General features: G+C 42.4%; 1 protein-coding gene across 1 annotated transcript; it reads left to right on the top strand.

Moving 5' to 3' along the window:
- The first annotated feature begins 27,201 nt into the window (after positions 1-27,201).
- LOC119778741 (NACHT, LRR and PYD domains-containing protein 12-like) lies at positions 27,202-70,340 on the top strand. Its single transcript, XM_038278101.1, has 7 exons — positions 27,202-27,320; positions 30,129-31,953; positions 35,667-35,849; positions 56,267-56,440; positions 66,528-66,701; positions 68,314-68,490; positions 70,009-70,340. The coding sequence occupies exons 1-7, from the start codon at positions 27,218-27,220 to the stop codon at positions 70,202-70,204; spliced, it is 2,832 nt and encodes a 943-aa protein (XP_038134029.1). The 5' UTR covers positions 27,202-27,217; the 3' UTR covers positions 70,205-70,340.
- The last annotated feature ends 1,749 nt before the right edge of the window (positions 70,341-72,089 follow it).

Genomic DNA, 72,089 nt, shown 5'->3' with positions numbered 1-72,089 from the left:
AAATACAATCCCCCCACACTAAGCATGCTTGTAAGCGACAGTGGGATGAGGAAAAACTACCTTTTTAACAAGGAAGAAAAATCCGTCCAGCAGAACCAGGCTCAGGTGAGCGGCCGGGCCATCTGCCGAGGAGCCTGACTGGTGTGAGTTATCAAGAGACGGTTAGAAGCAGTTTGATACAAAAAGCGACTTGTAAAATGCGGCCTATTCGTCCAGGAAACAGCACGCCAGGCAGAACAGGCTCCTAGCCAACTCCCATTCCAGATGAACAGAAGAGAGCACATCTCCACCAGTCACTGCGTCATGAGAAACTAGACCAACTTGAGAAAACAGTGCCATCTCCACATCTATAAACAAGGGTGTTGATAGAAGCACACAGCTGAAGTTTCTTTCCAGATGACGATGTCACAGCCATACAGGAACAGACGAGGTCACAAAGCTAGCACTGAGGAAAATGCAGAGAGCAGGAAGGATAGAGATTGAACTAACAGATGTCTGCATAGTAGGAGAACAGAGAGAGAATGAAGCAGAATGATGAAATGGGGGTCCCTATGTTCCTTCCAAAAGTTCTTAAGCGCCGTTATAGCAGCGATAACTTTAAGAGATAGCTCAGGATAACCTGAGCCCACACTAACTATAAAGCTTTATCAAAAAGGAAAGTGTTTAAGCCTACCTTAATAAATATATATATTGTATATATATATATATAATATTATATATATTATTATATAATATTATAAATATATATATATATATATAGTAAATATATAGAATTTGTATATTTTTGTAACGGGGATAAAGGATTTAATTTCAAAACTAGCTTTTTTTGAATGAACTTGTTTCTCTACTCCCAAACCCACATCTCTTTTCATTCCTGTAATAGAAAGTTCTTTTGAATAGGATTTGATTAAAATTTAAGCTGCCTCAATATAAATAAATATTTACTTTGAAAATGGTAAGATGAGAAATCTGCTATCCTCAGACTGGTGAATAACACATTATGTTCTTGGGATCCAATCATTTAAAAAAACGGTTTAGTATTGTTTTTTTCTATATAATAAGAATTGTGCCTATAAGATTTCCTAGACACACGGAGTCTGTTATGCTGCTAATATTATTTAATTTGACTAACCGACTTTGTCGCATGAAGTTCTTTTTCCTTGTTCTTTGGTGCGATTGCAATTGCGAACTTGACCTGGTCCGAACCTTATGACCACAATGTGTACCATCTTCTCTCTGAGATGCTACTTCCAACAGATTCAATTCAAATTTCAATTCAGTTTATTTATATAGCGCACAAATACACAACACATGTCATCTCAAGGCACTTACAAGTTCCAACAATCATACAGTCAAATATGATACAAAGTTTTCTACTAAGGAAACACCAGTTTGATTGCATTGACGTCATTGACTCAAAACAATCCCCCACACTAAGCATATCTTGTAGAGACAGTGTGAGAGATAAAACTCCCCTTTTAAAACAAACATGAAGAAAACCCCTACCGTGCAGAACCAGGGCTCAGGTGTGAAGCGTTTCCTGATGGCTGCAAGTAGCCCCACTGGGGTTTCTAGGAGACATAAGAGAGATACATAATAATCAGCTGGTAAGTAAGCGGTCCTACATCCGTGTCCAGTGAAAACACACAGCCGAGGCAGACGAGCTCAAGGCAGCTCCCATAGACCAGAGGGAACGAAAGAGATGCACATCCACTTCAGATCACTGGTCCGTAGTGAGAAAACAGGACCTACACAGTAAAACGAGGCCGATCTCCAACATCTATAAACAAGGTGTTATTAGAAGCAGCACAGCTGAGAAATTCTTTCCAGGATGACGTCACAGCCAAACAGGAACAGACGAGGCAAAGCTACTCTGATGAAAAGAGCAAGAGAGAGCTGAAGGTTAGAGATTTCCTCCAAAAGCTACAGTCCTATAGCAAGCATAGCTATAGGAGATAGCTCAGGATAACCTGAGCCACTCTTCTCTAAACAACTCAAAGCTTATATCAAAAAGGAAAGCTTTAAGCCTACCTTTAAAAGGTAGACTCCAGGGTGTCTCCTCACGGACTTAAAAACCTTGGTATTGGTACCACAGGAGGAGTTGATTCCTGATTAACTAAAAGAACTCTCGTCCATTCTACTTTTTAGATTAGAAATTCAAGGAACCACTTAGTAAACCCTGCAGATTGAGGATCGAAGGTGCTCTGTTAGGTAACATCTGAACAATCAGATCACTGATATCAATGGAGCTGTGGCCATTTAAGTTCTTTAAATGAGAGTAAGTCGAGTATTTAAATTCTATTTCTGAATTTAAAACCGAGAAGCCAATGAAAGAAGAAGCCGAGGGATAGGAGAGATATGATTCTCTCTCTTATTTTTGTTTCATAGTTTCACAGAACTCTGGGCTGCAATCATTTTGGGGAGGATCAGACTGAAAGCTTTTATTACTACTTTTTGTGGACCATCCCTGAAATGTGAAATTAGATTACAATAGTTCCAGGTCCTTGAAGTAACAAATCATTGACTATGTTTATCTTCTCAGCATCACAACCCCTGTACAGGATATTTCTAATTTTTGCAATGTTCCTGCCTACAGATGAAAGTAATGTAAATTCTATTGAAACTCATCCGCTCTTTGAATTAGGAATTAAATTGACCCAATGATCCATGATCAAGAATAACCTACCAATATTTTTTACCCTTTTTATTATCTGGAGCAATCCGGTTTAATAAATATCAAATGGATAAAGAAAATAAAAAAGTCAATATTAGAGAAAATACAATAATAAAAAATAAAAATAACCTCAAAATAAAACAAAAAAAAAAATAATAAAAAATAATCCCATCCAAAAGAAGTGACTAGTGCTAATCAGTTACTTTATTCAGAGACTCTTGGTCCAAAGACGTCTAAATTTCTAACTTTCTGTTTGGTCTGCAATCAGTAACAGAAAGTTAAGAGTTCATTCTCACTCATTTATACCAGTATTTATTTAAGTCTCAAGACATCCCCTCGGAAATCTCTGTAATGTAGGGTTGAGCTTCATTTCCATCTGGATTATAGACATGATATAGCTGGCGTATCATTACAGCGATAACAGTGAAATCTTTAAATCCAATGCTGTCTCATAACGTCATACCGATGTGGGTAGCATTGGTATAAAGTAATAAAGAGGAGAATTTGGGATCCCTATATCCTTCATAGCACTGAGCTTCTACCTTGGCTACTTCTGTTTCTCCACAGGTAACCTTTGTTGAGAGCGTCGTTGAAGAGCGATTCTATCATAAAAAACTATGGAACAATATAAAGAAGAACTTGGTAAATTCGATCAGGTAAAAAAAGGATTTAAAAATAAAAAATAAACCAGTCTAAAAAAAAAAAAGAGAAAAAAGAATCAAAAAAAAACAGGTCCTTAGAGGTGCTGTTTCCTCCTTTAAATCATGAAAAATTCCAGACAAAATACTTTCAAGATCAATCTAAAGTCTAAAAGAGAATATTATGTTCAACTGTATCAAATATGCATAGGGTCACTATAGTAGTCCAACAGGACGGAGCACGAGTAGAAACAAAAGTTAGCTATTCGATCCATTTGAAAATCTGATCTCATCCGTGAGGAGCCATGATAATAAACGTATTAGGCAGTATTAAAGTAGTAGACTTTCATCCCACACTCTTTCCACCTGAGACTGTTTCAAAACACTGTGCTATGAAATTAATGAAGCTCTAGTATAAAAGCCTAACCTAGAGAACATATCTGCTTACTGTCAAATCCATGGTGAAAGTTCATATATAGGAGTGAAGTGATTAATTTCTTCGCAAATCAATATGAATGATGGTGGAAGGGTGATATGCTTGAAATAATTCGCAAAAACGATTTGTTTGGGGCACTAATAAAAGAAAGAAACTAAAGAGTAAACCTACTTTCCCACGACTTTACTTATCCAATTCTTCCCCCGATCTCTTTCCTTTCCCCCAGCCTTCTCAATTCTATTCCAAAACGAGTAATAATAAATAAACTTTTATTGATGGATTGGTTGTGAGGGAGGGGTTTGGGGGGCAACACAAAAACCTACTTTCCCATCTCCTTTCCACCCTCTTAAAACGCCAACGTACTTTCCTCCCTTTCCCCTCTCCGCCCTCTGTATCTTCCTACATTTCAAACGGAACCTACTTCTCAAAGAATTTTGGAAATAAAGGAAATTGGAATATATGGTTTCTAATATATTGACCACGTCTCCATTCTTGGGTCAAGAGACGATGTTCTTAAGCAGAGGTTTCATTAATACAAGCAACCATAAAAGCTTTAGGTACATATCCCTGTAACAGAGATAGATTAACTCCACATCTAAAATGGTGGAGGAGGAGATACAAAGGAATACCTCCTTAAATACCTGGTTGTGAACCATGGATCTAACATACAAGTTGAAGGCATAGATGAAGTGACTATAATTTGGCTAATTCAGGAGAGGTTCAACTGGATCAAAGGCAGTCTAAAAAACCCGGTTCAGATTCCATGACTACCTTCAGGTACAATCGCTGATAGATGGAGGTGCTAATCGATCTTATTTTTAATAAGATCAAATCTTATATATAAAAATCACATAAAAATCATTGCTGCTAGATCCAGTTGGAATGGACGGTTCACAAGCTATTGGCTCTGGGTGAAGTTTGCAACGGTATTAAGAAAGAAATCTAGGATTATTCTTATTCCTCCTCTATACTGAGGATAAAGTAATGCTGCTCTTGCTTTACAAAGGGTCCTCTTATACAGCAGTAAACAGCATTTTTTCAGACTAGTGAAGACTCCCTCGCAGCACGCTGTGGAGGCGATATTTTTCTCTCCAGTTTCCTAGCATTTTGCTTCCAAATTACGCAAGCTCTTGCAGTTAAACCAAGGAGAGCAAGCTTTCTATTTTTAAAAAGAAACTGGTTTTTCCATTTTCAAAGGAGCTCGTTGTTCTAAGGCTATACGCAGAGAACTAGCAACCGCCATCAACAAAAATCATCAACCTGTGAAGGGGAATAAGCTAAACTTTTGCACTCTGCAGCACAGCTCAGTGACACAGATGGAGGAGAGAAAGTGAAGCAGATTCTTTAAAAATATTTAACTGCACTATCTGAATAAAGATCTACGTAAAATTGAACTTCTTTTGGGGAGGAGAACTCTCTTGTTAAATGTAGATCCTGAAGGATATTAAAAGTGGTACAGAGAGGACAGGGTTTGTGAGAAATACTGTTATTTTATGGTCTTCACATACTATGCCGTATTTCAGCACAAGACCAAAGTATGGAAGTGATAATAGTGTGGGACTATTTTCACATTTTGAGACCAAAGCCAATAGTGTCTAAGACTAGCATTAAATGGCTTAGCTCTTTAAGCTATCAGCCTTCAATGTCAGCATGTGATGTTAAAATCTCACTAGTGATGACCCCTGTTCCGTATTTAATACCAAATCATAAAGAGAATCTGAAAAAAGCCTCATCTAAACATTCAGATTAGGGACCTGAGTGGACATACATAGTGACAAAAAGAAGAGGTTTTTCCTTGCCTTGAAATTTGGATCAGGGAAAATTAAGGGTAAATGTTCAAAGAGTTGTAGGATTAATTGTTTTTGGAGTAAACATTAGTCAGACTGGAAGATTGTTTGCTACTCCTCCCTCCCTCTGCCAGATCTTCTGGGATTGAAAATTTAAATAGCTTGAAGGAGTTGCCTCATTTATTGCACACATATAATCTCTCTTGTTCTGCAGCCAGGTTTCTGTAAGGCAAAACAAGTCAATGTGATTATCACAAATCAAGTCATTAACTAGTAGACTTTTAGAGGAAAGCGATCTTATGTTAAACAGACCGCATTTAATTGTTTTAACTTTTTCCCCAATTGGAGTTATTTTGATTTTAATTAGATTATCATGATTTACTCCTTTGGGAATCTTTGCTAATTTATTAGATTTTGGTCGTGGGCAAGACACTGTCTGGATGGAGTAAAGAGTGGGTAACAGTAGAGAAGCTGCAGAGATGTGTGTTAAACTACAACTCTGCTTCCTGGTCTGCACCCTGGGTGGTCAGGGTTTTGGAGGACTAATAAATGTGGCCAGATTCCTAGAAAGAAGAGCTGCACCATCCAAAGTGGGATGGATGCCGTCTCTCCGAATCAGACCAGGCTTTCCCCAAAAGGATTGCCAATTATTAATGTAGCCCACGTTGTTTTCAGGACACCACCTAGACAACCAGCGGTTGAATGACGACATGCGGCTAAACATGTCATCACTGGTCAGATGAGGGAGCCATGTTATAAAGTGAATCATCTCAGACTCATTTCTTGAAACTTTTCCACTTAAGTAATTGTGAATTGAGCATATTGACAGACAACATTTTATTTTTTATCTTAAATGCAAATTTTTTTTTTTAAATAATTACTGGTCTAAATGTATTGCTCTGTCAGCTAAAGATCTGTTTTGGTCTCTATACTTTAATTAAATAAATCAATTCAAGCTAAAATGTAAGAGGCTATACTGAGCCTGATCTCTTTGTATCAGAGATTTTCTTACCTTTTAGAAAAATGTCACTTGGAGTAAACCCCCCCCGCAACCCTGATTTGCATTTGTATAGCTCACAGCATGTTCATTTACATGTTAAAGCCTCCCCTAGAATTCCATGGGGGGGAGGCATGAGGGGAACACTGGCTAAGAAAGTCCACATCAATTTCTGACAATTTACGGGAGTTTTCGGAGAAGCCTGCAAATTGCCGTAAACTGCCGCTAACCTGAAGTTCCACGACAATCTACAGTGCCGCATATTGACGAAAATCCCACTTTTCATGCAGTGGGTTGTTTGTCCTGTTTGTCTCTGTGTTGCCCTACGATGGACTGTTGACCTGTCCAGGATGTACCCCACCTCTCGCCTGTTGACAGGTGTAGAAATGTCTTAGAAATATGTTTCAATAAAAAACTTTTATTATTAGTTTGGTCTTTTTGGGGGGAGCAGCAGCCTAGTGGTTAGGGCATATGGCTTGAATACTGAGGTTGTGAGTTCAATCCCCCATTCCCACAGACTGTCACTCTGGCACCCTGAGCAAGACCCTTATATAGTAAAGAGCTGCAGTTCTTTCAATCACTGAGCCTGAGAGGAATAAGTTCAGCTGTATTTCTAATGCAGCAGAATCTTTAACAAACTGATTGTAAATGTTCAATTATTTCCTTTTTAGTCTGACCAGAAGTTTAATAATATTTTGACAGATTTGTTTTAAGTTTCCATTAGAATTTGCTATAACTTAAATTGAGCATTTCTAATATTACCTCGTTACTCATTGAAGTGAAATTTATTCTTTTTATAGAACATTTTAATTTATTAAACTTCATCAGCAACCGATCTCTAAAACACTTTTTGAATTTCATCATTGAAAAGGTCAGAACATTATTTTAAATAATCAAATGACAATACGGTTTCCCAATTCAGATCCTTTAAGGCCTTTTTCAAATTTTATTATTGATGTTCTGGGTTTTATTTTGATAGCTAGTACTTTCCCTTTTGATTGAGAGAGTACTTTTCTAATCTTTGCTTTGTTTATTTTCTTGCACAAAAAACTTACATTAGGATCAGACCACTGAGAGAATTATGTGTTTTTTGTAATTCTTTGAGGTTTATTAGTGAAATGCAAAACAACTTGTGATGCTGAATGATTGTTAATTCTTGTTGGATTCTCAGTTCATTGGTTCAAATTAAACTAACCCGTTATTAATTTAAAATTCTGTATGTTCTATTTTTCATCCCAATTCATGTTAATTCTCCAAATATATATATATATATATATATATATATATATATATATATATATATATATATATATATATATATATATATACACAGGTGCTGGTCATAAAATTAGAATATCATGAAAAAGTAGATTGATTTCAGTAATTCCATTTAAAAAGTGAAACTTGTATATTATATTCATACATTACATACAAACTCATATATTTCAGATGTTTATTTTGTTTAATTTTGATGATTACAAATGACAACAAATGAAAATCTCAAATTCATCATATCAGAAAATTAGAATATTACTGAAGACCAATAAAAACAAAGGATTTATAGAAATGTTGGCCAACTGAAAAGTATGAACATGAAAAGTATGAGCATGTACAGCACTCAGTATTTAGTTGGGCCTCCTTTGGCCTGTATTACTGCAGCAATGCGGCGTGGCATGGAGTCGATCAGTCTGTGGCACTGCTCAGGTGTTATGATAGCCCAGGTTGCTCTAATAGTGGCTTTTAGCTCTTCTGAATTGTTGGGTCTGGTGTATTGCATCTTCTTCTTCACAATACCCCATAGATTTTCTATGGGGTTAAGGTCAGGAGAGTTTGCTGGCCAATTAAGAACAGGGATACCATGGTCCTTCAACCAGGTACTGGTAGCTTTGGCACTGTGTGCAGGTGCCAAGTCCTGTTGGAAAATGAAATCTGCATCTCCAAAAAGTTGGTCAGCTGCAGGAAGCATGAAGTGCTCTAAAACTTCCTGGTATGTGGCTGCGTTGACCCTGGACCTCAGAAAACACAATGGACCAACACCAGCAGATGACATGGCACCCCAAACCATCACTGACTGTGGAAACTTTACACTGGACTTCAAGCAACGTGGATGAAGTGCCTCTCTTCTTTTCCTCCAGACTCTGGGACCTTGATTTCCAAAGGAAATGCAAAATTTACTTTCATCAGAGAACATGACTTTGGACCACTCACCAGCAGTCCAGTCCTGTTTCTCTTTAGCCCAGGCAAGACGCTTCTGACGCTGTCTGTGGTTCAAGAGTGGCTTGACACAAGGAATGCGACAGCAGAAACCCATGTCTTTCATACGTCTGTGTGTGGTGGTTCTTGAAGCACTCACTCCAGCTGCAGTCCACTCTTTGTGAATCTCCCCCACATTTTTGAATGGGTTTTGTTTCACAATCCTCTCCAGGGTGCGGTTATCTCTCTTGCTTGTACACTTTTTTCGACCACATCTTTTCCTTCCCTTCGCCTCTCTATTAATGTGCTTGGACACTGAGCTCTGTGAACAGCCAGCCTCTTTAGCGATGACCTTTTGTGTCTTGCCCTCCTTGTGCAAGGTGTCGATGGTCGTCTTTTGGACAAATGTCAAGTCAGCAGTCTTCCCCATGATTGTGTAGCCTATAGAACTAGACTGAAAGACCATTTAAAGGCTTTTGCAGGTGGTTTGAGTTAATTAGCTGATTAGAGTGTGGCACCAGGGGGCCATCAATTTTGAACCTTTTCACAATATTCTAATTTTCTGATATGATGAATTTGAGATTTTCATTTGTTGTCATTTGTAATCATCAAAATTAAACAAAATAAACATCTGAAATATATGAGTTTGTATGTAATGTATGAATATAATATACAAGTTTCACTTTTTAAATGGAATTACTGAAATCAATCTACTTTTTCATGATATTCTAATTTTATGACCAGCACCTGTATATATATATATATATAAAATTCTTTTTAATTAAGCTTTTTAATGAGTTATTTCATCTGGTCATGAAATTATTTTTAGATGAGAGTTTACGATAAAGACAAATTCCAGTTAATGATAATTTATCAAAGGAGGACATAATGCCGACTCATTCTAAAGTCCCACTACTAGACCATATGATAGGGCTGCATTTCAATATGTTCAGACCCAGATGGTTCCTGCTGGAATCCGGTTCCTCTGGTCATCTGCACACATGATGGGAATCAGCTTTCTGCTTTACAGGATGGTAACTAGACCTGAACCACTGGGAACTGACTGGTTCTGGTTTCTCTCTCAGACTGACTGAAACCCAGAAGATGGAAGATCTGGATCAAAAGGAGCACAGAGCAGAACCTCCAGGATCCAGCTTACCGTCTATGAGGAGTGACTGGTCCATAGGAGACCAACCAAACTTCAGAGCAGAACCTGGACCCTCAGACATAAGGTAAGGAACCAGTTTCTAACTGACTGATATGACTCCACAGAGATAGAACCTCTTGATTCTGAACTGGTTGATCTTCAGAGTCTAATTCCAAAGTTCATTAGTTTTTCTTTCAGCTTAAAACTAAATAAACATGAAGGATGGCAGTCAGTAAATCAGTAGAGTTTGAATGAAGGCCTGAGAATCAATGATGGAGGAAAACAGAACCAACCAAGAATCTGAGGAGCAACCAGGTTCAGAGAGCTTCTGAACCAGAGGAGGTTCTGAGTTGGGAACACTGTACCCAGCTTATATACTGGGTACAGTTGATCCAATAGGATGATGACCCAGCAAATTGGTTAAAAGGGAAAAGCAGAACAACAGAACTTAAGTCGTCCTCCTAGTTCTAAGGTTCTGGTTCAGATCTGGTCCTGTGTTCTGTTTTTTAATGACGGCCACATCAGCTCCTCAGACAAGATGAACAGCTTTGGTTCTGATATCAGGGAGCAGAACCTCTGCTCTCCACCTTCTCAGACTAAAATGTGATCAAAGGGTCAGTGTCCAGAACTTGCTGGGCTTTGTAGTACTAGTAGTGGGTACTATAGTAGTACTTTGTAGAATCATTCCTAGAAATCTGATCTCATCAGCTCCATTAAACTGTGACATGATTAACAACATGTTTGTGTTTCAGAGGTCAGAACCACAGACAGAGAGCAGAACCTCCAGGATCCAACTGTCTGTCTATGAGGTGTGATGGATCCATAGGAGACCAACCAAACTTCAGAGCAGGACCTCCAGGATCCAGCTGTCCATCTATGAGGAGTAACTTCTCCATAGAAAGACAACCAGACTTCAGTGCAGAACCTGGACCCTCAGACTCAGAGTAAGCAACCAGATTCTACCTGATGGATGTGACTCTACAGAGATAGAACCTCTAGAATCTAAACTTGTTGATGTACAGCGTCTCACTGGTTTGGACTTTGTTCTGCCGGTTTTTCATCAGCATCCAACAGATTACTAACAGGTCCAAAGTCATTTTCTCTTCTTCCAGCCCGATAAATTCCAGAAGTTGTTAAAACCTGAATTTAAATGAGCAGAGATAGAGACTCAGTGTGTCGTGAATCAGCAGAATGGTTCTGGTTCCTTCCAGCAGGTGGAACTGGGCTGTAGAAGCAGCCCTCACTGCAGTGGGCTCCTTGGTGTCTTTGTCCACACAGTCCTACCTGTGGAGCTGCAGGTTGGGTCCATTCAGAGCTTCATCATGTTGCTCAGAAACCAGAACTCTCCCAGCAGCTGTTCATCTGCAGCTCTGTGGCGTCTCTTTCCTCCCAGCATCAAACAAACCTTAGCGTCACCCTGCCTCTGATCCAGTTCAGGTTCTATTGGGGTTCTGGGTGGTTCAGTGGTAGAGTAGATGCTCCATGTGGTTCCTGTTCTGGCTCCATTAGCTGCATGTCCTTCCATACCTGTTAGAATCAAGGCTGGCTAAAAGCAGGGGCCAGAGGGGCCAACACCCCCTCAGAGCTGATCTGCTGGAAGACAGAACTTTCTCATCTCTCTGTCTGATCCGCTCTGTGCTGTGAGCTCAGCAGGACCCTCAGCTTTCATTCATGCTGTAGTTTATCTGAGGAACTCAGAATACATTAATAAATCATTTTAGTTAATCTCAGCAGTGATGGTAGAGATACACTCAAAGCTCATCTGCAGCTCCCAGTTTGAACTGGTTTCAGTGGTTCAGACTGACTCTGTGCTCCAGCTCAGCTCACTGAAAGAACTCCTCCTCCCTACACCATTCATCTAATATACAGTGGGCACTGGTTGGAAATGGACACTTCACTCACGCTCCCGTGTTTCACGAATTGAGTGAAAAACATGTGACTACTATAGCCACTAGGTGGCAGTCTGAGTCCATTTCAGCGTAGAGGGTAGAGTGAGTGGTCTGCAGTTCTAAAGGTTGAGGGTTCGTCCCAGCTGTGGCCGAATGTTTTTCTACTTTTTTTAATCACTTTTTTATTACATTAGACCATAGAGATTATCATTCTACATTTTTATCTTACTGTATATATAGGTATATTATATTGCATGCCTTATAGCCACAGTGTTTAGATATTTTTATAATTCTATTTACCCTATTCCATATTATGTGTCATGGTCTGGCGGTGTTTGTGAATGAGAGATGGAGCGGCCCGGCTCATGTTCACGTGAAGCAGCAAATATGTAACCTGACAACAGCCAGATGCATGTCTCGCTCCGCCTAGCTCCACTCACTTGGTTTATTCTTCTTGTATGTGAGAGGAGCTAGGCGGAGCGAGACATGCATCTGGCTGTTGTCAGGTTAGCAGATATGCAGCCCAGATGTGGAATTACTCGCAGTGAGTTTAAGACTTTATTATCTGCCGCGGGAGTTTGGTCACGTGATCGTGCTGTGCGTTTCCAAAGCGTGGTAAACAAGTTTCAGACTAGAGTCTGAGACAGGAGTGGATTTTCACTCCTGTCCCGTCCCACTCCCACAGAAAAAAATTGTGTCCCGTCCAGATCCCGGGCCAGAGTAGAAATCTAAATCCTGTCCCGTCCCACTCCTGGTGAAATTACTCCCACTCCCATCCCGCTCCCATTCAGAATGACTCCCGCTGCTCCACCACTCCCATTCTTGAGAAAAACTCAGAGCGGAAGCAGTGATGGTTTTTGGGTCGTGTAGTTTTTTTTGACTCGCATTATAGTGTAGGCTTCAAGGAAAAAAACTACAAAATGGCGGCGCCGCGCCAGTACTGGATTTTTTTTCTTTCTATTTTATTTTATTTTTTGGCATCGATCCTAGTTTTTTTTTTGTTATTATTGGTTTGCTCCCGCTCCCGTCTGCTCCCGTTAGTGTTTAATCCTGTACTGTCCCAATCACGTGATCGTTACTAATACTGACTCCCATCCCACAATACTTCAATGTCTTTTTTAAATTTCTGGACAATATGATCATTAGACGGGTAAAACTTATGAATTATTTTTAAATGATATTGCTTTAATTTTGGTGGTCAGCAAATATCGGTTGGGTAAGAGCCAGACCTTCTTCCAGTCAATGTTTTGCACAAATTTATTCCAGTATGCAGGGCCGGATTTAGGAGGATGGGGGCCCCTGGGCTGGAGTCAGGATGGGGGCCCCTGGGCTAGAGTCAAAAAAAAAAAAAAAAAAAAAAAAAAAAAATATATATATATATATATATATATATATATATATATATATATATATATATATATATATATATATATATATATATATATATATATATATTGTATGTGTTTGTTTTGTTTTAGAGGATAAATAACATGCAAATACCAGAAGAAATTGCTCCAAAGACTTTGGCATAAATCTATAGGAGACACAGGAATTTTGTATTCTTCTAGAAACTCTTTATAAGAGTAAAGAGGACCCTCTTTGTTAAATAATTGGTCAACCAAAATAATGTTATTATTAAACCAATAATCAATAAATAAGGATTTATGTTTAAACAATATGTCTTTATTGTTCCAGATGAAATATTTGTTGGGTGAAAAGTTGTGTTTGAAAATAAGGGACCATGAAAGGAAGGCCTGGCGGTGAAAGGCTGACATTTTTATCGGGACTTTATCAATATCATAGTTACAGGTTAAGAAAAAGCTCAAACCACCCAGTTTTGACAGCAAGTGACATGGTTTGACTTTTTAAATAGAGTTAGGGTTTTTAAAGAAGTGTTTCAGCCAATTTATTTTAAAGGTATTATTTAGAGTACAGAAATCGATAAAGTTGAATCCACCCTTTTCATAGGGATTTGTTAGAACAGACTTCTTCACTCTGCTCCACTCTCCCCACGCTCACACAATACGTCACATGCAACCAGGAACAATAAAAGGCTGGACCTTTTTTTAAACAAAATTAAAAACAAAGCACCCCTCCCCCCGCTGGGTCGTTCAGATCACAACCTTGTCTACCTGCCCCCCCATTACATTCCACTGGTGAGAAGGACAATTGCACAGTCGGTGAAAGTTTGGTCGGATGACGCCACTAAGGAGCTGAGGGATTGTTTCAGCACCACAGACTGGAGCATGTTCCAAAGCTCTCATGGTGAGGACATCAACAGCCTGACTGAATGCACCACTGACTACATGACCTTCTGTGTGGAGAGCATTGTGCCTACACCAAGTTTGCAGATGAGTTAAACAGCTTCTTCACCCGGTTTGACTCCCCTCACACTGGTCCCCTCCCTGCCCTCAACTCTCCACACACCTCCAACCACCAGCCCCCCAGAGACCTTCCCCCCCCACCGCCGCTACTCCCACCAACCCCCGACCCATCCACACCTCCAGTCGTGCCTTCCTCCCCCCTCACAGTAACACCAATGCAGGTGAGAAGGCAGCTGAGGAGGCTGAAACAGAGGAAGGCCTCAGGACCAGACGGCCTCCCCCCCAGGCTGCTGAGGACCTGTGCAGATGAGCTCTGTCAGATCCTCAGCTACATGTACTGTTTTCTTATTGATGCCAATTCAAATCAAATGTCCTTGTAACAGTAATGTGCAGATAAACAGAGCAGCATTTTATGTCACCAAAATAAAGACATTGGGAGTTTGCATCCCTGCAGTGGTTCCCCTAGCAATGTTGTGTATGAAAATCTAGGTTAAAGTTGTTCTGAATTATGCATGGCATATTATTTTTATTTTGTCTTATCCTGATAAATAGTTTCAGTTGGTTTTAGCATTTAGCATACATGTGTAGCTGCCGAGGTGTTTTGTGTTAGCTGTAGTTCACTTGCAGCTTCTAGATTACCTAAAACGTCTGTCTGCTTCAATCAAACTTGCAATTTAACTGAAACTATAGTTGCCCGGCCAGTGTAACATATCTAAGTTAGCATAAATTTAACTTCACATACAATTCTATTAACAAGTGGCTACGGTCATTACTTGCTAAGAAGCTAACATAACGTAGCCAGCCTGGATACTAAATGCTATGAAAGTTAGCCAACATTAGTTAGTTTATCATTGGGACATTATAGCTGTTGATTTAATGTTACATTATAAACAATCACCACCAATCTTTCTGTTAACTTACCGTAATGTCCTTGAGGTGAACTGCGACGTGTCTCTTCAGGTTGTGTTTTTTCCAGCTACCATGTGGCCACATTCCTTCCCTTCGACTGAAATCAAGCATTTGTTTTTTTTCTCCCCTTCAATGAAGCAAAAATGTGTCTGTATATCACGTCTCCTCTTTCTCCCGAGCCCCGTCCAAAGCATGTTTTGCTTTTAACCTGTCGCCACCTCGCCGTGAATCCAGCTCCTGTCTGCTCCATGTGTTGTGTAGGCTACTCTGTGCCGCCCGCTCCAGGTTTGAAAGTGGGTTTGAAAGAGCTGACGAGGAGGAGGCGACAGGATTTGACAAAACCATATCATAAAATAATATGTAATTTTGGTCTCGTCTGTGTTCGTGGACTAAAACTTCCATAGATTTTAGCCCAGTCTTTATTTACCGAACTGCATTTTCGTCTTGTTTTTATTAGTCTACCAAAATTATTTCTGATTTACTCCAAGTTATTGTTTATTAGTGGGGATTTTCGTCTCGTCTAGTTTTCGTTCGGTGAAAAATGTGTGTTGATGAAAATATTTTCGTTTAGTTTTCATTAACAAAATTAACACTACTGGTGTGTGTTTAGGTATGCATGTCCTAAATATGCCTGTTTTGCTCTGATTCTTAGCCTGTTTTCGCCAAAATCTCTTGGCTCAAAGACCTATGTACAGGTCACAGGTTAAGATCTTGTTTTTTGCAAAGATTCATACTTGACCTCCAGCATGTATTATTTATGTGCCCTGTCCACTGTATATTCTGTGTTGCTAAGTAAGTATAAGGCTTTGAAATTGTGGAAGCAAATCGTTACCATTTTTAAAACGAAAAAGCATTTTCAGAAATGCTTTTTCATTTTAAGAATGTGGCTGCATTGTTTAACTCATAAATTAAATTAGTAATCAATAATCCTGTTTGCATTTTCATTTTCTTCTTTAACACCGTTCATCCTTTTACTTAATTCAAATGAAAAAGAAAAAGCCATTTGAGATTTATTTTTCAAAATGTACCCAAGCAAATACATACCAAAATTCAATTTGAAATTTAAAATTTGAAAATGAAAAAGCATTTCTGGAAATATTTTTCCATTTTAAGAATGTGGCTGCATGTCTTTAGACTTTACAGAAAACCAAAGACAGAGGGGGACTAGATTTACCTAACTTCCAACACTACTACTTAGCAAATAGATTACAATACATCTCTAAATGGATAAAACATAATCCCTTAGATGAGCCCTGGATAGACACAGCACAGAAAATATGCAGTAATATAATAATTTCAGATTTGCCTTTTATTAGCTCTAAGATCAAACGGAGTTGTAAAATCTCACTTTCCCCTCCAGTATGCTTGCTGGGTGACTTTGAAGGAGGCTCTATGGAAAAAAAAAATCAGTTTGCATGGCTTTCACTGCGTTATGTATCGCAAGGAAAACTATCCTCATGAATTGGAAAAGTAAGGATAAACTCAGTATCAATTAGTACAGAGATCTGTTGTTGGATCATAGTAATCTTGAGACAGCATCTGCATCCCCATCAGACCGATCTCTCTGGGCTCCCTTGATCGGCTCTATCACTTAGTGTAGTGGGGTGCTGTGGGGAGTGTCCTATGGGGCACGGGGGCTGGTTCGGGGGTTCTTGGGTCCTGGAGGGCTCGAGGGGCGCTCGGAGCGGGGTGCCTGGCGGGTCTAGCCCTGGGCTCTGTTGCCCCCATCGGGGCGGGGCCTGGGGCACCTCGGGGGGGTCCTGCGGCAGCAGCGTGCGGTGCTCTTGGGGGTTCTGTGGTGGCGGACATGGGCTACTGGTTTGGTAGCTGTGCTGCTGCTGGGTGGGTCCGGGGGTCTGGGATCCCTGGGGCGTGTGGCCCTCAGGCGGGGGCCCCGGTGGGGCTTCTCGGGTTCTGTGGGGAGTACTGCTTGGGGTCTGGGCCGATGCACGCCCGGCTGTCCGCCCCCGCCGTGGCCTCTGGTGTGCTGGGGTGCCTCGGGGCCTGTTGGGCTGGGGTGGCATGGACATTAACACCTATGGCAGATGCTTACCCCTTCAGGGGTTTGCACTCTGCTAGTGGGGGAATGGGAGGGAGGGGGAGTGGGAATGTTCTTGGCCTGGATGTCTTTTGTCGCTTGTGTGGTGAGTGGTTTGAATGTTAATGTAGGGGAGGGATTAGATCTCTGGATGGGGGGCAGGGGGTGGTCATAGAGGAAAGAGGATTTCAGAAGGGCTTCGGGTCTGGCTCCCTGTCTCGGTCCTGGTCCGAGCCCTCCCCTTGTGGGGGTGAAGCCCCACAAGGGGAGAGTGGCTGGGGCCGGCTGCTGGGCCTAGGTGGCCTGCCAGTGGCGGTGCTTTCACTTCTGCTCTCCCCAAAGAAGGTTGGAAGGAGGGACAAGTAGTGTCGGGTTGAAGTAGTTTTTTGGGGGGGGCGGTTCTGGTTGGCTGGCCTGCGTGGGATGGGCGGGCCCCGGTCCCAGGGGTCGGCTCTTGCTGGGGGTGGTCCGGTCCGTGTGCGGGGTGGCGGGCTCGAAGCAGGAATGAGATGGGTTGGTGTGGCGGTGTCGCCGCTCCCCTTCCCCCCATCCGCGTTTTTTTTTTTTTTGTGGTGCAAGTGGGGGCACTAGGGAGGGAAGGCGTGATTGAGATTGTGAGTGTTTTTTTGTTTGTTTTTTTTTTCTCTCCCATGTTGGGGTCTGAACTGCTCCCTCTCCCAAACACCTCTGAAGTCTCCGCTAAGTGCAGAGCCCATTCCCCCCGTCCTGCTCTCCCTCTGCTGGCTGGCGTCTGGGCTCGCCGGTGCACTGGTGGAGCTTGGGGTATGGGGGTGGATGCTAGGGTGGCTACTGGCTCATTCCTGGTGGCCTCTCCGCGGGCCTTGCTGGGGCTCCTGTCTGGGGGTCGTGAGCCCCTGGGGCCTCGGATCCCTGGGGCCCAGGACCGGATTCACTTCAGGGTGGCCAGCTGCCGGCAGAGCCTGCAGACTTGTCCCCGCGGCTCCCCGGGGAGCTGGCATGGCGGTGGCTAGGGGGCTTCCTCTGGGCTGTCTCTTCTCCTCCCTAGGTGGGGGTCTGATTTCCAGGGCTGGCCCCTCCTTGGTGCCTTCGCTCTTGGGGTCCCTTTGGCCGCCTGGGGCTTTGGGTCTCCCAGGGCTGGACTCAGTGCTCTGGGGGGTGTGGCTCTTCAGCTCTCCACAACCACTATTGAGCATTTTTTCTATGGATAAACTTTACATGCACAAGTTCACCCTCACAAACAATTACAGGTCCTTGACTCCATATTCACTTCCATACAGTAAGCCCACATTCATATCTTCAGGTAACTTAGCGATAGTTTCAAGGTATTGCTTTATTGTATATCTCGTACCGTGTCTTTCGGTTGTGCTGTTCTTTTTTCATCTCGTTACAGGTGATAAAGCAGACTGAAAATGTTTTGTCATTGTCTCCTTTCTATCTCTTCTTTCTTTCATCTTTTCTCTTTTTTTTCCTCTTTTTTACTTTTCTTCTTCTGTTTTTCTGCTCTACTTACATTGCAGTGTCCATATAAACTGTAAAACTCCCTGCATAATTATAATAAAGCAATTTATATGCATTAAACAAGTGTAGCAATATGGCAATTGCCATACCGCTACACTTTTGAAAGTAAAATCTGTTGGGCTCTTTTTGACATCAAGACAATTATTCTTATTGCCACATTGCCAGACAGGACACTGTAAAAAAATATAAAAAATAAAAAGTAATACAAGGATATGGCTGCATTGTTTGGCTCATAAGTGAAATTAGTAATCAATAATCCTGTTTGCATTTTTAGTTTCTTCTTCAACACTGCTCATCCTTTTACTTAATTAAAATTAAGTCGCTATTCGTCAGGTCCTTGCTGACCGGGCTACCCATCTTGTTCGGTAGGGGCCTGCTATAATCTGTTCACCCTTGTAACTTTAAGAAACAAAGATCTATCACCTCAAAAGTTTCAGGAGTGAGTTTCATCATAAAAGATTTGTATAAGTCAAAAATGTGAAAGCTGGGACCTTTTTTGTCTGATTTAGACAGGGGGAGCAGGTTTTATTTTATTTTATATAAATAAAACGCCTGATGTTAGAACACAGACTGTTTATTAAGGATAGTACAACAAAGAGAAATTGTAAGTTAATAGAAAACACAAATATAGATTTAAGTACTAAATTTCACACAGGAAAAAGCAATTTTCCTTCGGGATTTATTCTTTAATCATTACATGTACACTACATTTTCGATTTCATTTTTATTACAACCATATAGTTTACAACAGTTTTCAATAGGATGAGAACATTTGGACACTGTGAAACAACGAGAGATTTTTTAAGGAAAGTGTGGAAAAGAACAAGGATCTGTTTGCTTTCAGAGGAAGGAGTAGACACTGCTGTCAGCAACCTGCTTTCAAGCAAACGTTTGTCTTTTATTATTATTTTTAAATCATTATCACTGGCGATACTCTGCTATAACATTTGAAGAAAAGAATAAAACAGTTAAGCTCTACTTTCATACACAAAACACCTTTCAAACTTCATGTTCAGTACGTTGGAATTGAGGTGGAGTTAACTTCGTTTGTTTTTCCTACTCCGTGCGCGCTCCCAACGAGAGGATACAAATTTTCGCAGGGATAACTGCCTGACACCGGTGCAGGAGCGGTCGGCATTGCCACAGGTCCGCTAGATGCAGGCACTTGCTCTAAAGCAGCAGCGGCCTCCCTCAGTAGCTCTGCCACTGTTTTGGTCATTATGATCATTCAGTATGTCACGATAGTCAGACCAGTTTCAACCAGTTTCCCGCCGGCATGCTTACAATTTAATGCAATGCAGACGTGCACAGCGCCCCCTACCGAACAAGATGGGTAGCCCGGTCAGCAAGGAACTGAGGAAGAGCGGCTGCTGATGTCACTCTGCTGCCCCTGCCGCTCAGAATGCTTTTTCGTTTTGGAGTTGTGCACAGTACTTTGCAGGCAGTCCACGAAAACAAAAAAGCAATGTACGCTGTGTTTTCTCTTTGATTATGGCATTAATTCAATTCAATTCAATTCAGTTTATTTATATAGCGCCAAATTCACAACACATGTCATCTCAAGGCACTTTACAGTTCAACCAGATCATACAGTCAAATTGATACAAAGTTTTCTGTCTAAGGAAAACCAGTTGATTGCATTGACTCATTGACTCAAATACAATCCCTCACACTAAGCATGCTTGTAGCGACAGTGGAGAGGAAAAACTCCCTTTTAACAGGAAGAAACCTCCAGCAGAACCAGGCTCAGTGTGAGCGGCCATCTGCCGAGGCCGACTGGGGTTCAAGGAGACGGAAGCAGAGACACAAAAAGCAACTGTAAAAGGCGGCCCCGTCCAGGAAACACACAGCCAGGCAGACGAGCTCCAAGGCAGCTCCCATTCCAGAGGACGAAGAGAGCACATCCACTCAGTCACGGTCAGAGAAACAGTCTTAACGAAGAAAATGCAAATACAAATAGGATGTTTGATTACTATTTTCATTTTTGAGTCAAACAATGCAGCCACATTCTTAAAATGAAGAAGCATTTCTGGAAATGCCTTTTCATTTTCAGATTTCACATTTCAAATTGAATTTTGGTAGGTTTTTGCTGGGGTACATTTGAAAAATAAATCTCAAATGTCTTTTTCTTTTTCATTTTAATTAAGTAAAAGGATGAGCAGTGTTGACGAAGAAAATTAAAATGCAAATAGGATGATTGATTACTAATTTCATTTATGAGCCAAATAATGCAACCCGATTCTTAAAATGAAAAAGCATTTCTGAAAATGCTTTTTCATTTTAAATATGGTAAAGACATGCCTCCATATGAAATATGTTTACACAGTGTGAAAATTATATAACACCATCAGGATCTCAGAACAAAGCTTGAAGAATAAATTCACGGCTCCCAGTGAAACCAGTTCCTTCCAACTGGGAGACTCATTTATCCTAGGTTAGATCATTAAAGGAATAGTACACCCAAAACATGATTAGCTTTCATTTTCTACTCACCCCCATGCTGAACAACACTCTGGAGTACTTTTTTGATATCTCAAATGCATCTGGAGATCTGGGAGGCTTCTTGCTGTCTGCTGACATTCAAATAATGGAGGTCTATGGCGCCCGAGGCAGAAAGGTCCATAAAAGTCCACAAAAAACGTGTCAATATTCCTCCATACTGCTCGTCCAATGTATTCCAAGTGTCCTGAGTGGGTAGCGTCCATAATTTACTCGAAACGAAGTCATTTAGAATGTTTTTAGAGCCTAAACAGTAGTGTATAGGATTTCCTAAAAGCGTGTTCACAAGTTTACGGAAACCGCGGCAGACCAAACCATGATTTACTTGTCCATAGTTTCACGTTCAGGTTTGGAAATGTTATACAATCTGCTGCTGGGGAGAGGGGCTCCAGGAAGTAAATCTATGGCACAATCGTATGGTCTCTGAGGTGGAAGAGACGTAGCACTGACCTTATTGAAGACTGGTGCCAGATCATGATACTCGGGAGGAACAGAAGTAAGGTCAGGAGAGTCCATCTCCCCCCTACCTCTAGGGAACCGAACAGAAGGAGCCGCAGAACGAAGACAAGACTCGTGACAGAAGGTGGACCAGGATTCAATGTGACGTTCAGCCCAGTTGATATGGGGGTTATGACACTCCAGCCACTCGAAACCAAGCACCAGGGGAGAACAGGCTGAAGGAAAAACAAAAAACGTTATCATCTCACGATGGTTTCCAGAGATCAGCAGTTCTAACGGTTGAGTCTGATGAGTTACTTGACTCAATTAGGTTTTTCTCACAACCAGAATCTATGAAGGCAGATAAGGTGAGATTCTGGTTAGAAAAGAACAGAGTACCAGGCAACAACAAGTGAGGAGTTTTCTCAGATCTCAGATGGCCTGTCAGACTCCTCACATCCTCTGACGGGCCCCGGCTTTGGATTTTGCCGGGCAAAAGGCAATGAAATGGCCAGTCTCACCACAGTATAGACACAGTTTAGCCTGAAATCTCCGTTGCCTCTCCTCAGGGGACAACCTGGTGTGTCCAATCTGCATGGGTTCGGTCTCAGTTCCATCAGATGGAGAATAGTGAGAGACCTGGACAGGCGCTGGAAGAGATTGGTTCTTAGCTCTAGGCTTGGTAATGGGGTCTGAGGAGACAGAAGCATTTCTTAATGCAAGAGTAGAAACAGCAGGACTCAGATTTCTCAGTCTAAAATGACTTCTGGCACGAAGTCTGTTATCTAACCTGATGGTCAGACTAAATTAAATCCTCCAAACTAGCTGGTTCGTCTAATGTGGCGAGTTCATCCTTAATGTTATCGTTAAGAGCTTTAAAGTAAGCACTCTTAAGTGCGCACCCGGAAGTCAATGGAGAACTCAGCAACAGTAGAATCTACCTGTTTGAGATTTAGTAAGGCTCGAGAGTCAATTGTCTTATCTGAATCATGGTTAAAGACTTGAGAAATCTCAGATAAAAATTCGGAAATTGTACAACGAAAACTGGACTCAGAAGAAAATCTTGCCCATTCCAGGGCTCGACCAGTTAGTTGGGACAGAATAAAGGAAATCTTTTTCCTATCGTTAGGAAAACTGTCAGGGGAGTGTTCAAAAAGCAAACGACACTGGAACAAAAAACCCTTAAACTCCTTTTGGTTACCTGAAAATCTTTCAGGGAGACTCGGACGGAACTCAGGAAATGACGTCACGGATGGTGACCTTAGAGGCGGAAGTGGTTCCGGAACAGATCGGGCTGCCAGCGTAGCGTTAGCACCTCCCATGTAGCCGGCATAATTCTGCAGGACTTGATTCTGATATTCTAGTTGTTTGTGTAACTCACGGATTGTGTGGGCGTGTCCATGGATTTGAGCGTCCTGCTCCTCAAGTCTCTTCTGGAGGTGATCTGCTGGGCTTTGTGTTTGCCCGCAGTGTTCTGTCATGATTGGTTCTGAATCAAACCCACATGCAGAACACTACCAGGAGACAGATGAAAAGTTTAACAGATTTTATTAAGTGTTTGCACAAAATAAGACTGCGTTCAGGAAACAGGTCCGGGCTGGATTCTCTGGCGTCTGCAGAGATGACAGTTTGGTTAACCAGGTGGATAGGAGGCGTTGTTTGGTTTTCAGATTCTTGCAGACTATACCTTGGAGAGTTTCAGACTTTCTTCTCAGAGGGGGGGGGGGGGGGACCGGTTGGGTCAAGAGTGCTCAGCAGGTGCAGCGTCTTACTTCTGACTGTAGGATCAGACCTTGGATTGAGGGGTTAGCTCTCCTTCCAAGTGCAGCAGGTGGATTCCAAAGTGAGATCTTCAGGTTTGGCTCTCTAGGCAAAATTCAGGTTAAGCTCTCCCAGAGCTTCACACGAGAGACAGGTTTTCCTAGGAGCGACAAGACAAAGGCTGGTTAGAATTCAGTTTTCTCTAGGGGACAAAAAATCAAAGACAAGGAGGCTCAGGTTCGCTAACCAAACTTAGCTAACACTGCGGTGTCGAAGAAAGGTCTGGCATCTGCTTAAGTAGAGGGTCCTCTAATGGGCTGACGAGCTCCAGGTGTGCTGGTGAGCTCCAGCCCAGAGGACCCACGGCGCACTCTGCTGGGGAAAGGTGGAACAACTCCAGATCCCAACAATCTCAGGGTTTTGTGATTTAGGCTTGGACAGTATTATGTTGAGCAGATGGCGTACATTTGAAGATAGTTGTCTGCCTTTTATAAACCCAGTCTGGTCCTTTGAGATTATTTTTGGTAGGCAGGGGTCGATGCGGCCGGCGAGGGTTTTAGCCAATATCTTAACATCACTATTGAGCAAACTGACATGTCGCCAGCTGCTGCAGTTCTCAAGGTCTTTATTTTTCTTTGGGATGAGCGATATTGATGCTTGAGTTAAAGTCAACGGAAGGGTGCCACGTTTAAGGGAGTCATTAAACATGTCCAATAATAAAGGAGCAAGCTGGTCAGAAAATTTCTTGTAAAAGTCAGAGGGAAAGCCATCCGGGCCTGGTGCCTTGTTACTCTGCATTAATTTAAGGCTGGCTTTCACCTCTTCCAGATTGAGAGGGGCATCTAGAATGTTTTTGGAATTAGTGTCCACAGAGGGGAAAATTAAATTATCTAGGAATTGGTTCAATGGAGTATTGTCTGATGAGGCTTCTGATTTGTATAAATCAAAGTAATATGAAGCAAAAGTATTGTTTATCTCAGTTGGGTCTGTAACTAAAGTTTGGGGGTTCTTACGAATTTGAGTAATGAATTGGGAAGAGGACTGATGTTTTAATTGCCTTGCTAGTAACCGACCAGCCTTGTCTCCATATTCATAATAAGTGCCCTTTGTACGCCTTAAAAGAAACTCTGCTTTGTTTGTGGAAATAAGGTCAAATTCAGTTTGTAATTTCAGTCTCTCCATCTGGAGAGTAGCATTGGCTGAGATGGAGTGCTGTCTATCAATCTGATGAATTGCTGTGATCAGTTCAAGTTGTCTTTGCCTCTCATCCTTTCGTGTTCTGGCATTATATGAAATAATTTCTCCACGGATTACTGCTTTGAGGGTTTCCCAAAGGAGAGAAGGTGAAGTAGAGTCAGATTTGTTGTTTTCAAGAAAGCAGGAAATCTTATCAGAGATAAATTCACAAAATTTGTCAGATGATAAGAGTCCAGTGTTTAATCTCCAGCATGATTGGCCTTTGGATTTAGGAGGTAGTTCCAGGTCTAACAATAGGGGGGCATGGTCTGAAATGACTATCGATGAGTATTCACATTGTTTCACTGAGGGTAGTAAAAGCTTATCCAGAAAAAAGTAATCTATCCGAGAGTATGTCTGATGAACCTGGGAGTAAAAAGAAAACTCTTTTGCTGCCGGATGGTAAAAACGCCACACATCCACACTGCCAATTTGATCTGTGAACACAAACAAACATTTAGCTGCTTTGGATTGACTTATTTTTCTCAAACAAGATCTGTTGAGCAAGGGATTGATAGATAAGTTAAGATCCCCTCCAAAGATGAGATGATGTGTGTCTAGGCATGGAACGGATGAGAAAAGGGAGGACATAAAGTTAGGGCAGTCCCAGTTAGGGGCATAAACACAAAGCATAATAACAGGGGTTTGAAACAGCACATCAACGACAATAATATAACGGCCATTGGGATCAGATATGACCTGTTCCGCTGAGAACTGTACTCGTTTGTGCAGTAAAATAGCTGTACCTCTCGAGCGGCTGTTAAAGTTGGAGTGGAACACCTGTCCCACCCAGGGTTTTCGCAGTCTGATGTGGTCGCAAAGACGAAGATGGGTTTCTTGGAGGAACACGATGTCCGTTTTCATACACTTAAGATGTGAGAGTACTTTTGTCCTTTTAATAGGTCCACCGAGCCCCCTTACGTTCCAGCTTGTGAACCTGATGGTTCTCCCTGTGTCTTTCTGCCTTATGTCAATCATGAAATCAGTGCTAAACTATCAGTTCTGTAAATGCTGATGAAATGGTGGTCTAGCCAGGTCAGTTTAGTAATGGGAGGCAAGGTAGCAACAACATCTACAAAGCCATCGTGCAGGTCAATGAAAAAAGAAAATACTCCTCCATTGAAAATAAATCGAAAAAACAAAAAAGTCCAAAACACAACAGAAGGTGTCCTTAGTGACACCTTCAGGTTCAAAACATTCTTATATATGTGTCCTAACCTCATCTGAAACACAGATGAGCATGCAGGAATTACCACTTTACACAACCGATTGACTGATAGGAATTTGCTTCCTTCCTAATTGTGGAAATATGTACACCTCTAATATTTAATATTTGACAGCGTAAAAAAAGGTACTCAACAGAACCCAAACAGAATTGTGCTTCTCATAAGAATTATTGAACAAATATTTAACCACACAAAAGTTTGTAATAATCATAACTGGAGCTTACATATTAGGAGCTTATTTATGAGTCTGTAACTAAGTTCAGCTCTGGGCTGAATCTTCCAGCTCCAGCCATATATCTATAGTGTCTACAGTTCAGTTCTAGTGGCGCTCCGTGAAAGTTAGAAGATGTGTGTAACGAGACGTCAGGTCTTCACTTACTGCCGAGACCGCGGTAGAAACGCTCCGCCTCCTCCGCGGAGTCAAACAAGCGACTGACTGTCAACAGTGATCCGCAGCCGCGCCGGATAGAGGAGCCCAAAGCGGATCCCATCCTTGTAGAGGAGAGACTTCACTTTGTTGAACGATGCCCGTTTCTTGGCAAGCGCAGCGCTGAAATCCTCAAAGATCCTTATGGGATTGCCCTGGTATGAGATGCTCCGTGTTTTCTTCGCCCACAGCAGCACTTTCTCTTTCTGGATGTAACTATGAAAGCGCACAATAATGGGCCGGGATCCCTGCGGCGGTTTCGGCCCCAGGCTGCGGTGAGCTCGGTCCAGTTCAAATGTCGTATCCTGTAAATCACCTCCGGTCACGTCCTTAAACAGCGTGGTCATGAAAAGACGAGCATCGGTCCCCTCCGCTCCCTCAGGGATGCCGATCACACGCAGATTCTGCCGTTTGGATCGTGAAACCAGGTCCTCAACAACCCGCTGTACCTTTTCATTCGTCTGAGTGTTGGTCTCCACCTTGGACCTCAGTGCGGCCACTTCGCGCTGCAGAGTCGTCAGGTCATCTGAATGGGAAGTGAGGGCTGATTCCATTATGGAGATGGTAGCTGTGTGTGAGGCTACTGTATCAGCGATCTTCTGCAGAGAAGCTTGGATAGGAGCCATGGCCGTATTCAGGGAGGAGGTGAGTTCACCTGTTACGTCTTTGTGCAATTTCTGAAGTTCACCGACGAGCATGTCCAGTGTTAACGGTTGGGCTCCACCTGTTGCTACATTGCTAGCTTCTGCCTTGCTAGCATCTTTATCATGCGGGCTGAAGTGCTGAGTCAGCTGAGGCTGTTTTTTCCCTTGGCGGGTCCCGTGGGATTTACTTAGTTTAGTTTCAAAAGTTTCCAGATCTCCAGATGCATTTGAGATATCAAAAAAGTACTCCAGAGTGTTGTTCAGCATGGGGGTGAGTAGAAAATGAAGGCTAATCATGTTTTGGGTGTACTATTCCTTTAATAGACAGAAACTAGTCAGGCAGCAGAGATACTGTTCTGACCAAGCTTCTGGTCCTCTGTTTTTGTTGGACCTTCATGAACATCTTCATATTCAGTAGGAGAGCCCCACCCTGTTGATAGTTAACCTTTCAGTGATGAAGAAATTTCTTTACAGATGGAAGAAGAGGAGCGAACCTCAGCATGGAGAAAGACCTGGAGCTGGACCGCTGACAGCCAATCAGAGCAGCTTTGCAGCAGGTAAGATTGAACATCTCCCATCAGAGTTTCCTTCTATCGTCTCTGTTGAACCAATTTTGTCTTTAGTTGGATTTGGAGATTCAAGCTTTTTAAAGTCTTTCTGGGATCAATTATCCAACTAAATCTCTGTATTTCCATCTACTGTAAATCTACCAAAGTCTGTGTTCAACCCAACAACCTTTGAACCTCTTCTGTTTTCAGCCCTTTGGGCTAAATGCAATAAAACTAATCATCTCCTTAAAGCTGAAGGTCATTTTGATGCATGAAAACCAAAAGGTGGAGAAAGCAACTTGCTGCTCTGCTTTTCTAAGAAGAGGGAAGGAAAGTCTGAGAGACAGAAACCTGGATTTCCTCTGACAATAGATCACTGATTACAGGATAGATATCTATATTTAAAACATGGAATCATTGGAAAGATCTTCCAAAGGACCAAATCAGTCCCATGTCATTTCCAGTCTCTAATTATTCTTCATAAACATCTAATCCTGTCTCTGAGTGAGAAATGCTGTTTAACCCTTTAAGCCCAGACGGTGCATGAAGCTAGTTAGGATGTTTAGATTCATATTTGTTGTTCTGTTGAATGTGCTGCATTTCTCTTTATAATTATGTCTTGTGTTTTTACTAGAATGAGAACTGCTTAATCTAAATTGTTACACATTTCATTTGTATCGCAGTTTTACAAAAGATAACTGAGAAGATTCAGTAAAGCTGCCTCAATCATATCTACTGGGTCTCATTTTGTTGGTTATCTGTCAGCCAGGACAGAATATGCTGCATTGGGAAAAGCAGAATATCAATAAAATGAAGAAATATATCAGCTAAATTATGTCCTTTAATCCCCAACAACCAGAATTTTGATATTTTTTTTTATAAAACATGGATAAATTTAAAAAAACGGTCAAGTGTTTAAAAATAAACTAATGACTAGCTGTTAATAAAATGTGTAAACATATAAATGATAAATCAGTAAAAATAGATGTAAACAAATCTTGAAGAAATAGTTATCAAATCAAACATTGTAGAAATTGTATACTAACAATTATTAATATCTGTGTATATAATGCAAAAACCTTAAAGGTAAAATGGATGTAAACAAACAAGCAAAACTACAAAAACTATTTAGAAGCAACAGTCACTTAATGAAAGAGAAAAAAATGAGGCACTAACTGGATGTGGTCATCTTTCAAACATTTGATGATGTGAGATAAAGTGAAACAACCATTTTATTTTGCAGCAGGTGACGGCCTGCCAAACGGCTGAACTCTCTGATAATGATAAGAAAGAAAAGAAATACACTATAAAACAACCTTGTTATTTGTGAATCTGACTGCAATCGACAGATAAGGTTGATGATGCTGGAATTAAAAAGTTAGTGAATGATTTCCTCATAAACGGGATTCAGTCTGAGTTGCTCTCCATCCTCTTTAAAATCTGACAAATTCCTCTATTTTGCATCACTGCCCCTCAGAATTTCTTTCAAATTCTCCTGGATGGATCATTATACATTCTATGCCATCAGGACTGCAGCTGTTTTCTAAAATCTTCTCAGAGGCGAACAAATCAACAAACCTCCTGAATCTGCTGATGCATAAAGCGCTCTGTGAGCAAAGCTGTTCTGCTCAGATATGTTATTTTCTCTGCTATAGACAGAGAATACATCACCAGGACACATCAGAAAAAATTGTGTCATTTATTTATAGTGCTTTAAAACCAGAATAATATAAGAAAAAGCAAATGGTGATGTGAAAAACCAACCGTAAACAGAGGGGGGATTTCAGCTTTCAAAAACCAACAATGCAGCAATACAGTTGATTCCCTCCCCTATCATTGCAACCCCCACCCCCTTACAGGGGAACAGAAGACCTTGCCTGTTCAGCCACGCCAGAAATTCCCTCTAGCAACCCCCCTTTCAGAGATATAGACAGGTATTGTGCATTGCAGGCTGACAAAGAACCCAAACGACCCTCATTCCTAAGGGGTGGACCCATTCATCAGGTTCAATTTGCATGTTTTCTAAACTAAAATAAGGCTTTGTTTTTGGTTCACTCTATAAAATCTGGAACTCAACGCTATTTTTGACATTTTTAATTGAAAAAGCTTCCTGGATGGGAAGCAAAACGTCTTCAAACTTGGAAACGAAGTCCAGTGGAATGTTTTTTTTAACTTTTCTGGAATGACTCTGAGCTGGATGACTGAGAATCGTCACGTGCAGATGTTTGAAGGATTTAGAGAAAAGAATAGAAGTTTTAGTTTTTACCTTACGTTTAAGTTGTAAAAGGATAGACAGAGCTCCGCCCTCAGAGGTTCATAGTGGTGGCGGTATTCTGGGGCTTAAAGGGTTAAATGTGAAAACTAGCTGCTCCAATGAGATGTTTCTCTAGCAGGTTAAATCATTTCCTCTATTTTCCTTCATTAAGGCTGTAAAATTCTGAGGAACCTTTTTGTTTCTCTGCCTCTTCTGGAGCTGCCGTGTTCATTGAAGAAGGTCCAATACAACCAGTCCAATGAGGACAATGGTGACATGATGCCAAAGAGTAGATGTTGCTGTCAGCATTTCTTAATTTTCTCTGCTTTGGAAATCAGATCCTGACAGCGAACAAATACAGGCCAGAAAACAGAGGCAGAAATATGCTGTCTGACAATTTAACAAGGTTCTGGTTCTGAGGACAGATCAGATTGTTTAGAACCACATAGTGTGAAGGAAGAGACCTTCTAATGATAACACCTCCTGATGTTCCAGATGGTTTGGTTCCACTTAATCACTGTATCAGTCTTTTTCCTTCAGTCGTCTTTTCTTCTGTGTTTCAGCAGATGTTGGTCTGCAGGAGGTTCTAGAGGAACATAAGATCAGCCTGAGGAGGAGATGTGAATGTGTGACTGAAGGAGGCTATGAAACAGGAAGTAGAACCCTCCTCAACAGGATCTACACTGATCTCTACATCACTGAGGGACAGAGTGAAGAGGTTAATACACAACATGAGGTGAAGCAGCTGGAGAGAGCTTCCAAGATCCAGAACCTCCATGATTCTCCAATCAGGTGCCAGGACATCTTCAAAGCCTTCCCTGAACAACATGGAGCCATCAGAGTGGTTCTGACCAACGGCGTCGCTGGTGACCAACATGGAGCCATCAGAGTGGTTCTGACCAACGGCGTCGCTGGTGTTGGAAAAACCTTCTCAGTGCAGAAGTTTGCTCTGGACTGGGCAGAGGGCTTGGAGAACCAAGATGTCCGTGTGGTGGTTCTGCTTTCCTTCAGGGAGCTGAACCTGATCAGAGATCAGCAGCACAGTTTTCTCACGCTGCTCCATGTTTTCCATCCAACCCTCCAGAAGCTCCCCGCAGAGAAGCTGGCTGTCTGGAAGCTTCTCTTCATCTTTGACGGTCTGGATGAAAGCAGACTTTCTCTGGACTTCAACAACAGTCTGATTGTTTCTGACGTCACACAGAAGTCATCAGTCAACGTTCTGCTGATTAACCTCATCAAGGGGAACCTGCTTCCCTCGGCTCTGGTCTGGATAACTTCCAGACCTGCAGCAGCCAATCAGATCCCTCCTTCCTGTGTTTCCAGGGTAACAGAAGTACGAGGTTTCACTGACGCCCAGAAGGAGGAGTACTTCAGGAGGAGGTTCAGTGATGAAGATATGTCCAGCAGGATCATCTCCCACATCCAGACCTCCAAGAGCCTCCACATCATGTGTGGGATCCCAGTGTTCTGCTGGATCACTGCTACGGTTCTGGAGAACCTGTTGACCACAGAGCAGAGAGGAGAGCTGCCCAAGACCATGACTGACATGTACTCACACTTCCTGCTGGTCCAGACCAAGAGGAAGAATAACAAGTACCATGTAGGACATGAGAGGAGTCCACCGGAGCTGACGGAGGCTGACAGGGAAGTTCTCCTGAAGCTGGGGAGGCTGGCATTAGAACATCTGGAGAAAGGAAACATCATGTTCTACCAAGAAGACCTGGAGCAGTGTGGTCTGGATGTCACAGAGGCCTCGGTGTACTCAGGAGTTTGTACAGAGATCTTCAAAAGAGAGTGCGTGTTCTTCCAGAAACCAGTCTACTGCTTTGTTCATCTGAGCATCCAGGAGTTCCTGGCTGCAGTCTACATGCTCCACTGTTTCACCAGCAGGAATACAGAGGTGATGGAGAACTTCCTGGGAGAAACATACAATGGAACATTTCTGGATGACTTCATGGCGAAAATCATAGATAAATCCCTCAGGAGTCCAAATGGCCACCTGGACCTGTTTGCTCGCTTCCTTCATGGCCTCATTGTGGAGTCCAACCAGAAACTGTTAGATTTTCCACTTGGTCAGATGAAGATCAGTCGAGGAGCCATCCAGGTAGTAATCAACAACCTGAAGGAGCTGAGCGCTTTTATAATCCCTACTGACAGAAGCATCAACATCTTCCACTGTCTGATGGAGATGAAGGACCTCTCACTATTTCAGGAGATCCAACAGTTCCTGGAATCAGGGAAGAAGCTCTCAGAGATCCAGTGCTCAGCTCTGGCCAGCATGCTGCAGATCTTAGATGTTCTGGATGAGTTAGACCTGGAGAAGTACAACACATCAGAGGGAGGACGACGTAGACTGGTTCCAGTTGTGAGGAACTGCAGAAAGGCTCGGTGAGTCCAGATGTCTTCATGGTGTGATGCTGATTTAGCTCTATTGTCCTCCTGGGTCTTCTTCATGGTTCTAGTTGCTTCTGGACATCTTTGCTCTTTAACTTCTTCCTTCATCCTTTGGACCATTTCAACCATTCAAACATCTAAATGTTCATCTCCTCTAGGACAGCTCTGCTGGAGATTTTGGTGTTAAGAGATTTGGATGAATTTAAAAATATTCTACTTTTAATCCGTTTTTATCTTTCGTTGAAATTAATAGAAAACCTTCAGAATGTAGAAAATCTTTGTTTTCTCTAAAGATCCAATCAGCCAGAGACCCATCAGAACCTTTAAACTCCTCTTCACTCATTGGGCTGTTAGCCCAGAATTCACCTTTTTAGTCTCTTTGATTGTTTTTATAAAATCACTGTTTAGCTCTGATGAAAACTTGGTCCATTCAGATCAATCCCTGCATTGCTTATGTTGCGATGGAGATTAGTTGTTTGGAGTTTTCTCACTATCTCGCTGCTCTTGAGTCCCCCCTACTGATATAACATCATTGGATCTTCTGTCCATGGCTCCACGTCTGTCACTTTATCATAGAACATAATTAGCTGTCACTCTTCACCGCGTCGTCAGTAGCTACGTGATTGTAGGAGAGACGACACATGGTAACTCCCATTAATATTAACCAGCAGCTACTTCTGTTTTTATTTGGAATAAAAAGTAGTAGACGAGTTGGTTTAAAAAAAAAAAGATGCCACCGAAAAAGTCGTCAGACATGCAGAGCTTTTTCAACAAAATAAAGCAATGGAGTGTAAGTAGCCTTGAAAATCAGTATTGTAATGCAATAAGTTTGACAAAAGCAGGTGTTTAAAAAGTGTTTTCTTTGCTAGTTTAAAAAAGCAAAACACCTTTTTTCTGTTACAGTTTTTTCCTGTTTTTATTTGTTATTAATGTTGCTGATGTTTCTGAGCCATTACAAAAGAGCCACTTAAAGGAACCAGTCTATCTGTACATTATAATATTTTTATTTTGTTACTGTTGCATTCTCAGCAATATAAAAGCCCTGAATAAATGTATGCTGTTCAAATTTGTATTTGGGCTTATTTTTAGTTCAACACAAAAACCTAAAAAAAGCTTTAAATCCTGTTACTGGAGGTTCATCATCCCCAACCCTTATATCAGGGGTAAACAGTTAAAAATGAGGGGGGCGAATAAAGAAAATCATCAACCAGTAAAGGTCTGGAGACATTTTTAATGATCTGTTACTTTAAACAGAATTTAACACTGAAATAAAATGAGATGTTTATGCATCCATGTTATACATAAACTTTTTTAAATAAAAAAAAATACATTTTTTTCTGTTTTAAAATCTAAAGTGTTTTTTGAAGGAGGAAACAACAATAGTTTGATTTACAATTTCCTGATTCACATCTTTTATAAAACACCTGAACTGATGGTTTGTTCTTTTCTTTCTTTTTTCTGTCTTAATGAGAGCAGTGGGCTTTAGGCTACCCTGCAAGGCTTTAAACCTGGGTTTAACCAGAGACTAAGCCATTCTCAAGCACATATCAAGGTGCTCATTTTGAGCCTGGATCCATATTGGTTTTTAATTCCGTTCATGGTGGAGAATCCTGCTTCACAGCAACAGGTTGAGCCAAACATCCTCTAAATGTTCAGGCTCTGCTCCGGTCTGGCCAGGTCAAGATCCGCTATTAGAATCACACCAAACAGGAAAAAGAATGTCGAGAAGATCTGGTTTGTCAAATTAAAATATAGTAACTACAGATCGGTAACTACACATCAAAGCATAATTCTTATATATTTAAAAAAACTTTCACAGTTTATTTAACAGACTGGATGTGAACTATTGGTTGCCCATCAGCCCAGGAAACAGATTTCTCATCTCCATCAGAAACCGCACATTTGCTGGATGCTGATGGGGTTCAATTCTGCATGTTTTGCTCCTACGAATTTGTTGATAATATCGTGCATGCTCTCTTTGAGCTCCGATGATAAGTCGGAGCACAGAAAGACGGGAGGAACAGTGAAGGCTGTAGGCTTTGGATTGCGTAGGAGGTCTGGAGCGCTTTGGGGCGGAGCGGAGATGGAGGATGTGGAATTTCGGCGTAACAGGAGAAGCGGCACAAGCGACGTTTAGACACTGTCCTCACACAACATGTGGTAATTTATAAATGCTTTAAATCTCGGGCTGCTGGGGGGGGTGGTTGCGCCGGCTGCGGTCTGCTCTTCTTGCGGTTTTGCGCCGGGCGGCTTTTCTGCTCTCGGGCTGATTCTGTGCGCGGTGTGTGCGGCGGATGCGCGTGGGCCCCGGCCGCGGGCGGGGCCGCCTGAGTGTTTTTCCTGGGTGGTGCGGTCGCGGTGGGTGTTGCGGCCGGTCGCCGGGGGGCGGGGCGTGTTTCGGTGCTCTGTGGGGCTGGGGCGTTTCGGTCGGTGCCGTGGGGGGGCTGGTGTTCGGTGCCCGGCCCTACTTCGGGGTGGCCGGCTGCTGGCGGGGCCCGCGGACTCGTCCCCGCGGCTCCCCGGGGCGCCGGCATGGTGGTGGCTGGGGGGCTTCTTCGTGGCTGTCTCTCCTCCTCCCTTGGTGGGGGTCTGATTTCCGGGGCTGGCCCCGCCTTGGTGCCTTCGCTTCTGGGGTCCCTTTGGGCGCCTGGGGCTTTGGGTCTCCCGGCGCTGGACTCAGTGCTCTGGGGGGGGCGCCTCTCCAGCTCTCCACAACCACTATTGAGCATTTTTTCTATGGTTAAAACTTTACATGCTGAAGTTCACCCTCACAAACAACTACAGGTGCTAGGCTTCAGGTACTTAGAGATTCACTTCCAAACAGAAACCCCACATTCATATCTTCAGGTAACACAGAGTACATGTCAGACTTAATAATATTACTTTAGCGATAGTTTCAAGGTGTTGCTTTATTGTATATCTCGTACCATGTCTTTTGGTTGTGCTGTTCTTTGTTTTCATCTCATTGCAGGTGATGAAGCAGACTGAAAATGTTTTGTCATTGTCTCCTTCCTATCTCCTCTTTCTTTCATCTTTTGTCCTTTTTTTCTTTTTCTTTTTCCTTCTTCTTCTTCTGTTTTTCTGCTCTACTTACATTGCAGTGTCCATATGAACTATAAAACTCCCTGTATAATTATAATAAAGCAATTTATATGCATGAAACAAGTGGAGCAGTATGGCAATTGCCATACCGCTACACTTGTGAAAGTAAAATCTGTTGGGCTCCTTTTGGCATCAAGACAATTATTCTTATTGCCACCTTGCCAGACAGGACACTGTAAAAAAAAATAACATAAATGTTTTAAATCAGGTTGGGTTGGGTTAGCCAGCAGGTGGATCTGGATCTGGACCACGGTTCGCTAATCTGTGACCTCTGCCTTATAGTGTCCCCACCAACTTTCATTACAAAGTTACACCATTGGTTGAAGCTGTTAGATGTCCTCCATAAAGACCTGCAGAGACATGAGCTTTAACCCTTTAGACATTCCAGCCTCTTCTAATTACTGGGAGAACTTTCACTGCTTTCACATGAAAAATGCTGCTTGACCCAAACGCTCTGTCTCCTCCCAGAGGTTTGGGCCTTGATGTGGAGAGCAGATGTTCATCAGATGATGACATCACTGTTTGCTCATCATGTTTTAGTCTGTGTTTATCATCCAGATTGTCTGATTTCATTAGAACTGACTTTATTTCTCCTCTACTCACAGACTTGGTGGCTTTTCTCTCAAAGAGGCTGAGTGTGAAATTGTGGCCTCAGCTCTGAAGTCCAACCATCATCTGACTGAAGTGATAATAGATCAGATCTATGTAGGGGGAACCTTAGGAGACTCTGAAAGGAAGCATCTGTGTGAGATACTGGAGAGTTCAATCTCCAAAGTAAAGGAACTGAGGTGAGTTTTCTCTGTTTATTCAAACATCATCAAATAGCGAACTTTATTTTCCTGTTGTTCAAACTTTAACATATTATGTTTTGATGGAAAAAATGAGCAAAATTAGTGAAATGATGTTGAGCAATGAAAAGTTTGATTTTGGAAAGATTCAGACGGTAAAACGAGATAAGATTACTTCATTTCTCATTTCTTATCCATATCTTTACATCTAGAATGGTGTTTGATACCTCTGGAGTAGAACCAGAACCACAAACATGTTGAAACAACTATTATGAAAAATAATGTTTAAGAAGATAACAATAAAAGCTTAAAAATGTCATGCTTGGCTTAAGGTTCCTAACCCACATGCAGAACACACTGAAGCATTAGAAAAGTTCAAAGGTTTATTGAGATAATTCTGTGCAAAGAATAAACAGATTCAGGGGTTAATCAGATCCAGGACTGGTCACAAGTGGGTTTACTACAAAGGGGGACAGAGGGGTTAGTGGATGTCCAGGTCATTTACAGGATGTGAGTGAGCAGGACTGTACCTTTTCTGGAGTTAGAGCTTAGCGGCTGAGGGGGGGAACCTTGAGGGTGGTTTGAGCGTTGCAGATCACAGATTTGAGTTTCCCTTCCAGATTCATGAGAGAGCGGGCAGGCAGGTCTTTGACAGGAATGAATCTCCAGAGTTCTTCAGAGATCAGACAGGCAGATTTCCAACAGAGAAACTCTTCAGGGTTTCTGGTTTCAGGCAGGTTCAACCTGGGAAGCAGAAAGGAGAAATCAGATCAGGTTCAGGTTTTCAGGGAGTCAGAGATTCAGACAGGCAGCTTGGCTCAGGTTTGCTAACCGTAACTGGCAAACACTATGGCACTGGAGAGACGTCCTCTGCCTCCTTAAATACTGATCTCCTGATGAGCAGATGAGCGACAGGTGGTTGCAATCAGCTCCAGCTCCAGGAGATCTAGTACGCCCTCTGGTGGAGAAAGTGGACAGACCTCCAGATCCCAACAAAAAACACTAAAACACTGATGTCAGCAGCAGGTTCCTCCTCCTCAGCTTTGTCCTGAAGCTGCAGTTCTGTTGGACCGGGTCAGAGAGAATCTGTCCTCTTTAATCTGACAGCTGTCAGAGACGGTTGGAGCCATGTCTCTGTGAGCCAATGATGCTTCATCAGGGGACTCATCAGGAACCTTAGAGCTGATTCAGAGTTCCTCCATCTTGGTTCTGATGATCTGATATGACCCAATATTATGGGTGGTAAAGGAGACCTGTGTCCTCACTGCAGCAAACATCTGATCCTCCTCTCCAGCCTCTCCTCTGTGGCTGGTGTCCTTCCTCTGTTGGGATGACTGAATATCAGCAGGCAGATGGACGGCCTTTAAAATAGAAGCCACAACTTTAGAGCTTAGATGTCTGTATCTGGATATTATATGTAAATATATTATCTGTCTGTCTGATGAGATTTTATTGTGACGTCCTGAATTGTTTTAAACATTAATTGTAGATCACATTGTGTGTGTGGTGACGGCGTTCCTAATAGAAATATGGGCTCATATTGACGTCATTATAATGAATTGTTGCACATTACAACGATCAGCATTAAGGTAAAATGAAGCTGAAAATAGCAGTTAGACAGCAACACTTCATCCAAACTATGTCAAACTAAACTCAACAGACTTTCTACTTTCAGACGGTTTCTTTGGTGAGTCTCTGATGTCAGTCAATCAGTTGTTGGTTGGCTGTAACAAATGTTCCCGATGTTTTTTGACCAAGTCTGTCTATGACAGTGCCGTTGCAATGGTGATTTAAGCACAGGGTAACCTTTACTGCTTTGGCATCTTTTGAATTTCAACGTTTCAAATTCCTTGTTTTGAATCCAGTTTCTATCAATTCTCGATTCCAATTCTTTTAAGAGGATCTTAAAAGTTTCCCTGTTAGAAATTAGCTGCTAACCAGATTTCTGTCTGGATGAAATAATCTGAACTTCTCAATGGATTTTCCTTCCTTAAACATTTATATTTGTTTGAACATTATAAATGATTTCATAGTTATTTTCAACCAGTATATAAATATCAAACCAATGAACTGTAAGATGATCTGATTAATTTTATTTTCACAGAGTTACATTTTCACATGGAGCTTTGTTGTTTAAAACCTCATTAAAACACATTTCCATATATCCAGTGATGCTGCAGGTACTGAATTTTATTATTTTATATTCCTGATTCTGACTATGGTGCAGTCAGCATCCTGACAGAGTTTCTCTCCTCGGCGTCTTTTACTGCACCTCAGCTCCACTCAGCTAGACATGGAAGTAGTGATGTTTTACTTTCATGGACAGAGGAACAATCAGATTTCATCCTCCATCATTCAGTTAGTGGGTTTTATCGGATACAACTGATCCCAAATGGATTAAGATAAACAATCAATGATGTTATTCTTTTAATTATTCATAATTCTGGAAGATTTAGGTTCAAGTGCTTTTTATTCCATCCGGAACAAGCAGAAAACAAGGCAGGTATCTGTTTAGACATAAAGTAAGAAGAGAAAGTATGAAAGGCTCTGCTCTCCCTGCAGAAGCAGGAAGGAGGAACAAGTTCCTCAGTGAACCTAACTTAGCACAACACCCGTGCAGCAGGTCAAAGATGAGGCTCTCATTCTGACTCCGGCGGCGTTAATGATGTCGGCCGTGCGCCGTCCTTTGATTAATATAATCCCATCACCAGGTTCCCAGGTAGGGACTGGACATTTCCTTATTTAACTTTAAGCCACATTTCAAACAGATGGCTGCACACACTGCTGAGGATTCTTTTTCGTTGGTATTTGGAAGCTCCTATTGCTAGGTCAACACTAGGAATCAGAAAATAAAAAAGTTGAAGGATTCCAGGAGAATAGAAGGTTTGAACCGATTCTGATCAATTATCGATTCCCGGTGCCCAACCCTATTGGTTGCTCAGCTTCTCTGACCAAGAACAATTTGCTCTGTTTCTAATCTGCTTGGGTCCTTCAGATGTTAATGAGCACAGATGATGGTGACCATTTGCAGTTTCTTCAATATTCTGAAAGTCTTTGTTTCTACAATCAAGTGAACTAAAAGTTTTTTTGTTTGTTTTATTTTATTTTTTTTTTACATTGTTTACAGATAATAAAATCCACTAATTTTGTTTCTCAGATGGTAAGAATACCGTATGGCATAATAATGTAAATTAAAGTGGAGGATGTTCTTTTATCAGGTGTATCATCAAAATAAGTGGTCCTCCTAATTGTCAATCTTCCTGGTGATATGTTAACATAAGGCGGTCCTACGTGCTTGCCCCCGTTTTCATTTACAAGTGGTGGGTGCCACAGGAGTGGTGCCATATGGAGGACCAACTCTGCTATATTTAAAAAAATAAATACAGAAATAAATAAATCCTCAATAAATAAATAAGCATACAATCAATTGCCCCCAAAAATAAAATAAACTAATAAACGCAGGTAGAATTTATTTATACACAGGGGGGTAAATGCCCAGGCCCTGACGGATACCCTTGTGAGTTCTACAGAATATTTTGGGATAGGCTTTCTCCATTACTCTTAGAGGTGTACAATGAATCTTTGACCTCAGGGTGTTTACCTCAGACCCTTAACGAAGCAGTTATTACTTTACTAGCAAAAAAGACAAAGACCCTCTACTTTGTTCTTCTTATCGCCCAATAAGTCCACTTAATGTTGAATAGAAACAGTGCTTCCCACTGTGGTTGGGATAGATCTGACTGGCTTTGTACAAAATAGGAATTCCTTTTCCAACATAAGACGACTTTTTAATGTGGTATATAGTCAACTCTCTGTCAGTACTTAAGAGGTTGTTATATCTGTGGATGCTAAAAATGCCTTTGACAGAGTCGAGTGGCCATATTTATTTTACTCGATTAAGAAATTTGGTTTTGGAGAAAAGTTTCTGTCTTGGATTAAAATACTTTATTCTGACCCATATGCATCAATTAGGACAAATAATACCCATTCTGGTTATTTTTGCCTCAATCGCTCTATGCGCCAAGGCTGCCCAATGAACCCCTTACTATTTGCTCTGGCAATTGAAACCCTCGCAGTTTTGCTTAGATGTAATACAAATGTCATAGTTATTAAGAGGAACAATATTGAAACAAAGGTCTCTTCATATGCTAATGATCTTCTCTTGTACATTTCTAATTTGAATACCTCTATTCCTGCTGTACTTGCAACACTTGTCAAATGTGGGCAGCTATCGGGATATAAATTAAACCTCAGCAAGAGTGAATTGTTCCCAGTTATGCTCTAGCTAAGAGCTACCCATTGAACACATTACCATTTAAGGTCATAGATCAGAGTTTTATCTATTTAGGAATCCGGATTACATCTGAATACAAGGTTCTTTTTAATGCTAACTTCTCCCCTTTATTATTGTGTGTTGAGGACTTTGATTTTTGGTCAATGCTGGGCCTGTCATTGGTTGCTCGGGTCAATTCAATCAAAATGAACATTCTCCCATGTTTCTCCTACCTATTTCAGTGCATCTTTATTTTCCTTTCCTTATGGGCCCTTTTCAGCCTCCCCGTATACACACTCAACTCTTACAAAGGCCTAAAAAGCTTGGGGGGATGGCCCTTCCAAACTTTAGATATTACTATTGGGCTTCAATAGACATCCCCTTCCCGGGGATTCACCTTTAGACATTTTTCTAAAACCTACCATCAAACTGAAGGGGGCCATTTCTTATATTTACAATCAAATTATTCCTTTACACCCACAGACCCTGAATTCCCATAGATCACTTTGGGAGGAAGATTTCAGACAGGCCATCTCAGAGGATATTTGGACACTAATCTTGTCACTGGTGCACAAGTCTTCTATTTCTGCCAGACATAATCTGATTCAATGCAAACTTTTTCATCGCACTTATCATACTAATGCACGTCTGGGCAAGTTCTACACCGGCATTTCTCCTGCCTGTGATAGATGCCAACATTCTCCAGCCAATTTGATTCACACTATCTGGCTCTGCCCTTAGCTCTCCAACTATTGGTCCAAAGGTTTTGCTTTTTTGTTGGACATTTTTGGTAAAAAAACTGGAGCTTGACTTCCTTGTTTGGGGTTGCACCTTCACAGCCCACTTTGTCCTCCTTTCAGAAGTGCTCCTTAGCTTTCCTGAACTTTTTGGCACGGAGAGTGATTATAATAAGGTGGAAGTTGCCTCAACCTCCATCGTGTGTCCACTGGCTCAGAGATTAGCTGTAATTTAATAAAACTTGAGAAAATCCATCTTACTTTAAGAGGCTCGTCTGCAAGATTTCTGGGTTTGTGGAGCCCTTTATTAAAAGTCCTTAGAAAGATTCATTTACCTAATATCCCAGACTGATGAGGTAAAATGTATATAGCTGTTATTTATTATTCTTATCAATATCTTTTTTTCTCTTCTCTTTTATCCTCCATCTTGATTTTAGTTTGTCTGACATATCAACAGCAGTTGATACCTGAGGTAAACATTTTTTATTTATCTATTGCCCATATGGACTGTGGAAAAAATTAACATGGTTTTAATACTGTGGTTGTTTTTACTTTATTTTTTATATGTCTTTTGATATCTGTTTCTTTCCACCTCTGATTATGTTTACCTGACTGTTATGTTTACTTATTTAATGTCAGGATCCCAGTTTTTGTGTTAACCTGACTGGCTGTTATGTTTACTTATTTAATGTCAGGATCCCAGTTTTTGTGTTCGTCTGTTTGTCTTGTCTTTTGTGTTTCTCCCTTCCACCACCAGGAGGCGCCTGGCTTCGGTTCGCCTCCTCACACACCTGCAAGCTGTTGCCTCATCAACGGACTGCTTTTAAGCTGCTGGTTGCCACTACTTCAACGCAAGAGTGTTTGCCAGTTTGGGGTACTCTAGCCAAGACTTGTTATTCTGAGTCTAATTTGAGTTTTTGTATCCTGAGCTTTAGTTCTCTAGCCAAGCTCGTTTCTCTCTGAGACTAAACTTTGTTTGTTCTTTGCCTTTGGGCAGGAAGCCTTCCTGCAAACTGGACCTTTTCGGACCGCCTTCTCCCTAGTGGGATCAACTGAGTCTTACCCTGAGCGACGGGTTCCATACAGGAGGTTTGGATCCAACCATCTTTGAGCAAGCTGAGATCAATCTCTGAGTAAGGAAATCATCTTCACCATGACCCGTTCAAGTACCACAGGAAAACTGAGTGGCAACCGGCGGCTGCACCATTCCATTCTGTCCAAGTTCTGGGTAATCCTGTTCCACCCTCCACCAGATCAAACAAACTCTGGAAGACCAACACACAGACTAGAGTCTACGTGTCTCTTCTTCTCTGGAAACATGAGTAGCAACAAATTCTCTCCTTCAAGATTAATAACTCCAATTTCCCACTGAGCCCGAATCTAATCTGTCTCCTCCTCATCTTCCAGTTCCTGGCCAAGCAGAGTTTGGAGGAACTCTGCACCAAACTTAAAATACTCTTCAATAAAACCAGTTGAACTTTTACTCTGTGTCTCTCTGTTTGGCTTCACTGCATGTGGGTCTGAGCCTTAGAAAAATCATGACATTTAAATATTAATTTTTATTTATTTTTTTAATTTTTTTATTATTTATTTATTTATTTTCTTTGTATTCTGTTTAGGAGTATATATATATGGGTATATTTGGGTTTGTTGTAGCCCAATTATGTTTATATGTTAAAGGTCTATTGTTATCTATATAATAATATCTATGTCTTTATATTGTACCACATTGTCAACCATGTCATCCATGATGATGACAGCGAAACATCTCCTCGGCACAAGTCTGCCGAGATGTTCAAGGTCCTGGGAAACAGATTTGGGAATAAACCACTGTCGCCCCGGAGATCGTTGAGGACCTGGAGAAGATCCCACCTCTAAAATTCCACCAGCCAAGTAGGATGATCGAGCTAACCCTGTCAGGGTTTGGTTTTGGTTTGGAGGACCCAAATGCAGAGGCAGAGAGGCTGAGGAGGTTTCTTGTGGATTTAATTAAAGGAAACTGTTTAACAAAGGCAGGAAACAAAAAATCCAACTAATAATGAAAGGCAGTCCAGAACCATGGAGACATCAAGGGAAAACCAAACACGAGGAGCTGGGGGGAGACGAGGAACGTAGACCACAGCATGGGAAGACAGCAAAGACAAGGACCCAACAAAGAGTGAGAGCAGAGGGAGAGCATATATAGCTGACAGAGACAAAGGGAGGCCTAACGAGCTGACAAGGAGCAGGTGTGAGAGGAGACAACGAGGGAGCCAAGGGGAAAGGAACACACATACACAAGAGGGCAAAAGATGACAACAGAAAAACATGAGAACTAACATAAATCTAGAAATTACAACAAAACTGGAATTAAACCAATAAATCTAGAAAACAAGGAGCAAAGTAAAGAACAGCAGAACCGAGACCATGACATATCCAGTCTGCCGAAAAGGCCTTGAGTGACCTTACAGTGCTTGGAAACACCGGAGCCATCAAAAACCCGCTTATAGTCAAGTCGATTGAGGGGAAACTGCCAGACACAATGAAGAGGGATTGGCTAGTCTACATGGTAAATCCAGAAAATGCAGTCATACCAGACAACCACTTCGACAAGCTCCTTGCCTACCTGAAAACTTAAGAAGAGGTCTTGGAGAGACTTAAGCAACTTGGAGTGTGTGAGAAGTCAGGCAAGAGGCCAGCTGACTCCAAGAACTATGCCTCTTACCAAGTTCACCAGTAAAGAGGGATGTGTTGTCTGTGGTGACGAGCGCCATGCAGAAAAGCTCTTCTTCTGCAAAAAGTTCAAGGAGCTGAAGGTGAAAGACAAATTGAGTGCTGTGGAGAGGCTGGGAGCCTGCACGAAGCGTTTGGAGTGTCATGACGAAGACAGTATCTGCAAAGACACTTTCCTGTGTAAAAAGCCAGGCTGTAGGAGAGGCCACCACTTCTTCCTGTGCCAGAAAGCTGACCCTATAAAGGAGGAAACGGAGACAAAGTCAACCATGAAGAGACATAAACTGACAGAAGAGCAACAGCAATTTGTGTCAGAACTGTCCCCTGAAACGGCAGAAAACTTCAAAAGGGCCTTTACAAATGTGTCTGCAAGATCTCTCTGCACCGAAAGAGCTTGAAGGCATGAATGTAAGTGCAGATCCAGAGCTCCCTGTAATCCTCATGCTCCTCGAAGTCCCCACCAATGCAGGTTAAGGGTTAAGAACTCCTACAAGGATTAAATTACCCACAGTGAAGCCAGGAGACAGGATCTGAGCAGCAAAAAGATCACACTTGTCGTCCACGGGGTTGGAGGAATAGCCGTAAAAGTCAAAACAAGGCGATACCATCTCAGAATGAGAGTTAAGAGCCCCAAAGGATCGGAAGGAGCCCAATCCCCATTCCACTACAACACCTGTATGCCTGGTGTGGAATAGCAGCCAGAAATTCAAGGTCACAAGCATGAATGATCTTCTGCTGAAGGAACCCGACATGCTCAACCCGATCAGAGCAGTACTAATCAAATTCATAGAAGGGGTGCATGGCACATGCGGAGACATCAAGAAGATGTACAATTTGGTGTGGTTGGAAGACCTGGAAGTACACCTACACAGATTTCTCTGGAGGGACACAGAAGACGGAGAACTTGAGGAGTATGCCATAACAAGAGTCACCATCGGTGACCGGCCAGCCGGACGCATCGCATAGCTGGCCATGAGATAGACTGCAAAGCTACCCATGTTCACTCATCTGTAGAAGGAGCGCAGGATCCTGGAGGAAGACTCCTATGTTGATGATATGCTTACCTCCCAAAATGACCTGGAACAGCTGGACAACAACATCACAGGAGTCAAAAAAATCCTGAAAGTAGGCAGATTCTTCCTGAAACCCTGGATCCGGTCAGGCCAAAGTGGGAGGGACATGCTGGCACCAGAAACACCAGCAAACAATTTCCTTATTCTTACAAATCAAAGGAAATTGTACCCAATGACCTCAGTCAACTTCTCGAAGAGGAGAAAGAAAATGAGAGTAGGTCAAATCTCCTGGAGGAAGAGGTGAGAGGAAAAACTCCCAAGCCACTGACTAGAAGGCGAAGGCAGCTGTTGAGCCAAGTGGCTAGCCTTTATGACCCAATAGGTCTTGTCACTCCTGCGAAACAGAAGGGTGCCATCCTAGTCAGGAGAGCCTTCCAGGAGGCAGGAATCAACACAGCCCGTGACACCTGGGACAAGCCACTGTCAGAAAAGTTGAGGGAAGAAGCAATCCAGCTTTTTGAGGAATACATCCGTCCTCCACTGAAACCTCACACCACGTAACTGGACCAAAAGACCATGGGGGATAACTCTGATAGAAGTGACCAGAGCTATGGAGCCACTGTGTATTTCAGGTGGGAGACTGCACAAGGCATCGAAGTCAGACTCGAGTCAAAAGCAAAGCTTATGCCACTCAAACAGAAGGGGGAACCAGTCAAAACTGAAATCTGTGGTGCTGTCTATGCTGTCCGTCTAAGAAGGTACATTGAGAAGCACTCTCAAACGGAGAGTGAGAAATGGCTCCACCTGCTTGCCAGTCAAACTGTGTCGGGAGCAGTCCAAAGAGACAGCTATGGATATCAGACATTCTTTGCGAACAGAGTTGGAAAAATCCAGAAGACCACATCCCCTGATGACTGGTAGTGGATCCAGGGAGACCTCAATGTGACAGACATCATAACAAGAGGTGCAGCCCCAGAATATCTCAAAGAGGATTCTGTGTGGCAGAATGGACCAGACTTTCTGAAACTACTGGTGGAAGAGTGGCCAAAAAAGTCTGCCAAAGATGTTGCAGCCCACCCCAGAAAAGGGATAAACATGCTTCAAAGGAAGTCCTTCTCAGCAGCACTGACCAGAGCACAGCTCAAAAAAGCCCATCACGATGCACCATCTAGTGGTACAAGCAGCCCAGTGACGGTCACAGGCAAAAGAGACACTGATGCTCAGCAAAGCACTGCAGATGGAAAGGGGACCAGGACTCAACTCCAAAGACCACCAGCTGGTTCTGCAGTAAAATAACTGATCAATGTCAGATAGTTCAGCAGCTTGAACAAGTTGACCAGAGTTATCACCTGGGTGTGGAGAGCTGCAGTGAAGTGGAAAAAATTGCTCGGCAAAACCCAATCCACAAAAAAGCCAAAGTGGGAGGTGCTCTCATCAGAGAAGTTAAGTCCAGAGCCAAACAAGCTGTACTTACCGTCGGTGAGTATGAAGATGCTCAGAGAGACCTCTTCCTCGCAGCACAAGAGGGTGCATGCTTGCAAGACGCCACCCTCAACAGACTGGCTGTGTACAAAGATGCAGAAACTGGACTCTTAGTCTGTGGAGGAAGATTTAGGATCTTTGATGAACATAAAATCGCTTTACCAATCTTATCATGTGATGAGTGGCTATCCTCTCGTCTGGCACAAGAAGTCCACAATGCAAACCACGAGGAAATAGAAGGTACACGCCTGAGAATGAGAAAAAAAAGCATGGGTCACAAGACGCCCAGAAGCTGGCTCAGAAGATTGTGGACAGCTGTGTGACATGCAGAAAGGCCAGAGCTAGAAAGTGCCAACAAATCATGAGTGTCCTCCCATCCGAACGGATAACACCAGCCAGGCCATTTGAATTCACAACATTGGATCTATTCAGACCTTGTGAAGTGAAGGATGAAGTGAAGAAGAAATCAAGGCTCAAGGTATGAGGGTTAGTCTTCTGCTGTATGGCATCCCGAGCTCTGCACTCAGACGTTGTAAGTGACCAGTCTTCTGAAGGTTTCCTGCTGGCCTACAAAAGATTCACAGCACTAGGGGACATCTGAAGAAGCTGTGGTCAGACTCTGGGAAAAACTTTGTGGGTGCCAAACCTGCTCTCAATGACCTGTACACCTTTCTTGGCCATCTGCAATTGTCAGAGGATGAGAATGAAGTCTCCAAGCATGGGACAGAATGGAGCAGTAAACTTCACCCCGCTAATTCCCCTCATAGAAATGGAGCTGCAGAGGTTGCTGTACGCATCGTGAAGCGCGCCCTGCACAACCTGGGAGGAGACGGGTCCTTTACTTTAATTGAGTTCCAAACCTCCCTTTACATGGCTACAAACCTTGCCAATCAGAGACCCATAGATACCTGAATCCAAAGCAGAGAGGACTGTTCTACTTGGGAGAACAGGACTAAGAGGACACATCGGAAGCTTTGATTTTTGATTTTGATGGCTACCCCTACAAAAGGCTAAGAGTAATTCAAACAGAAGTTAACCAGTTCTGGAGGAAGTGGAGCCAGTTGGCGGGGCCCAATCTCTTCATCAGGAGCAAGTTGCACACAACATACAGAAATGTAGCCACAGGAGACATTGTCTCCTGTCATTGAGGAGTCAGTAAAAACTGGCCAGTCATCAGCGTCAATCCTTACAAGAAGGGCATTGTCAGAGATGTTCATGTCCGAACCTTCCCCAGCTACCCAATCTCGACCATGAAATCTGACCAAACAATAAGCAAATGTACAACAAAAACCCCCTCTACAATTCTGCACAGGGATGTACGACTGGTCATTTTCCTCATACCTATTGAAGAACAAAAATCATCATCAACTATAAAAACAACAAACATTGACCATCCACAACGTTTGTGACCTCCCCAAGTTCCAAAACCGAGAGGTCAAGTGGGAGGCGTCACGCCAGCTGACAAAAAGCACGACCAAAAAACCTCTTTTATTCACTTCCATAAACAAAACAAATCTTTAGGCGGACCTGCAGGTTGCAATCAATCTTAGCATTTTGCAACATCGCCAGCAAAGCACTCCAACCAACTTCCTGTCAAGAGGAGGAACTTCCTGTTAGACGGCCATCTTGAACATCAGTTCAACACATGCTATAGAGGACAAATGAGGAAAGTTTGTTGAGAGCAAAAGTTTGAAGAATCAAGCCAAACCAAGAAAATTAAATTCCCTCAGTTCACCGTCTAACGCAACTGGTAGGAGATTTGACTTTCTTGAATTACTCACCTGTTGTTGTGGAAGTGGAAAGGATAAACTTGTAACTACACTCACCAGCCACTTTATTAGGTACCCGATGCTATTGACGTGTTGAACCCCCTTTTGCCTTCAGAACTGCCTCAATTCTTGGTGGCATAGATTCAACAAGGTGCTGGAAGCATTCCTCAGGGAGTTTGGTCCATATTGACATGATGACATCACACAGTTGCCGCAGATTTGTCGGCTGCACATCCATGATGCGAATCTCCCGTTCCACCACATCCCAAAGATGCTCTATTGGATTGAGATCTGGTGAATGTGGAGGCCATTTGAGTACAGTGAACTCATTGTCATGTTCAAGAAACCGGTCTGAGATGATTCCAGCTTTATGACATGGCGCATTATCCTGCTGAAAGTAGCCATCAGAAGTTGGGTACATTGTGGTCATAAAGGTACAATACTCAGGTAGGCTGTGGTGTTGCAACGATGCTCAATTGGTACCAAGGGGCCCAAAGAGGGCCAAGAAAATATTCCCCACACCATGACACCACCATAACCAGCCTGAACCGTTGATACAAGGCAGGATGGATCCATGCTTTCATGTTGTAGATGCCAAATTCTGACTCTACCATCGGAATGTTGCAGCAGAAATCGAGACTCATCAGACCAGGCAACGTTTTTCCAATCTTCTATTGTCCAATTTCGATGAGCTTGTGAAAATTGTAGCCTCAGTTTCCTGTTCTTAGCTGAAAGGAGTGGCACCCCGGTGTGGTCTTCTGCTGCTGTAGCCCATCTGCCTCAAAGTTCCACGTACTGTGCGTTCAGAGATGCTCTTCTGCCCACCTTGGTTGTGACGGGTGGTTATTTGAGTCACTGTTGCCCTTCTATCAGCTCGAACCAGTCTGGCCATTCTCCTCTGACCTCTGGCATCAACAAGGCATTTCCGCCCATAGAACTGCCGCTCACTGGATGTTTTTTCTTTTTCGGACCATTCTCTGTAAACCCTAGAGATAGTTGTGCGTGAAAATCCCAGTAGATCACCAGTTTCTGAAATACTCAGACCAGCCCTTCTGGCACCAACAATCATGCCACATTCAAAGTCACTCAAATCACCTTTCTTCCCCATACTGATGCTCGGTTTGAACTGCAGGAGATTGTCTTGACCATGTGTACATGCCTAAATGCACTGAGTTGCCGCCATGTGATTGGCTGCTTAGAAATTAAGTGTTAACGAGCAGTTGGACAGGTGTACCTAATAAAGTGGCCGGTGAGTGTATGTTACATGTGCACATGTAAAATGTTTTGTCTCGGTTGGCATCTGACTTAGTTTATTTTAATGTAACTGGCTTTCAGTTAAATATTTTCACTTAATTTGTTTGCCTAGCTTGAAGTCTGAAGTTTATGTTAAGCTTGACGATGCAGCTTATTGTTTAAATTAGTGACACAAACCCGTCCAATTGTTTGGAACAGCAAACCCGATGGCTTTATTGGACTTGTGCTTTTGTTTGACATTCCACTATCTGCATATCATATTTACTTGTTAAGTTAAATGTAAAACAAAATATATTTATTTATGGGAGATTATTGCTAAAACTTAAAGATTTATTGGCACTTATGCTGACTTAATGCTAAGGCATTGCTAGGTTGGTTGCATTCAAAATTAGTTGTAATTAGTAATAAAATTAGTACTTACTTTATGATCTTTATTTTTACAATTTAATGATTTGTGTTTGTTTAAACTTGAAAATTACACAATATCTCCTGTTACTCTTGTGTTCAAGGTTTTCAATCTGAATGACTGAATGACCCCTTCACCAATCAAATCAAGAAAACAAATTTCAATAAAAAACAAAAAGGGGAAATCCTTGTTCTGAGTTGTTCCTTGCCGACTGCGCTCTTTCAAGTGGAGAATTACTGAGGGAAAATCAAAATAACAACAAAAACTTGACACACATGTTAAAGCATAAATAAGCTTTGGAGGAAAAAAGAATTTAAATTATACAGTGTATATATCTCTTTTAATTAGTTTATTTTATTTGTTTGTAATAATTACCTTATTTATTGTCCCTTCTAATCTTAAAATTAATTTATGTATTACTTAGTTTTTAAGTATTTATCTTTGTGCATGATATAATATTATTGTCTGTTTTATTCTTCCTTTGTATTTTTTACCCTATTTATTTCTGGCTGTTGTTTCTACGTTTCTGCCTCATTATGTAAATGAGGAGGGGGCGTGTCTTAGAGGGTCACTTTCTGCTCAGTGGTCGGCAGCTCATTTTCTAAACTCAGAGTTCAGAGTATTATTTTAAGGTTCTCTTTTCTGTTGCTGTTGTTCAATAAAAGTATGTTAAAAGATGGTGCTGCACAGGCAGGAACAGGTCACATCGGCTCCTACTTTCCTTTTACTTTCTAATTTTTATAGTGTTTTTTGTAGTGTTTTTATAATATTGAACACTGTAGCTGGTGCTCCAAAACTATGCACACTAAGGAAACCAACTTTCAGGACTATTGTGCTTAGCTTTCTGCTACTTTTGGCACTTTTTGATGCTGCAAGGGGAGACCCCTTGTCCGCGACTCCGAACGGCTCATTGTTTAAAAGCGGGACCAGCTCCTCGGACTACTGGGCCGCTGCCCTGCTCCCCACCACACGGAGAAACCAGACATCCCTACAGAAATAGGAAGGAGAGGCTGCATAGGTGGAAGGACGAAGCGGAGGAAGAGTTATCTACTATTGGTTGTCATGGGAAACATAAGATCTCTCCGCAACAAGACCGAGGAGCTCGCAGCGCTAGTGCGTTTCCACAGGAGGTACAGAGATGCTAGTTTAATGTGCTTCACGATGACGTGGCTAGATGGCCATCTCCCAGTCACCCTGACATCTCACCTGATGAAGACCATGGAGCGCCTCATCCTCGCCCACCTTTGCACCGTGGTGAGCCCCACTCTGGACCCGCTGCAGTTCGCCTACCGGCCCAACATCGGAGTAGATGATGCCATCATCTACCTGCTGCAGCGGGCGCTCACCCACCTGGAGACCACTGGGAGCACTGTGAGAGTCAATTCAATTCAGTTTATTTATATAGCGCCAAATTCACAACACATGTCATCTCAAGGCACTTTACAGTTCAACCAGATCATACAGTCAAATTGATACAAAGTTTTCCAACTAAGGAAAACCAGTTGATTGCATTGACTCATTGACTCAAATAAAATCCCTCACACTAAGCATGCTTGTAGCGACAATGGAGAGGAAAAACTCCCCTTTAACAGGAAGAAAGGCAGATGAGCTCCGAGCCAGCTCCCATGACAGAGGACGAAGAGAGCACATCCAGCCAGTCACGGTCAGAGAAACAGGACCACACTGGAAAAGAGCCCGATCTCCAGCATCTATAAACAAGGGTGTTGATGGAAGCAGCACAGCTGATGTTTCTTTCCAGGATGGCGTCACAGCCAAACAGGAACAGACGAGGCAAAGCTACTCTGAGGAAAAGCAGAGAGAGCAGAACGTTAGAGATTGAACTAACAAATCCTGCAGAATAGGAGAATAGAGATAGAATGAAGCAGAATGATGAAAAAGGGGTCCCTATGTCCTCCAGAAGTCTAAACCTATAGCAGCATAACTATAGAGATAGCTCAGGATAACCTGAGCCACTCTAACTAGAAGCTTTATCAAAAAGGAAAGTTTTAAGCCTAGCCTTAAAAGTAGACAGGGTGTCTGCCTCACGGACTAAAACTGGTAGTTGGTTCCACAGGAGAGGAGCCTGAGAACTAAAAGATCTGCCTCCCATTCTACTTTTAGAAATTCTAGGAACCACTAGTAAACCTGCAGATTGAGAGCGAAGTGCTCTGTTAGGATCATAAGGAACAATCAGATCTCTGATATCAGATGGAGCTTGGCCATTTAAGGCTTTATATGTGAGAAGGAGGATTTTAAATTCTATTCTGGATTTAACAGGAAGCCAATGAAGAGAAGCCAGGATAAGAGAGATATGATCTCTCTTTTTCATTTTTATCAGAACTCTGGCTGCAGCATTTTGGATCAGCTGAAGGCTTTCTTTGAGTCATGTTCTTTGACTTCTCCAGCGCTTTCAACACCATCAGACTGGTGCTGCTGAGGGGGAAGCTGGAGGACGCTGGTGTGGACAAGCATCTAGCTGACTGGACCATCAACTACCTCACTGACCGTTCTCAGTACGTGCGGCTGCACGGTGCCAGTCAGAGGTGGCACTCTGCAGCACCGGGGCCCCCCCGGGCACCGTCCTGTCTCCATTTCTTTGCACCCTCTACATCTCGGACTTCACCTACAACACCAACAGCTGCCACCTCCAGAAGTTCTCCGATGACTCGGCCATTGTGGGCTGTGTGTCTAGAGGGGAACGAGCTGGAATACCGGTCGGTCATCATGGACTTTGTGGACTGGTGTGAGAGAAACCATCTGTCTCTAAACATCAGTAAGACCAAGGAGATGGTGATTGACTTCAGGAGAAGACCAACACCCCACCCCCCCGTGAACATCCAGGGGCAGGACATAGAAACTGTGGAGAGTTTCAAATACCTGGGTGTTCACATCAACAATAAACTGGACTGGACTCATAACCACAATAACTCCTGTAAAAACCACTGTGCAACTGTATTATAGTTTTTTATTTATTGACTGTGCAATATTCTGTGCAATATGCTGACTATGCAATATATCTGAATAGAATAGTCATGCCACTACCTCACCATTGCTCCTCACCTACTACACTTTAATGTAAAAGTCAATTCACCTGTATATAAGCCATCCTGATTGTACATATGACACCTCAAATCTCTGTGCTACTCCCTCATACTTTTTCTTTTTTTATTTTCTTATTTTTATTTTGTTTTTCATTGTGTGTGATACATGTACACTTGCACCTTAATCCTTATTTATCTTGATATACTGTATATACCTTGATATATTGTATATACATTGTTTATTCCTAATGCACATTTTTCCTCCTTGTTTGCACCTTCTTTAATTACTATGCCAATATGTGACCAGTGACTGTCTCCGCTGTGAGATCAATAAAACTCATCTAATCTAATCTGTAAGATCATTTGAGGTGAGAACATTATACTTTTAAGCGTCAATATATGGCCCATTTACCGATTTAATGCGTAATTTAAAAAAATGTTCCGAAGTTGAGAGGACCGCCGCAACCAGCAGAGTTCCAAGGCTTACGGCAGCCAGAACTAACCACAGCCCATCTGCAGCAGCCCTCTCTCTGCATAGCTGTGTGTGAAGGACCGCTTGCTCTGATGGTGATTTTTTGTTTTGGCAAAATGTTCATTTGATTTATGTTTATCTCACTGTGTTCATTATTATTCCCCAACTAAATGAAAAGTCAGAATTTATTATTATCTAGAGACTATTAATAACAGGATGAGAAAAGCAGCTTAAGACGAGCAGAGCATGTGGTGACGTCATCAGTACGCTTCTGTTCCAATTGACCAAGATTATTCTGCATGCTCCCATTCTCCCAGAGTCCAGACTTTCCTGCGTTCTTCTCTAGAACATACTTGGCGAGAACACGAGTCAGTAATCGCGTTCTTGTGAACTAAGAAACGGCCACTGACTTCAGACTCTCCTCTCCTTGGAGCCATGCAGTAAAATGCTAACCAACCAATAGGCAGAAGTCTCTAAGAAGACTCTAAGACACACCCTCCTTATTTACATAATGAGGCAGAAATGTAAAAACGACAGGCAGTAATAGTGTTGAAAAAGAGAGGGTACAAAAATACTCAGGAAGAATAAAAAAAGATTAAAATATTATGAAAAGGAACATAAATAAATACTTAAAAAATATGTAATAAATAAATAAATTTAAAGATTATAATGGACAATAAATAAATAAGGTTAATTATTACAAAGGCGAATAAATAAGGAAGCTAATTAAAAGAGATATATACATTTATGTCTCGCTGTATAATTTAAGTTCTACCTATTTATTTGTTTATCTTGTTTGGAGGGGCAATTAATTGCATGCTTACATATTTATTGTGCATCTATTTATTTTTAAATATGGCAGAGTTGGTCTTCCATAGGTCTGACATAGTGGAAAAATTGCAAATCTTTTGGAAGGTAAGCTTGTATGAGCGATGCAAACAGCAAGTTTTAAACAGAGCGTGCACAAGGAGAAATTAGCTCATGCACACTCAGGGTTGTGCATATGCATTTTTTTAATTAAAGTTAAGAGGGTGAGTCTTTTCAAAAATCATGAAAATCCTCCACAATGCATGGGAACAGAGGGGGATCTCTGTTCCCATGCATAGAAATGTCTGTGGCATGCACTCACTTAACGTAGGCCTACGTAATCCTACAATAACATTATATTTACAGTTGATTTATTAAAAATGCTTTTCAGTAAAAGTCAACAGCAATAACTCCAATAACAAACAATAATTTTATTCAAAATGTATTTACTGGTATTAAAAATGCTTAACAATTCCTGTAATGAATGAATAGCACAATGAAAGAAATAATGTCTCATCATCGGGATTTGCTCCATGATCAGAGGAAATGTTACTTGGGCCCGAACAGTGGTGAAAATTGGAAGTTCAGTTTAATATAATACAACTCTGTGAATAGTTCCATCTGAGATGAAGGAAAATAGATGTTTTAATGGTTATAGAGTCCGATATGTGGCGGTAATGTTTGGTTTATTTAAAGCTTTTTATCTGTTACTGTGTAAATGGGTTTGGCTGTAATTTAAGGACAGATTCTAATATATCTGCAGGGTGGGAACTATAAATCTGATAGGAGATAAATTTTTTTATTGCTGTTTTGCACAATATGCTTAAGTAAGTATTTTTTGATTTTGAATATTAGAGATTTTGCAGATATATTTTGTACATACATTGTTTAGATTTACTTATATATTTCTAACCCTTTTATGGAATAGAACATCTCTTTATTGTCCCACAATGGGCAAATTTACAGCAGCAGAAAGATTATTAAAAATTGTCACACAAATGTGGACCTTAGAAAAATGTATAAGAATAACATAATAGGGAAGAGTTAAAATATAAACAATTCAATTCTGTAAAGTGTTTTAACAATATAAAACTGGAGAATTAATAACCAATAAGCAGCTATGGACATTTTTCCAGGAATTGTTATGTGAAAATAGCAGCAACATCAGAGATGTGCAGAATGACAGCAGCATCTTATTTAACTGACTAAGGTTTCTATCATTACATTTGCTTTTATTTGTTCCTGCTCCCGCTGGTTGGAACCTTTATTCCACTCTGGAGTCTTGTGAGTGTATTCTTTGTTCACTTTAACTTTTTAAAAAATAAATAAATAAACAAACAGTTTTGAAAACCTCGGTATTCATTCTTTTCCTGCTTTGTGTGTCAACTCTCACGGTTGCTAAGCAACAGAGCATACGGCGGTAAAACCCGCCGAAGGGTGGACCTGTTCGAATTTACAGCCAGAACTCTTCTGGCCTCCTTATTTTCAAGGACTTCAAAGAATCCAGTCTAGGAAGACCGCGTTCTTGGAGGATGCAGCCCAGGATTTCGAACAGAGCCTCTGATTAAGAACAGGGCTGCCCGCACTGACGCGGCTCAGGGATTACGTCACACGCAGCGTCAAAAAAATCAGGACATTTCCTCACTTTCTAAAAAAAACCCGGGACGCCCGGGACAGGACGTGAAATATGGATATGTCCCGGGAAATACGGACGTTTGGTCACCCTAGTGTAGTCAGAGTGATGAGGCAGATGGTGCACTGAGGATGCTCTTGTTAACCTGGATTCATCTGTTTCTGTTAGTTAGCAGTCTTAAATACCATAGAAATTATAGATCAGAGCAGTAATAGATCATTGGTGCCTTCAGTGGAACAGATGTGGAGCTAAAGGAGGAATCCAGCGCTCCGAGTCCATTCCTGTTAACCTGGATCCTCTGGTTTTACACTTTGCTAGAATCAATCTGATGATGCAGATGAGCTGACTCATTATTTTCTGCAGAGTAACGATGACCTCAGATCAGAAAAGGAGATTTGAAGCAGAAATGTCAGGCTGCTGAAAGTTCTGTTCATTTCTGTGCTCTCAGTAGCGGGTCTGGGCTCCTTTGCATGAATGACTGCATCAATGTGGCGTGGCATGGAGGAGATCAGCCTGTGGTTCTGATCAGGTCCAATGGAAGTCCAGCTTGCTTTGATAGCAGCCTTCAGATCACCTGCATTGTTGGTTCTGCTGTTTCTCATCTTCCTCCATAGATTCAATTCAATTCATAAAATACTTTATTAATCCAGAAGGGAAATTAAATGTTGCGTCAACTCATAGGGTTTCATTTTAAGCAGTTGTTGTAGGTGTTGATGCAGTAGGCAAATAATTTTTCTAAATTTTTATTCCTTATTTTTTCACTATTTTAGTTTTAACCTGTCTCTCCAGTTGCTTTAACATGTAATTAATTCTTTCAGATTGAATGGCTACAGTTTGTCAGAGATCAGCTGTGCTTCTCTGGGCTCAGCTCTGAAGTCCAACCCCTCCCATCTGACAGAACTGGACCTGAGCAACAACGACCTGATGGATGGTGGAGTGAAGAAGCTCTATGGTTTTCTCCAGTCTCCCCTCTGCAAACTACAGACACTGAGGTCAGTCACCATGTTTTAGTTTAGTGCTGATTTTTTCTGATGGTAAAGTTGTGTTGACTCTAAACTGCAGACATAAGGCTGATATTCTACTGATCCACACTGAGGATCTTCAGGCTAAAGTCTGATTTCTTCTTCACTGCTTTGATCCAGTTAAAGTTTATTTCTTTTTTAAACTTCCTCTTATGATATATTTAATAATAAGCAGGAAACATTAAACAATGAGCTGAATTTCAGTGTGGGGTTGCAGCATTATCCAGAACTATTTTCTCTCTTCTATAAATGGGTGCACTGCGAGAAAATAATTTCCTTCCAGGGATTATTAAAGTAATTTTGATTCTATTTTTTTTTTATAATTTAATCCCTCTTTCCAGAGGGAAAATAATGTTCTTATAGTTTACTAATTTGATCAATTGGTGCATTCAAACCAAACACTAAACCAGTGAAAATGTCGCCAGGTTTGTCTGCTTCTGCTTGCTGTGAAATGTTCCTGGCCAGTGAAAGCAGCCTTTGATAGAGTGGGTCATAATATCCTGTTATCTGGTTTGGAGCATTAGGTGGGGATCAGAGGAAGAGCAGGGCAGTGCACATTTTGTGTCAGTCTGGGAAATTCTTTGTTTTGGAGGCGCTTCAGAGAGCCTACCTTTACACCTGGGCTGTCTGGATCATTCTGTAAAACCAATGGCCACAAACTGAGGTTTTAAAATGGACAGCCATCTTAACTTTGACAACTTTGACAAAGTTTAGCTGCTGTCAAATCCAATTTGTCCCGAGAAACTCCCTACAACATTAAAAAAAGGAGTTTTGTTATAATCCAGATCCAGTGAAGGCAACACAGGCATGAGGCTGTCATGGTTCTGTTATGGTCTGGTTGTCACATTCTGCTATTTTAAAGCACCTCCTTCTCTCACACCGCTCAGCCTCTACTGCCTCACCAATAGGTCACACCTGTTTAGCACAAATTATTCTAGACCAGGGGTGCTCAAGTCCAGTCCTCAAGAGCTACCATCCTTTAACTTTTAGATGCATGTCTTCTCTAACACACCTGAATCAAAAGGCTCAATCCCCTGATTTAGCCCAGCAGAGGCATGGTAACGAGCCTCTCATCTGATTCAGGTGTGTTAAATATGGGGTGCATCAAAAAGTTGCAGGATAGTAGCTCTTGAGGACTGGACTTGAGCAGCCCTGGTCTAGACTCACTCCACCTGCCAGCCTCTCTACCGAAGCCTCCCTCAGTTAGCTCTTCCCCGCTGGTTCATATTCAGTCACTACAGATTCCACACCTTGCCAGTCAGGTTCAGGTTTTCATTGCTGCACTGCTGGATCTTAGCCTTTTGCCCTGTTAACTTTATCGTCTGCACCTAGATTTTACAGCAGCTCAGTGATACTCTCTGTGGTCCTGTGGACTCATTACAGACTCTGCTCACCAAGAACTCTGGGGATAACTACAGCTGATGCTCACAACAACGCTTCCATCTTTAGTCCAGTACAGCCTCTGGTTACCTTCATCCATAATTCATTACCTTCGATAAACCCTCAAGACTAGCTCTGTGTGTGTGTGCATTCTGGGTTCAACTAGAAAAATTATGACAGAGCCTATGACCAAAGAGGAGTTTTCTGGAAGCAGCACTCATCCATGTTTTATTAGCTCTCAGTGCTGATACCTTTTAGAGTTGTCACAGAGCAGAGTTGGCATTAAAGAAAGAAGGAAGATAATAATTCCACTATGGTGGCTGGCAGTGGACAGAAAGAGCGACCATGGAACAGGTAAACAAACCTCCCACACACTTTTCAATAGGTGTGTGGTGTGCTTTAAACTTGGAGAAACTCTGCTCTGTCATCCACCTTTGCGCCTAGCTCACGTGCTCCCTTCAGCAGGGTGAAGCTCTCTCCTTTTTGCCCTCCGCTGTCTCTGCATTCAATACTTAATAAACTTTATGTGCTTCCACCTCATGAGAGCAGGTTTGGAAACTTTATTTAATTTCTATAGAAAATTCCTATATCATATCCAAATAAACATTCCATTATCTTATTGTTTATTTGAATAAAGACTCAGATGAAAATAGCACAAAGACCTTCTTGGAATATTGATATCTTTAATTCCTTTTTCTTTAATCAATCGATTTGTGATGTTGGTTATGTTGTGTTATAAAAAGGAAGGTTATAAAAGGAAGTGAAATGCTGGTCCAGACTAATCCAACCTGTGGTGATGTCACAAGTACCTTTCTGTTCCAATTTTACAGATGTGTTCTGCCTGCTTCTGTTTTGCCAGAGCCCAAACTTTTCTATGTTCTCATCAAGAACGGATTTGGCGAGAACAGGGGTTTGATTTCTTCCCTACAGACCGCCAGAGGCGGTGCTTAAAGCACGAATGATCACTTTTGCGCATGCATAGGTTGAGAATCTTATACCAACATAGTCACATGTGACCCCGGTGACACCGGTGAGCCTATATAATCACGTGACAGCGACAGTTCAGTCCCTTTTCATCTTCTCACATGCAGGTTGAACAGGTGGTCAGACACTTTTGCTTGTCGCTGGTAGCCTCTAGACTTAGGTCAGAGCTGCGAGGCTCATCTCTCCCTGCAGAGGCTGCGCAAGCTCTTCACTATACATCTTGGTTTCTTCGTCTGGTAAGTTTTCTTTCTCATCGATGGCGAACGGGAACGCATTTTCACCGCAACCCCCTGTTGCTGGTGCCTCGGAGTTAGCTGACTCCGACCAGCTTGTTAACTACCGTAGCAGCCGCTTTTGGGCTTGCTTTTTTTTTTTACTTTAGCAGCCGCTTTCGGGCTTGCTTTTTTGTTTACTATAGCAGCCGCCTTTGGGCTTGCTTTTTGATCACTATAGCTGCTGCTTTCTGGCTTGCTTTTTTGTTTACTGTAGGAGCCGCTCCCAGGCTTGCTTTTTTGTTTATAGTAGCAGCCGCTTCTGGGCTTGCTTTTCTGTTTACCGTAGCAGCCGCTTCCGGGCTTTATTTTTGTGTACTGTTGCAGCCGTTTTCGGGCCTGCCTATATTACCATCAGGCGGCCGTTTTTCAGCTTGCTTTTTACTTTAACTGCCGAGCTTGGCTAGTCCTCATTGTAGCCTTGCTGCTGGGGAACCCCTGGTGGCATTCTCTGCTCGACCGGGTCTCCCGATCTGTCCGCTGGGTGAGTGTCAAGAGTTGCAATTTCAGCTCCACCTGACCTAGCCCTGTGAGCGTGACATGTTGGACGTGTCTTGCTGTAGAGCTTGTGTGTCCCCTCTCCAGTTGGAGGACGGGCATGTTTTGTGTCCCTCTTGTTTGGGCCTGCATGCCCTAATTGTTCTGTCCTGCCTTTGTCCCTATGTAACGCTGGTTTGGCTGGCCTTTAAGGCGCCAGCAAGCCTTTGAAATGTGTGGCTTCTGAGGCTATGGGGCCTCTACGGAAGAGGAGCAAGAGGAGCCTTAGGATTCCAGTGGGCATATCTGGGCAGGTAGCTCAGCTCGCTTCTGAGCTCGAGGGGATGAAAGCATTAGTCGAGTCCCTTAGGGGCGAGCATGGCGCTAGCCTGACTGGAGACCCTGGCCAAGGACAGAGCATTGGTTGGGAAGTCTCTGCTTTAGATGATGATGCCCTTTCCCTGGCGGCATCTGGCACTGATTTTTGGGATAATATTTACTCCGGCTCACTCCTCACCGAAGTCGCATATCTCTTCTGACTCTCAGTCAGAGGAGGACGGTTCTATAGCAGGCGCTCTGAGAACTGCTCTAGCCCGGTTGCAGCTGGATGCTCCACAGGACCAATCTGTGGCTTCCAGTGCTATCTTTCGGCGTCCTACTACTAGGTCGTCCTTTATGGTTCCCCCATCTGCAGAGTATGTGAGGGAGCTCCATGCCTGTTGGACAGACACTAAGGCCTTCTTGAGGCTGACCTCTGATGGCAGGGCACTGGCGGCCATGCAAAATGCACCCAGTTTTGGCTTGGGCCATATGCTTTCTTTTATAGCCAGCCATAGCTTCCCTCATTGTGGGGCCGGATGAGGCTTTGAGGGCTAATGCAAGGTGCCCTCGTCCTCAGTGCCGTGTCCCTGACGATCTGCACTGTAGAGCATATGACTCTGGGTCTCGTTTGGGGCGACTTGGAAATTCCCTGTCGCATGCTGGGTCTCTCAGCTTCCTTGGAGGGTGTCGCGAGTGATGCACCTACCCAAGGACTGATGGACGCATCCCTCTATGCATTCGCTCATCTGTCGAGGGAGGTTGGATGTGTCCTGTCTACCCTTCTTCAGGCACATCGCCAGGTCTGGCTGGCTCAGTCTCCTCTGACAGAGGCATGTAGAACGACCCTGATGGGCCTTCCAGTGGTTCCTGGGGAGTTGTTTGGCTCCGCTGCACTTGCATCCCTGAAGTGGTCGGCCGAGGCCTTGCGTACCAGGCAGCAGTTGGCCGGTCAGGATGAGTGCAGCGTCCTGCTGGGAGTGCCTCTGTGTCCCTGTCACATATTTATCCTGCCCGGACTACAGCTTGCTTGGTGCAGCCACGGTTTTCTGCAGGGCCTGCTGCAAGGCCTGCCCATGGCCAGTGGGATCCATCTGGAGGTCGGGCTCATGTCGCTCCTCAACCCAGGCGGGCAACTCGGCAACCCTTCCGCCGCCCCGAATGGCAGGAGGGCTCGGAGATGACATCATTGGGCTGGCGGTGGAACACTTTACCCCGGACCAGCTCGGTTGCTGGGCCACTCTTTTTTCCGATCCATATGTGGTGTGTACACTTACCCAGGGTTAGGCACTACAGTTCCGCTGCCGCCCCCCTGTCCCTGGTCAAGTCAGGATGACGGTGATTCATGACCAGGTAAAGGCTCAGGCTCTGAGCCAAGAGATAGACACCTTGCTGGCCAAGGGTGCTATATTGCTTGTTCACCCCCTGCGGGATCCAGGGGGCTGTCACTCGAAGTATTTTATAATTCCGAAAAAGACTGGGGACTCAATTCTGGACCTGAAAGGTCTGAATCTTTTCATGAAATCCATCCCCTTCCACATGTTGAGCATCCGATGTGCTTCAGGCAATTTCCCCAGGTGACTGGTTCATCTTGGTCGACTTGAAGAATGCATATTTTCATGTTCCGATTGACCTGCTGTCAAACTGGGCGGTCAGATCCTGCATCCCAATCCCAGTCGCCTCCAACTCTGGGTCTGGCCACTACAGGGCCCGGCGTTTCTCTCTGAGTATGGCGGGGACATCGGACACACGATGAATAAAGCCAGGGCCCCTACTACGCGACTGGTGTACGCCCATAAGTGGAAGGCTTTTAGCCGCTGGTGTCAGGAAAGAAATGAGGACCCTGTACACTGACCTATTTCTGTTATTGTAACCTTCCTTCAAGCACTGCTTTCTCAAGGTTGCACCCTCCCACACGCCCTGTTGTGCCGGTGTGGGACCTCTCTATTGTCCTCGCTGCCCTGCACTCTCCTCCCTTTGAACCATTGGCAGAGGCAAGCCTTGAGTGTGTGTCAAAGAAGACAGCTTTTCTCTTCGCCATGGCCTCGGCAAAACGGGTGGGTGAACTACATGCCTTGTCTGTTCACGAGTCCTGCTGCCGTTGGAACCCGGCTGGTTGGGGTGTTACTCTTTGGCCTGATACAGCGTTTCTTCCTAAAGTGGCTTCTGTGAGCCACACTGTGCCCCTCCAGCTTGGTCGCCTTGATGCGGATGGGCCTTATGAGCTTCTCTGCCCTCTTCGGGCACTGAAAGCCATACGTCAGTTGCACAGCTTCTCTCTGGCAGTTGGATAGTCTGTTTGTTTGCTACGCGGGGCCCCGCAAGGGGCAGGCCCTTTCTGAACAGTGCCTCGCGCGTTGGATTGTGGATGTAGTGGAACAAGTGTACATTTGGCAGGGCCTCCAACCCCCCGCTGGTGTATGGTGCCATTCCACCAGGGAGGTCAGTGTGTCATGGGCTGCTATGACTGGTGTCACTCTAGAGGCTATTTGTTCAGCAGCCTCTTGGTCATCCCTGAATACCTTTGCTAGGTTGACAGGGTTAACCTGGCCACCCCTCACCGAACGCAGGGGATCCTGTCCCAGCGAGCAGCAACTTCCCAGTGAGGTGGGCATGTTTCTGGTTGTTGTTGCTGTGTGATTCCTCAGGACTCTGTTGGTCATCGTCATCCGTGCTTTAAGCACCGCCTCTGGCGGTCAGTAGGGATGAAATAGAACGAAAGTTACGACTGTGACTACGGTTCTATGAATCCCGGATGACCGCCAGAGCACTCTGTCCCTCGGAATCATTGTGTTTTTCACGAGAAGATTAAGGGACTGAGCTGTTGCTGTCAAGTGACTATATGCACTCACCAGTGTTACAGGGGGTCACACATGACTATGTTGTATAACATTCTCGACCTGTGCAAGCGCAAGTGTGATCATTTGTGCTAAGCACCGCCTCTCGCGGTAATCCGGGATTCATATAACCGTAGTAACAGTCGTAACTTTCGTTCAAACTCCTGTTCTTGTGAAATGAGAAGTATCAGCACTGAGAGCCAATAAAACATGAATGAATGCCTCTTCCACACAAACTTCTCTTTATTGGTCATAGTGCTGTGTCTGTGTTGCATTAATCAATTCAATTCAGTTTACTTATATAGTGCCAAATTCACAACACATGTCATCTCAAGGCACTTTACACTTCAACCAGATCATACAGTCAAATTGATACAAAGTTTTCTATCTAAGGAAAACCAGTTGATTGCATCGACTCATTGACTCAAATACAATCCCTCACATTAAGCATGCTTGTAGCAACAGTGGAGAGGAAGAACTCCCTTTTAACAGGAAGAAACCTCCAGCAGAACCAGGCTCAGGGTGAGCGGCCATCTGCCGAGGCTGACTGGGGTTCAAGGAGACGGAAGCAGAGACACAAAAAGCAGCTGTAAAAGGCGGCCCCGTCCAGGAAACACACAGCCAGGCAGACAAGCTCCGAGCCAGCTCCCATGCCAGAGGACGAAGAGAGCACATCCAGCCAGTCACAGGATCACACTGGAAAACAGGCCGCTCTCCAATATCTATAAACAAGGGTGTTGATGGAAGCAGCACAGCTGATGTTTCTTTCCAGGATGACGTCACATTCAAACAGGAACAGACGAGGAAAAGCTACTCTGAGGAAAAGCAGAGAGAGCAGAATGTTAGAGATTGAACTAACAGATTCTGCAGACTAAAAGAACAGAGAGAGAATGAAGCAGAATGATGAAATGGGTCCCTATGTCCTCCAGAAGTCTAAGCCTATAGCAGCATAACTATAGAGATAGCTCAGGATAACCTGAGCCACCCTAACTACAAGCTTTATCAAAAAGGAAAGTTTTAAGCCTAGCCTTAAAAGTAGACAGGGTGTCTGCCTCACGGACTAAAACTGGTAGTTGGTTCCACAGGAGAGGAGCCTGATAACTAAAAGATCTGCCTCCCATTCTATTTTTAGAAATTCTAGGAACCACTAGTAAACCTGCAGATTGAGAGCGATGTGCTCTGTTAGGAACATAAAGAACAATCAGATCTCTGATATCAGATGGAGCTTGGCCATTTAAGGCTTTATACAGGTGCTGGTCATAAAATTAGAATATCATGAAAAAGTAGATTGATTTCAGTAATTCCATTTAAAAAGTGAAACTTGTATATTATATTCATAGATTACATACAAACTCATATATTTCAGATGTTTATTTTGTTTAATTTTGATGATTACAAATGACAACAAATGAAAATCTCAAATTCATCATATCAGAAAATTAGAATATTACTGAAGACCAATAAAAACAAAGGATTTATAGAAATGTTGGCCAACTGAAAAGTATGAACATGAAAAGTATGAGCATGTACAGCACTCAGTATTTAGTTGGGCCTCCTTTGGCCTGTATTACTGCAGCAATGCGGCGTGGCATGGAGTCGATCAGTCTGTGGCACTGCTCAGGTGTTATGATAGCCCAGGTTGCTCTAATAGTGGCTTTTAGCTCTTCTGAATTGTTGGGTCTGGTGTATTGCATCTTCTTCTTCACAATACCCCATAGATTTTCTATGGGGTTAAGGTCAGGAGAGTTTGCTGGCCAATTAAGAACAGGGATACCATGGTCCTTCAACCAGGTACTGGTAGCTTTGGCACTGTGTGCAGGTGCCAAGTCCTGTTGGAAAATGAAATCTGCATCTCCAAAAAGTTGGTCAGCTGCAGGAAGCATGAAGTGCTCTAAAACTTCCTGGTATGTGGCTGCGTTGACCCTGGACCTCAGAAAACACAATGGACCAACACCAGCAGATGACATGGCACCCCAAACCATCACTGACTGTGGAAACTTTACACTGGACTTCAAGCAACGTGGATGAAGTGCCTCTCTTCTTTTCCTCCAGACTCTGGGACCTTGATTTCCAAAGGAAATGCAAAATTTACTTTCATCAGAGAACATGACTTTGGACCACTCACCAGCAGTCCAGTCCTGTTTCTCTTTAGCCCAGGCAAGACGCTTCTGACGCTGTCTGTGGTTCAAGAGTGGCTTGACACAAGGAATGCGACAGCAGAAACCCATGTCTTTCATACGTCTGTGTGTGGTGGTTCTTGAAGCACTCACTCCAGCTGCAGTCCACTCTTTGTGAATCTCCCCCACATTTTTGAATGGGTTTTGTTTCACAATCCTCTCCAGGGTGCGGTTATCTCTCTTGCTTGTACACTTTTTTCGACCACATCTTTTCCTTCCCTTCGCCTCTCTATTAATGTGCTTGGACACTGAGCTCTGTGAACAGCCAGCCTCTTTAGCGATGACCTTTTGTGTCTTGCCCTCCTTGTGCAAGGTGTCGATGGTCGTCTTTTGGACAACTGTCAAGTCAGCAGTCTTCCCCATGATTGTGTAGCCTATAGAACTAGACTGAAAGACCATTTAAAGGCTTTTGCAGGTGGTTTGAGTTAATTAGCTGATTAGAGTGTGGCACCAGGGGCCATCAATTTTGAACCTTTTCACAATATTCTAATTTTCTGATATGATGAATTTGAGATTTTCATTTGTTGTCATTTGTAATCATCAAAATTAAACAAAATAAACATCTGAAATATATGAGTTTGTATGTAATGTATGAATATAATATACAAGTTTCACTTTTTAAATGGAATTACTGAAATCAATCTACTTTTTCATGATATTCTAATTTTATGACCAGCACCTGTATGTGAGAAGGAGGATTTTAAATTATATTCTTGATTTAACAGGAAGCCAATGAAGAGAAACCAGGATAGGAGAGACCTGATCTCAGAGCTGGGAAATACAAAAACTTCATATCATTTAATATTGTAGCACGGCTAAGTTAATTTTTCCAAGTGAAAAAAAAAAAAATCTGGTGCCGGAGCCGGGAATAAAGTCCAGGAGATGCCACTGGTTTAGTTGTTAAAGACCATTTGATTACCAGCAGAACAACTGAAGGTCCGACTGAAATCTTCTAGCAACACGTGTTGTTTGTCACCAAGGATCTTAAAGCTGTAAAGATCAGGAAGGCCTAAGGGTCAGATTCCCATTAGATTCCCAGTTTAGTGAAGACAACCGACAGGATCATGGGGACCCTGAATCCATCTAAAGTACCAGATCTGTTTGGACGGGTCATCATTAAACAGGCTACCAACATTCATTTGGAGACAGAACATGAGCTGTCATCTGAGTGTTTGATTGAAGTCAGGGAGAAAATCCAGGGTTCCTTTATGGAAACACAATCGTATTAAACATTCATTGTAGGCAGGAGATGAACAGAAGCCAAGATAAATGCTGGGATGTGTTTGAAGACTTTTCCTCTGAACATTATCTATTTCTTCTTGCAGTTGATGCTGCTTGTGTTGTTCTGGTTCTGGATTGTGTTGCAGCTCTGCTCTTTGTCCAACACAGATTTCTCCTGGAGGAGACTAATAAACACACCTTGATCTGGACCTTCACACGTCATTAGAACATGTTCTGGTTCTGCTTGGTTTACTCTTTTAACTTGATCATTTTCTGGGACTTTAGCTTTCACTCAAATAATTTTTCTACATTTATAGTCATTATTGTTTCATTATTTTAGTTTTAACTTGTTTCCTCAGTTGCTTCAACACATCTTTTAATCTTTATTCAGATTGAATGGCTGTAGGTTGTCAGAGATCAGCTGTGTTTTTCTGGTCTTGGCTCTGAAGTCCAACCCCTCCCATCTGACAGAACTGGACCTGAGCAACAACAACCTGAAAGATGGTGGAGTGAAGCAGCTCTTTGGTTTTCTCCAGTCTCCCCTCTGCAAACTACAGACATTGAGGTCAGTCACCATATTTTAGTTTAGTGCTGATATTTCTGATGGTAAAGTTGTTTTGAAGGCAAGGCAAGGGCAAGGCAAATGTATTTGTATAGCACAATTCAGTACATGATTAAAATATAGGGAAAAAAACAGAATCAAAGCAAGTAGGGGAAAAAAATAAATAATGCAGAAACAAAAAAGAGGCAAGGCGCTGACCAACTGGATCAACACTGCGGCGTTGAGGCAAGGTCTGAAGACAGCTTATATGGTCTGATGATCTTGATGGGCTGCAGCTGTGCAGGAGGCTCACTCAGAAGGATCCACGGCGGACTCTGCTGGAGAAAGGTGGAACTTCTTCCAACAAAAACATGTTTTTTGTTGAACTGTTTAACTAGAACAGTCGAAGGCAATCCTAAACAAATGTGTTTTTAGTCTTAATTTAAAGGAACTCAAGCTTTCCGCACTTTTACAGTTTTCTGGAAGTTTGTTCCAGATAAGTGGAGCATAGGAACTAAATGCTGCTTCTCCATGTTTAGTTCTGGTTCTAGGTATGCAGAGCAGGCTGGAGCCAGAAGACCTGAGTGGTCTGGAGGGTTGATACACTGATAGCAAGTCTGTGATGTATTTAGATGCTAAGCCATTCAGAGATTTATAGACTAACATAAGTATTTTAAAGACTATTCTTTGAAATACAGGGAGCCAGTGTAAGGACTTTAGAACTGGGGTGATGTGCTCTACTTTTTTAGTCTTAGTGAGGACACGGGCAGCAGCGTTCTGCATCAGCTGCAGCTGTCTGATCCACTTTTTAGGCAGACTTGTGAAAACACCGTTGCAGTAATCAATTTGACTAAAAATAAACACATGGATTAGTTTTTTCCAGATCATGCTGAGACATTAGTCCTTTAATCCTGGAAATGTTCTTCAGGCTATAGAAAGCCAACGTTGTAATTGTCTTTAAATGCTTTTGAAGGATCAATTCTGAATCCAGCACTACACCTAGATTTCGGGCCTGATCAGTGGTTACTAGCTGAAGTTGGCTGTCTTTAGTGAATACAACCAATAGGATCATGGGGACACTGATCCCATCTAAGGTATCAGATCTGTTTGGACGGGTCATCGATTAAACAGGCTACCAACATTGATTTGGAGACAGAACATGAGCTGTCATCTGAGTGTTTGCTCAAAGTCAGGGAGAAGATCCAGGGTTCCTTTATGGAAACACAATCGTATTAAACATTCATTTATTCCTCCTTCAATCCAACTAGTAAGAGACCGGTAGGCAGGAGATGAACAAGAGCCAAGATAAATGCTGGGATGTGTTTGAAGACTTTTCCTCTGAACTTTTTTCTCATCTATTTCTTCTTGCAGTTGATGCTGCTTTTTTGGTTCTGGATTGTGTTGGTTGCAGCTCTGCTCTTTGTCCAACACAGGGTTCTCCTGGAGGAGATTAATAAACACCCCTTGATCTGGACCTTCACACGTCATTAGAACATGTTCTGGTTCTGCTTGGTTTACTACTTTAACTTGATCATTTTTCTGGGACTTTAGCTTTCACTCAAATTATTTTTTTTCATTATTTTAGTTTTAACCTGTCTCTCCAGTTGCTTCAACACGTCTTTTATTCTTTATTCAGATTGAATGGCTGCAGTTTGTCAGAGATCAGCTGTGCTTCTCTGGTCTCAGCTCTGAAGTCCAACCCCTCCCATCTGACAGAACTGGACCTGAGCAACAACAACAACCTGAAAGATGGTGGAGTGAAGCAGCTCTGTGGTTTTCTCCAGTCTCCCCTCTGCAAACTACAGACATTGAGGTCAGTCACCATGTTTTAGTTTAATGCTGTTATTTCTGATGGTAAAGTTGTTTTGAAGGCAAGGCAAGGGCAAGGCAAATGTATTTGTATAGCACAATTCAGTACATGATTAAAATATAGGAAAATAAAACAGAATCAAAGCAAGTAGGGGAAAAAAAATAAATAATGCAGAAACAAAAAAGACCTTTAAAAATAGTTGGACTAAAGTAAATAAAAAAGTTAAACTAATTAGGTTTCAGTTGGACTGTTTAACTAGAACAGTCAAAGGCAATCCTAAACAAATGTGTTTTTAGTCTTAATTTAAAGGAACTCAAGCTTTCCACACTTTTGCAGTTTTCTAAAAAGTTTGTTCCATATAAGTGGAGCATAGGAACTAAATGCTGCTTCTCCATGTTTAGTTCTGGTTCTAGGTATGCAGAGCAGGCTGGAGCCAGAAGACCTGAGTGGTCTGGAGGGTTGATACACTGATAGCAAGTCTGTGATGTATTTAGGTGCTAAGCCATTCAGAGATTTATAGACTAACATAAGTATTTTAAAGACTATTCTTTGAAATAAAGGGAGCCAGTATAAGGACTTTAGAACTGGGGTGATGTGCTCTACTTTTTTAGTCTTAGTGAGGACACGGGCAGCAGCGTTCTGGATCAGCTGCAGCTGTCTGATCCACTTTTTAGACAGACTTGTGAAAACACTGTTGCAGTAATCAATTCGACTAAAAATAAACACATGGATTAGTTTTTTCTAGATCATGCTGAGACATTAGTCCTTTAATCCTGGAAATGTTCTTCAGGCTATAGAAAGCCAACGTTGTAATTGTCTTTAAATGCTTTTGAAGGATCAATTCTGAATCCAGCACTACACCTAGATTTCGGGCCTGATCAGTGGTTACTAGCTGAAGTTGGCTGTCTTTAGTGAATACAACCAATAGGATCATGGGGACACTGATCCCATCTAAGGTATCAGATCTGTTTGGACGGGTCATCGATTAAACAGGCTACCAACATTGATTTGGAGACAGAACATGAGCTGTCATCTGAGTGTTTGATCAAAGTCAATGAGAAGATCCAGGGTTCCTTTATGGAAACACAATCGTATTAAACATTCATTTATTCCTCCTTCAATCCAACTAGGAAGCGACCGGTTGGCAGGAGATGAACAGAAGCCAAGATAAATGCTGGGATGTGTTTGAAGACTTTTCCTCTGAACTCTTTTCTCATCTATTTCTTCTTGCAGTTGATGCTGCTTTTTTGGTTCTGGATTGTGTTGGTTGCAGCTCTGCTCTTTGTCCAACACAGGGTTCTCCTGGAGGAGATTAATAAACACCCTTTGATCTGGACCTTCACACATCATTAGAACATGTTCTGGTTCTGCTTGGTTTACTACTTTAACTTGATAATTTTTCTGGGACTTTAGCTTTCACTCAAATTATTTTTTCTAAATTTTTTGTAAATTATTTTTACATTATTTTAGTTTTAACCTGTCTCTCCAGTTGCTTCAACACATCTTTTATTCTTTATTCAGATTGAATGGCTGCAGTTTGTCAGAGATCAGCTGTGCTTCTCTAGTCTCAGCTCTGCAGTCCAACCCCTCCCATCTGACAGAACTGGACCTGAGCAACAACAACAACCTGAAAGATGGTGGAGTGAAGCAGCTCTGCGGTTTTCTCCAGTCTCCCCTCTGCAAACTACAGAAATTGAGGTCAGTCACCATGTTTTAGTTTAATGCTGTTATTTCTGATGGTAAAGTTGTGTTGACTCTAAACTGCAGACATATGGCTGATATTCTACTGATCCACACTGAGGATCTTCAGGCTAAAGTCTGATTTCTTCTTCACTGCTTTGATCCAGTTAAAGTTTATTGCTTTTTCAAAGTTTCTCTCATGATTTATTCAATAATAAGCAGGAAACAAGAAGAAATGAGTTGAATTTCAGTGTGGGGTTGTAGCATTATCCAGAACTTCCCAGAATCCGGTGAATTTAGAGCTGATAATGCAGGAAATTCCCACTACCATTCCCAGCAACATTATTTAGTGATGTTGAGCCAAGATGCGCAGCAGTGTGGAACGCAGGAAGAATCCCAGAACCTCTCTAAGACTTCAGTCCTGGAGAGGACACTTGGTTCTCCCATTCTCCTCCTCTGTACAAGGTCCCTGCCCATCTGGAGATTCTTCCAGAGAATTTCTCTCTTGTTTTTATGGCCTCTGTTCAAATGGTTTGATTAGAAAGAAAAAAAACTGCTGATAAAGAGGAAGATAGAAGAAATCAAAAGCCCTGATGTGTCATTTAGTTTAATCCATGGATGTATTTATGAGCTGAACTCACATTTCTGGAACTTTGAACTGAACGATGCAGTTTTTGAAGTCAGGAACATCAAGTGAACGAAGCTCATCTTGACGTCATTTAACGTTGTTCTGTTTAAGGTGAACTAAAGATTGTCCCGTTTTTTGGGGGTAAACTTTAGTAAATTTCCTAGAGAAAGAGCAGCAGCATTTCTCCTTAGGCGCTCAGGTTCTGCTGTCGCTGCCATCGGGCAGCAGAGACCCAGTTCTGCTCTGTGAGAAACTCCATCAGTCATTTAGGCCTTTAAACGTGACTCTGCCGTCTTCAGCTTTGCTTTCTATGTCAGGACATGAACTGAAGGCTCCAACCTTAAAGCTCTCAGGTTCCTCTGAGAGATTTCTTCTTGGTTTGTGGATGGAGATGCAGCCCAGAGAACCATGAAGTAACATTGATCAGCTGCTCATTTAAAGACACAATGACATTCATGCTGTGCTTTGATGGACCATTTCTGCTTGGATGGAGGCTTGAAGAGGCCTGAACATGAGGTGGAGCCTTGGACACAAACTTTGAGCTGCAGCTGGGATCTAGAAAGGAAAACTGCTGGTTTTGTTCACAGAGTTTTAGAAATCAGGAGTTTTTTTTGTCCTGCTCCATTTTACATAAACTTTTAGCCTGGATCCTACCAATGTTTTCTAAATGAGACCCAGGACTGGGAACCACTGGGCTGTTGGATCATCCAGACACTGATTACTGAAGGACATCATTACCTGTTTATGTTTGGACTTTATTTCAGCACATGAAGATAAATAAAGGAGAACTAGTTCCAGTAGGAGCTGTGAACTGAGTTCAGAATATTTAGGTAGAGAACTATGAACATGAATCAGTTGATCTGAACCTGCTTGAACTGAGTTCAGAACCAGCTCTAGTTCAGGGAGAACTGGTTCTGAACTCATCAGAATGAGGACTGCTTGTTGTAAAGTGAGGACATTTTTCTGCTCCTGTTGAGCAGCTTTGCTAACAGTTAGCTTTAGGGTTAATGTCAGGGTCAGGGCATAGAAAGGGTTAAAATGATGAAAAATCAACGGAAGTCAATACATGATGATGATGATTATGATGATGAAGGTGGTGATAGTGATGATGATGAAGGAGAGATATGATGTTTGTGATGATGATGATTAGGGGTGTAAATCACATCCATCATGGCGATTCGATTCAGTATCGATTTCCTGACCCAACAATGTTATCATTTTCAGTACTCAAGAATACACCACGATTCGATTCGGTAATTTTTTTTTTACACCTTGCAGGATAGACAATGTTTTA

Source organism: Cyprinodon tularosa, unplaced genomic scaffold (assembly GCF_016077235.1).
Source record: "Cyprinodon tularosa strain WSP-4 unplaced genomic scaffold, ASM1607723v1 ctg1379, whole genome shotgun sequence".
Lineage (NCBI taxonomy): Eukaryota > Metazoa > Chordata > Actinopteri > Cyprinodontiformes > Cyprinodontidae > Cyprinodon > Cyprinodon tularosa.
Note: the sequence above shows the minus strand (reverse complement) of the source record. Positions and strands in the feature narration are given on the sequence as shown.

Coding starts and splice junctions, on each gene's coding strand:
- LOC119778741 (XM_038278101.1), top strand. CDS start 27,218: ATGAAGAAATTTCTTTACAGATGGAAGAAGAGGAGCGAACCTCAGCAT. Junction 56,441..66,527: donor TGCAAACTACAGACACTGAG/GTCAGTCACCAT, acceptor ATCTTTATTCAG/ATTGAATGGCTGTAGGTTGT. Junction 66,702..68,313: donor TGCAAACTACAGACATTGAG/GTCAGTCACCAT, acceptor TTCTTTATTCAG/ATTGAATGGCTGCAGTTTGT.